The sequence below is a fragment of the Carettochelys insculpta genome, chromosome 1 (genome assembly GCF_033958435.1).
Source record: "Carettochelys insculpta isolate YL-2023 chromosome 1, ASM3395843v1, whole genome shotgun sequence".
Taxonomy (NCBI): Eukaryota; Metazoa; Chordata; order Testudines; family Carettochelyidae; genus Carettochelys; species Carettochelys insculpta.
The window spans coordinates 83702595-83774683 of record NC_134137.1 but is presented as its reverse complement, the minus strand read 5'-3'; positions in this window follow the sequence as shown (position 1 = coordinate 83774683).

The window sequence follows — 72089 nt, the reverse complement described above, 5'->3', positions numbered from 1 at the left end:
TATGTTGCTTATATTTTCTGCCCACAAGTGCTGTTTATACTTTTCAGTTCAGTGGCTTCACTATGGATGCTTAAGGAACCTTAAAAATGTGGGAAAATCTAAATTAAAGAGATACTGAAAAATTCAATGCTGTATTCAAAGCCATGAAAAGATCATTTTTGGATCCTTAACCCCATCCTCCATCAGTCCACTTAGAGGTGCTGAATTGGTGGAGTCGTACAGAACAGGTACATGTTCATACAGAACTCTTGATATTCAAGGTGTCAATATGAATTTCAGCTGGCCTGTTTGTAGAATGCACTCAAAATAGAGTCAGAAGAGTAGTAAGATCCTGTGAATCTCACGGACAAAACCGTCCAATAGTGTCATGAAGAATGAAGAAAAAGGGAAATTGTATGATCTTTGGAGCTCTTGACTGGGGCAGAAGAACCCAAGACAGGTGGACTGAAGAAAAGGAGGGGCCTCTGAAGACAGGAGATAAGAAAATACTAAACAAAGATCTATCCTTTCAGACAAAGGAGATGAAGTCAAATAGGGCCATGAAAGATTAAAGAGAATGATGTCCACTGGCATGAGGGTACAATAAATACTTGAATTAAGAGATTCAGTTTTGAAAGGTTTGGAAAGAAACAGATAAAAGAGAATGTGCAAGGGAGAGAACAAAAAAAGTTAATGTGGAGAAACAATGTGTGGATCAGAGGCATTGATCTTCCATACTCACCCTCTGTTTATCGTGTTTTTATTCCCCTTAAAATTACTAGTATATCTGAAGGCAAATACAATTTTAATTTGATTAGTGAAAATAAGACAGACTTCTACATTTCCCTAATGACTTGCTTGATTGATTTAAAAAAAACCAACTTAAACTAATCTCATGTCCCTTCAACCTAGCCCAGCTGTTGTAAACATATGAGTAGGAAACCAGAAATATAGATATTTGTATATGCTGCCCTTGTTGTATTCTGGTTTTGTTTGTATTCATTCCTTTAACAGTATAATCCAAATGTATTTTACTTGATAACTTTTTATGCAGATCTTACAACATATTTTTGTACCACATGTTGGAACATTTGTGCACACACACAAAAAAAAAATCCCATCTTATGCTTGAAATTTATGGGAACACAATTAAAATGAGAGGGGTCCAAAGGTATCAAGATAATTACATTTTTCTAATCTTACTAAACAAGATAAATTACCTGCAGGCCCTCTTATAAAAGATGAAATCTTCATAATAAGTGAATTAATCAAGCAGCAGCTTGCTACTGCACACGCATTTATAACAGGAATGATTCAAAGACTTATTTTATGGGGAAATTAATGGAAACAGGCTTTTCATTCTTCTGCACCAATTGAAAACCTCAGCAACCAGCTGCCCACTTGTCAAGAAAACAGAAAGAAGCTGGAAACAAAGATAAATAAAAACACCTTTTTCCTGGCACTTTTGAAGAGAAAAAGCAGCTCTCATTTACAGCAGCCATCTGTTTGTTATTTAATATGGGTGAATTACATGCTGTAATGAGTTTGTTTCTGCATCACTCAGTGCAATGGAACACAAGTTCACACTCATAATGTGCAGCAGTTTTTAAAAGCTAATCATTTAATTGGACACAATAGTCAATGACAAATGGAGATGTAAAAACTCAGCCAGCTGTAGACTGAATATGTAATCATTGTGAAATCATATTATTTTACATGCATGAAGACTTCCTAAAAGTAGCTGATTTGGTCAGTGCCAGAGTGTCTGAAGAATTCAAGAAACAAGATGAAATTTCAGCATTTTAGAAATTGTTTATCACATACATTGGACTTTTTTTCAGAAGCATGCTGCAGTTGCCATTAAGTTAAGGTATTTCAAATCATCTCCAGATTCGTTAGTCGCTTGTCTGACTTGTTTGCTTACATTTGTTTGCATGGCTCAATAAGTATGATCTAGTGTTTGTTGAGTTAAGGTGTATCTGATACGTCTGCTAAAACTGCCTCCTAATTCTCTTGTTTTCTGCTTTCGTATGCATATCACATTCAAATAAAACAGGAAGATAATAGGGTTGAATCCCCAAAGCTAGAATCAGTTTAAGAAACTTAATCCCAAATATTTTTTGTATCCTGTAGTGAAGGACTGAAAATTTTCTATGAGTTTACCAAGAAGCAGTGATGCTTACAAAGAATTATTTCATACGCATTCTGTAGGTTCTGTGTTTTTCAGCAGACTTCAAGTGAGGAGCAACTTGCTTGGACTCTTTTGGGGGGCAAGTGTTTGGTGAAATTCTTATCTGTCACGGGTGGTATGAAGATCCTGCTCCCTTTGACTTTACTGAGAACAAGAAAAACTGGGTTAATTGGTGTCAGTCATCTCTTGATGAGGTGAGCCAAATTAATCTATAGTGAAATGCCAATGATATCAAAGAGTTACACCAGGGATTATTTGGCACATCTTGTTCAGAAGCCTCTGATACAGTAGGTGAGGTCACTTGGCATCCAAAATCCAGCTTTATGTCAGTGGAGATTTTCCATTCTGGTTGTCCCCATTCTGAGAAGGCATGTGAGTAGGGATGTTATTTGGGGGATATTACCAGCTACCAATCACAGTTTACCTAATGAGGCCCAGTTATCCTTTGCCCATTGAATGAAATCTGTGTAATCTGGTTAAGATTCATATTTATTGTATCTATTAGTGGGCTAAATTATCTACTGAAAACATAAGATAAAAGCATAATTTTTCATGAACTCCCTAAAGGGGAAGAATGCATAGGATGTGCTGGGCTAGTGGTGGAAGACCTTGTCACATTATCTGAAGCCGTGATGAGGTGTGCTTACCTCAGGCAAATTGTTTCATCAAGTCAGTAACAAATTTGAACTCCTGGATCACTACCACACTCTCGCAACGGAGTCCCAAACAGTCCCCTTAGGCTTTCCATTCTCTCCTACCATCCAGGCAAGCTGGATGTAGTGATAAATGGTTACTGACTAATCACTAAATATTCATACTGCTTCCAGCCTTGAGAGACAAGTCACTTACTCCAGATCAGCTTTTACTCTGTGGCCATGTCTACACTAGCCCCAAACTTCGAAATGGCCATGTAAATTGCCATTTCAAAGTTTACTAATGAAGCGCTGAAATACATATTCAGCGCCTCATTAGCATGCGGGCGGCTGCGGCACTTCGAAATTGATGAGGCTCGCCGCCGCACGGCTCATCTCAACGGGGCACCTTTTCAAAAGGACCCCGCCTACTTTGAAGTCCCCTTATTCCTATCTGCTCATAGGAATAAGGGGACTTCAAAGTAGGCGGGGTCCTTTCAAAAAGGAGCCCTGTCAGAACAAGCCATGCGGCGGTGAGCTGCGTCGATTTCGAAGAGCTGCGGCTGCCCGCATACTAATGAGGTGCTGAATAGGTATTTCAGCGCTTCATTACTAAACTTTGAAATGGCCAATTATATGGCCATTTCGAAGTTTGGGGCTACTGTAGACATAGCCTATATCTTATATCAAAGACAGCACATGCAGCCAGTCCTGAAATATACTATCTCAAGGTTTATCAACCAGCAAAAAATAAGGAAGTTATTAACAAGCAAACATATACAAAAGATTTGCAATTTAAAACCTAAGAGTGACAGAACTGTAGTGAAGTATCAGAGGGGTAGCCGTGTTAGTCTGGATCTGTAGAGCAACGAAGGGTCCTGTGGCACCTTATAGACTAACAGAAAAGTTTAGAGCATGAGCTTTCGTGAGTTAACTCACTTCTTCAGATGCTGGTCCTGGAAATCTGCAAGGCCAGGTATAAATAGGCCAGAGCAAGGCTGGGGATAACGAGGTTAGCTCAGTCAGGCAGGCTGAGTTGTATTGTCATCAGTAGATCTGGAGGTGTGAACTCCAAGAGAGGGGAAGCTGCTTTTGTATTTAGCCAGCCATTCACAGTCTTTGTTTAATCCTGAGCTGAGGGTACTGAATTTGCAGATGAATTGTAGCTCAGCAATTTCTCTTTGGAGTCTGTTCTTGAAATTTCTTTGCTGCAGGATAGCTACTTTTAAATCTGCTACTGTGTGTCCTGGGAGATTGAAGTGCTCTCCTATGGGTTTTTGTATATTGCCATTTCTGATGTCTGATTTGTGTGCATTTATTCTTTTACGTAGGGACTGTCCAGTTTGTCCGATGTATATGGCAGAGGGGCATTGCTGGCACATGATGGCATAAATTACATTGGTAGATGTGCAGCTGAATGAGCCCACAATGGTGTGGCTGATCCGGTTAGGTCCTGTAATGATGTTGCTGTAATGATGAACTGTAGTGATCTGTCAATTCAAAGTTTCTTTCAGGGTGGACCCAGGGGTAATCTGAGTACCTGGACATCTCTTTCTTAGGGTATATCTACTCAACGAAGTTTTGTTTAAGCAACTAATGTTGAGATGCAGAAACTGACAAAAGAAAAGGTGCAAGGTGTGTTCACACTTGCTCCCACTGTTAGTAGATCATGTCCACATTTTTAGCTTCCTTGTCTATAGCACTGTGGGTTTGTACTGCATGGTGCCTGGAGACAACATATGTCACTAGGTGTTCTGGGAATTCAGAATGGAGCATGGCACACCTCGAAACCGTGCAAAATATCCCACAGGCATTGCTTTGTTTCACAGCCCTCTGGGGTTTCTGGCTTCATTTCATGCCATTTTTCCAGCTGCCATTCTTTGCTGTGCACCACAGCATCTTCTGTGAGAAAGGATGGATCCTGCATTTCTCGTCTATGCTCTGTGAAGTGTCGTGAGATTGTTATGCAATGCTGTGTAGTTAATCTGGATGTTACTGGCAGAAGGAGAAGACTCGCAGGCATCCAACATTCTGCGTGATATGTACAATAGCAACTTTTTTATTGCATTTGGCACTCACAGAGCAGCTTCAGAGGACAGACTAATGCTCTTGAGCTAGGGAAACTAGCACTGATTCCTGAGATCACATCATCATGCAGGTGTGGGAGAAGCAGAGGCAATAGAACTTTAGGATGTCTAAAGCAACCATATTGGAGCTCTGTGCTCAACTGCCCTGATCTGTGGCACAGGGACACCAGTATGAGAGCTCCCCTCTCAGTACAGAAACGTGGCAATTGTGTGTGGAAGCTGATGTCTCCCAATTGCTATGGGTAGTTGCAAAACCTTTTAAAGTGGGGACGTCTGCCACTGAACAGGAATGCAGGGCACTAAATAGCATTGTATTTATTGTATTCTAGGACCCATGGCTCTGGGAAATGTTCATGGTGGATGACTTTGCAGAGAAGCGTGTTCCTAACCTGGGGAACGGGGCTGGGGGCAATAGATGACACACATATTCTAATTTCAGCACCAGATCACCTTGATAGAGAGGACAACAGCAGGAATCTTGATGGTGCTGTGGGATTGTGTGAATCACCATAGAGGTTTTACGGACATCAGTGTGCGACGCTTAGGAAAGTTGCATGACACACATATCTTCAGGAACCCTGGCCTGTACAGAAAGCTGCAGCAGGTGACTTTCTTTCCCAACAATAAGATTACAGAGGATGATGTGTTAAGTTCCCTTAGTAATTCTGGGAGACCTAGTTTATCCCTGATAGCTCTGGCTCTTGAAAACCTGAATAAGGCATCTGGACAGCAGTAAGGAGAATTTTAACAACCAGCTTAGCAGGTGCTGTATAGTAGTCGAAGGTGCCTTTGACAGACTGAAGGCAAGATGGAGGACTTTCTATACCAGGCTAGACTTACAGAGGATAACCATATGCTTCACTTGCATTATCTATGTGAATCTAAGAGTGAAAAGTGTGCCAAGGATGGAGCACCAAGACATGGAGCTCAGCTTCAGTGTCTGAGCAGACAGACACTAGGGCAGTGCTAGTAACATTAGGAGGATTTCAAGAAGCACCTTGACAATGAGGGGTACTAAAATATACCCCCTTTGAAGATGCATATCATGTAATCTTACCTATCATATATTTACACAAGCAAATGCTTAAACACACTATACCTAGGACCAAAGTGATTGCTATGTAAGTTTAGAATAAAATGAAAACAGAAGTCCAACCATGGTACCCTTTTGTACCACTGAAAAGTTTGCCTTTATTGATCAAGGCAGAGTAGTAGTAGTAGTAGTAGTAGGCATCCTTCAGTCTGCATAGACTATGGATCGCACCCTTTATAGTTTTAATTGAGGACTTCATTTACAGCTTCTACTGTGACTATGAAGACCCACATGAGAGTGACAGTCCTTGCTGCATCTCTTGCAGATGTAGTGGGTGTCTGGCAAGTTGTTAGTGTACTTCTGTGCGCTCGCTTCTCCTCTGCGAGCTGTCTGATCCTCATCTCGCCCTTCTGAAGGCCCTTGTGTAACCCCTGCCTCCATCTGCTGTGGTCATCTGCTAGTTCTTCCCAGTTGTCCAGCTCGATGTCTACCTCTCTGAGGTCTCTCTTGCAGACATCTTTGTAGCGCAACTGGGGGAGTCTGGGAGGTCTTTTGCCAGAGGCTAGCTCACCATACAGGATGTCTTTTGGAATCCTTCCATCATTCATCCTGTGGACGTGGCCAAGCCAGTGGAGCCGACACTGCCTGAGGAGGGTGTGCATGTTTGGGATTCCAGCTTGCTCCAGGATGGCGGTGTTGGTCACTCTGTCTTTCCATGATATTCCAAGGATGCGCCTGAGGCGGCTCAAGTGGAAGACGTTCAGCCTTTTTTCCTGGCGGGCATACAGGGTCCAAGTCTCGCTGCCATAAAGGAGGGTGCTGAGGATGCAGGCTCTGTAGACTTGCATTTTGGTGTGAGTGTACAGCTTGTTGTTTTTCCACACTCTCTTGCTGAGTCTGGACAGAGTTGTGGCCGCTTTTGCGATCCTCCTATTTAGCTCAGTCTCCAAGGACAGGGTGTCAGTGATGGTGGACCCCAGGTAAACGCACTCGTGGACGACCTCTAACGTATAGTTGTCAATGCTGATTGATGGGGATTCAGCAACATCCTGACCGAGTACGTTTGTCTTCTTTAGGCTAATGGTATAGTATAGAGAAACATACCAAAGCACCCATGTTTGCAGTTAAGGGAGAGGTTCGGAAATGGTAAAAATCTCACAGTTGTATGTAGGTCCACCTGTTATAGGCAAAGCTGTAGAAGGGAGTTCAGCATAGTGGAAGCTGAGAATTCCCAGACAGTGAAAAGAAATATGTGGGCATGGGGGGTGGAGTTTGGAAAACCCATTGTGCACGCACCCCAAGGGTGGTTGAGCCCAGATCTGCTCACTCTGCAGCTTGGCTTGAGTCTCTTTCGGTTTGCTCCTCCATTACCTTTACCATGCAGTCCGCTATGTCCCAAGCAAATGTCTGATTTTCTTTGTTACCCTCTCTCTGATTCCCAGGCTACTTCTACACTACACCACAATTTCAGAAGGACCCCTTTCAAAACACACTTTTCCAAACAACAGCTTCCACGTGCACTAAGCCATGATCCCCTATTTTGAAAGAGCAGCCCAGCCTTTTAAAAGGGAGCATCTACACAACCATGGCCGCTACTTCAAAATAACAGGCCAGAAAATGCTGCAGACAAGGTAATAGGGCTGCAAAGCCCTTCTGGGGCCTGCAGCCAGCCACTCCCTTAAAGGATCCCTCCAAAAACTCACGCCCTGCATTTGCTCCAGGCTGCAAGGCATGCCACAGCACTGAAGACCCTGTGCCAGAACCTGAGGTCTAGCAGGGACACCATACCTCTCCAGTAGCTCCCCAAGGAGGAATTCATCTGTTGGCCATGCTGCTTGTGGCTCTCATCCAGTAATATTGGAGGTCCAGTCACAGAGGCCCCCTTCTGCAAGCCATCTGCTAGGGGCTACTTCAGTGCCCCCTGACCCTGCCAATCTGGCATCACTGGGTCTAATCCATCAGCACCGAGTTTTGAGACCACCTCGTGCTGGGGGAATGGGGTGACAACCAGTGGCTACAAAACCTCAGGATGACCAGGCAGACCTTCGAGAAGCTGTACCACTGGCTCGGCCCAGCCCTCCAACACCACAACACCAGGATGTGGTCCATGCCCCCTCTGCAGAAGAGGCTAATGATAGCAATCTGGAAGCTGGCCACCACAGACAACCAGTGATCTGCTGGCCATCAGTTTGGGGGAGTGAAGGCCACCATCAGGGCAGTCCTGCTTGAGATATGCCTGGCTCAGGCCACACACTCACCATGGGGAGAGGGCCACTGGGTCGTTGGGGGGAGGTCCCTGCAAGGGTCTGGAGACCACCTGACCACACACTCATGGACATGTCTGTCACTCCATGCGGGTCATCCGGGCAATAAACACCCTCCTCCTGCACTGAGTCATCACCTTCGGGGACCTGGTGGTCACCCTCTCTGGCTTTGCAGAGCTGGGCTTCTTGAACTGTTTCAGCACACATAGCCATCTGAGCCCCAGACCACAGCACAGGTGCTTTTGTCAATAGAAAGCGGTAAAACTATAATCCTCCAGGCGCTTGTTGACTTTCAGGGCCAGTTCATCAACATGTGCTTGGGCTGGTCAGATAGGGGTTTTAGTAACTCATGGCTGGAATGCAGAATACAGAAGGGCACTTACCTTCCCATGCAGAAGTTTCTGGTGGGAGACATCACTATGCCCCCCTGCATCATGGCTGATCCCACATACACCCTGAACTTGTGGCTTATAAGGCCCTACACAGGAAGCCCTGATCTGTCCCAGGACCTTTTCAGCGCATGCCTGAACCAGGCCATGAACATCATTGGGTGGGTTTTCAGGTGTCTCAAGGGGCATTTTCGGTTTCCAGATGAGTTTGGAGGTCAGCTTCCTGAACATGTCCATGCTGGTTGTAGCCTGCTGTGCTCTCCACAATATTGTGGAAAGTAAATAGAAGATCTTCATACAGGGTTGGGCTGCTGAGACTGGTGCCAGCTCGAGCAGAAGCCTGCTGCCCCATGTCACCAGGGACAAAGGAACAGGGTGTGAGTCAGGGAAACTTTGCGTGAGGCTTTCAGTCAGGGACCACAGTGACCCTCACACAGCCACTCTCCCCAAACATAAAGCCACTCCTGCACCCTCCCCCCTCCCCCAACAGACAATAGGGACACAGGAACAGGGTGGAACTTTAATGCTTTAAAACTATAGCAAAAAGAAATTTACAACATAAACTTTGAAACAGGTGCCTGCAACTATATACAAGGGAGGAACTATATACAAGAGCAATCCAGAGATGACATTGGGGGAGAGGCCAAACTTGGGGGAGGGCACCGGAGTGGGGGGCGATTGAGTCATCAGGGTGGGGGGCTGGGATACATGGTGGCTATGGGTGCCTCTATCACCCCATGTCCGGGGCCTCCTGTGGGCCTGTGATGGGGCCAGGACCATGGGGAGGTAGGGTTGGGGGAATGCTGTGGCCTCAACCTCCGCTTAGGCCTCGCTGGGCTGTGTGGGGGAGCATGGGGGGAGGCACACTGGCTACCAGCCACCACTCCAGTTCCACATGGTCAGCTGGGAAGAGGTCTGCAGGGATCAGGGCAGCACTGGGGGGCAACACTGGGGGTGCTGTGGGGGAAGCTGCAGGGGGATCTCTGGGGGACTGGCAAGGGAGGGGGAGATTGGTTGAAGTGTGTGGCCAGAGCCTGGGTGAGGGTTTCCAGGCAATCTGCCACCCACAACTACACCTCCTGCTCTGTCACCAGCCAGTCCTGGAGCCCGGCCATCATGTCCCACATGATGGCCTGGTTCTCCACCACCTCCTCATCCCCCCATAAATGTTGGTTTCCCTCCTGGTGATAACTCTGCACAGCCACAGGATGGGGTGGGTGTTGGCCTCCTGTCCCTCAGATGCTGGGGGTGGTGGACCTGTGGCAACAGAAGTGGGCAGAGGGATGTTCCATAGGTCTCACATCCAGAACCCAGGGGCCAGGGCTCCCACCCCAATGGCCCTCCCTTACCCCCCCCCTCACTCCCTGATGGCCTGGGGGGGCCCAAAGGATACCAGATGTGGATGGGTCCTCACATGGTGGGGCTCACACTGAGGTCAGTCACCGCCCCCCACCATCCCCTCCCCGGATGTGTGAAATGTGAGGCCGTGAAAGGAAGCATGTGCTGAGTGTCAAAAGGGTGAGTGGCTCCCTTATGGCTGTGCCAGGGATGGGGTCCCCCTCCCCATCTCCTGAGGCATCCCAAACACCCAGGACCTACTTGCTGCTCCCTTGATAAGGACTGGAGATGCCTGGCTCGAGGGGTCCCGGCTAGATGATCTGGAGCGGATCGCGATGATGAGGGTCCCATTTCTGGGACCCTCATCATTGCTGCCAGCTTCTTGGTTGTGTTCCTTTGGGTGGTGGCTGGTGGCACTCGAGGATCCCAGCTGCTCCTTTTCCATGGCTGCCTCCATCTCGGTGCAGGTGTGGTTGTGTCAAGGAGCTACTGAGGGTGTGGCCCCATTTTGGGCCCCAGGAAGTAGTCCAGCTCCTCGTAGTAGGGTCACCAGGTGGGGGGTACCCCTGACCAGCTGGTGGCATCTCAGCTGCAGCTGTATGCCTGCCTCAACTCCTTAACTTTGGTTTGCACCTGGTGCCCAGTGTGTCTGGGGTGCTTCCTGGCACTGAGGCTCCTGGAGAGGCAGTCAAATGTGTCCATGTTGCCGTGACACACCCCAGTATGGAGGCGGACCTCCTCTTCCCCCGAGAGGCTAGGAGGTTCTTGAGCTCCTCCTCATACCAGGAGATGCCCCTTCTGGCTCGCCTATGGCTCAGCTGCTGGGAGCCCTGGGTGGACTCACCAGCGCACCCCTGGCAGGGTATAGGTCTCCTCGCTACTTGACATTGGTGTGGGAGGGATGGCAATCTTTGCGCTGTTGTCGGAGGTGGGGGGAGATGTGCATCTGAGAGCTCAAGCTACCCCTGCTGCTACCATGCTGTCAGCTTCCTGGCACTAGTTGCTGAGTGCGTATTTCCTTAAATGGGGTCAGCAGTGACCATAGAGACCTGACCGGGGCAGTCAGACAATGTCCATGCTTTCCTATGGGCCTCTGCCATGGTGGACCCACTATTTTGAAAGAGCGGACTGTGGAACATCTACACATGTCCTATTTCAAAGTTACGCTTTGAAATAGGGCTCTATCTCTTATATGGGAATAGAAGAACAACTTCAAAATGCAGCCCCATCACTTCAATCCCAATTTTGAAATAGTGTATAATGTATGTAGACGCTCTGTGGTGATTTTCAAAAGGGAGCCTTATTTTGAAATTATTTTCAAAATAAATTGCTAGTGTAGATGTGGTCCTAGACATCCTTTTTCCTCCTTGTTTCTGCGGAGGAGTGTTGGATTACATCCCTAACCAAATCCTCTCTGTTATATTTTGACCTCTTTCTTATCTTCCATAGCCTGACTTCTGGGGTGCTTCTCAAGGTCTGTGCTGTAAAACACAATTCCTGTTCAACATTGAAACTTTTCACTCACAAGTAGCCTTTGCAATATATCCAATCGCTTTCTCACTCATCCTTGCAAGGCACACGCATCTCTGGAAGCACTGGAAGCCTGCTAAGTGTGCAGGTTGGGGTAAAGGTGTGCATATGGACAAAAGAAAATACATCTGGGGTTTATGGAGCAGCTCTTCAGGGAAATTGTTCTAATTATCCCACACTTGTCCACGGGTGGGTTTCACTCTTGCAGACATCTCACTTTCATAAGTAGAGAGAGAAAGCAGGACTTAACTACTGGATACTTGTGGCTTTCTCCCTGCTCCATATGCAGCCCATTTATGTGCCCCTTTGGTCCCTGCATTAGTGATTATAGAAAGTTACAGGATAGTGACCTACAATGGAGGAAGAGACACAGCTGCATTGACATGGACCTACAGCAGAGGATTAACAAGTACCCCAGGAAAACTTTTTGAGAGTATCGCTCTGGAAGATTCCATTGAGCTCTCAGTGTGTATCAACATTCTGCTTGGACATAAAGATGCCCCTCACAGAAACACAGCCAGCCTCCCAACTTGTCTATGCCCCATAGCTACTTCTGCTCTCCTCAAGTCACAGTCTCATCTCCTACATCCTGCTCCCCAGGGAGTAGCTGCTATGACTGTTTGTGCACCTCCAGCATGGAAAAAAGTTCCGGGCTACCTGTCCCACTGGGTTACCTGGCTGGGAGCCCCACATCCTCATCTAGCACAACTTCTCCATCTATTATTTCATTCTCTGAGTTGGGTCCACTTTCTGCTGCCTTTGTTCCCTCCAAACTATCCATGGGGTGCTTGGTGGTGGAGATGGGGTCACTGCCAAGGATACTGTCTAGCTCCTTATAAAGCCAGCATTTCTTGAGTGCAGCACCAGAGCAATGGTTTGATTCATTCATCTTATGGTACGCCTGCAATCTGTCCAGTTCATAGCCCCCTTTTCACACAAGAATTGAGAAATTTGCCCATAAATGTCCCAGTTCCCAAAGGTCAGTCACAGCTGGGACCAAACAGATTCCTTTCTCTATACACTGTTCAGATCCAAAAGTTCCCTGGTGGTGCAAGCAGGAGAGCGTTTGGTGTGATAGCCATGCATGCTTACCTGGGAAGATGCCATGAGACCACTCCACAATGAGCCTGGCCTTGCAAGTGGGAGGAGCAAACGGTTGTTCTTCTGGCTGCAGGTCAGTGAAGAGCCACTAGAGAAGCTGGGACTTGTGCAAAACTTCCTGGTCGGCAATAAAAACAAAAAATGCTTTGTGGCATCTGATCTGCATGTAGTTAGACAATAAAGGGAGAGGAAAAGAAAAAAGTACCTAATGGCAGGGTTTTTTTAACCAAAATTAGACATTTTTCGCACCAAAAGTTGCATTTCTTTGAATACCCTCTCAGCAGTTTTTGACAACAAAACTTAGTAGTGCTAATAATGTATCTGGCCATGTCAGAGTTAATCCAGGATGAAAAATTCTTATATGACTGTATTTTATCTTTTACATTTATTCTTCTAGTCTATTAAAGGAGCTGTCTTGAAAGTTGAATTTCCAAAGTATGATGGGGCTATTCATTATCCTTTCTGTTGCAGTGTTCCTTAATGAATAATTAAATCTTGATAGGACTCCCAAAAGAGGTTGGGGGATTACTCCCATGCCTAGTCTGAAAGATTTAGGGTAAACTTTTTAAAGTTATAAAAGAAGCATAGGGTACCAGCTTTAGAAGTCAGACTAACAGAGGCAGCAACTTACAAGCATTTCACAGATTCTAAACACTACAGGTTGAATCTCTGTAGCCTGGCACCCCCAGATCCTGACCAGTGCTGAATGAGAGAATTTGATGAACCACAGAACATGAATATTGTCTAGCCCTACTCTCCAGATCATCACCTTGTCATGGTGAAAGGGCTTGTGTGTTCCAAGGAATCCGAAAGCAATGCCATATGGAGTCTTGTACTCCCAGCAGGATCACCCATGGCAGCAACATCAAGGGGGAGAGTCCAGGCAAAGAACAATCCTAAAATTCCTCAATAGCAAAACAGGTGGATGGTACCAGAAGTAATGTTACAATGGTTGTTAATGCAGATGAAGGAGCTGCAGTGGACAGGAGACTTCCAGTTGTCATGGATTCCACGCCATTGGACCTCAGCTTTCTATCCATCAAAACCTGTGTGGTGGCTACAGTGCAACAGTCCCTGCATGTTAAAAGAAGCCATGCACAGGTGTCTTTCTCTGCATACTATTCTCCTAAACTTAAGCCCTATGGCAATGGATGAATGACAACAGGAGCAGGATTGTGAAACCTGGAATGTTTTAGTCATGAATCAGCATGTAGGCGGTGGATGTGTGTATTAGTCATTCCATTTCTAGGACTGAGGTGGTAGAATGGTCTGGCTGCTGCATCCTTGACTGAGTAGCCCTATTTAGGATTCCCTCTGCTCACCCCACATGGAGAAGGGGTCTAGGAAAGGTGCCCTAACCATAGTCCTCCTCAATCCTCCTGACTGGGTAACCATGTCCAGTGGGTTCACCTCCATGCAGTTGCAGTCAAAAAGTAACCTTTGCAATGTGGAACATTCGGACTCTAATGGACAACCCAGACAGTGAGCAACCCAAAAGATGCCTAGCAATTATTGCCCATGAGCGGTGATGATTCAACTTCAATATCTCTGCCCTGGCAGAAAAGCTTCCACCAGAAGAAGGACAGCTAAGAGAAATAGGGAAGGGGTACACATTTTTCTGGAAAGGAACCCCAAAGGAAGAAAAATGAATTCATGGAGTTGGATTTGCTATAAAAAATGAACTGACAAAGATCCTATCTGAAGTCCCTGTCAGCATCAATGTGTGTCTCATGACTCTCCACTTGAAGCTTGCCAAAAACCAACAGGCAACTATCATCAGTGCTTATGCACCAACCCTAGATGCTGAAGATGACGTGAAGGAGAAGTTCTACACCCAACTGGATACAGTCCCGAAAGATATCCCCAAAGAAGACAAGAATATTCTATTGGGGGATGTCAATGCCAGGGTCAGAAGAGATATGGATCTCTGGTAGACTATCATTGAGAAAGATGGAGTCAGCAATAGCATCTCCAGTGGAGTTCTCCTCCTTACAAAACGTGCAAAATACCAGATCATCATCATGAACACCCTGTTTCACCAGAAAAACAAATTTAAGACCACATGGCAGCATCCTTGATCAAAGCACTGACACCTCATAAACTATGTCATCGTCTGGGCTCAGGATTGGCATGATGTCTTTCTTACACATGAAATGACTAGTGCTGATGACTGCTGGACCAATCACAACCTTATTCTGTCCAAAATGGTTATTAGAATTGCCACGAAATGGAGAAGTGAGAGGAAGCACATCTGACATAAGATCAATGTACAAGCCTTGAAGGAACCCATCAGATGAAGTGACTTCCAGATAGCGCTCCAATGAAAGCTGCCACCAATACACCCTGAAGGTGTAGAAGAACACTAGTGTCAATTGAAAAATGCCATAATTGGAGCTTGCACAGAAACCACTGGCAAATAGGCCAGGAAGCATCAGGATTGGTTTTATGAGAATGAGATGGAAGCTGAATGATTGATTGAGGCAAAAAGGAAAGCCTTTAGAGCCTGGCAAAGCAACATCAATTGCATGACAAAAAAGAGAAGCACATGCCAAGGAGAAGGTAGCAGCCCAACATAAAACAAGGACTCTGAAAAAATGCTACCAAAGATGTTTATGGAGTGAGAAACCATGGAATTAATCCCCTGAAATCAAAGGACAGTACCCAATTGTTGAAAGACAATGAAGCCATTGCAACTAGCTGGAGGGAGCACTACAGTGAGCTCTTGAACCACCCCTCCACCATGATCTTAGAATCCCTTGTCCCAGTCCCCGAGCAACTGCCTAGAAATGATCTTCCAACACTTCCTACCCTGAGTGAGGTCCAGGGTGCCATCAAAGTGATGAAGTACAACAAGGCAACTAGATTAGATGGAATCCCTGCTGAAGCTTTCAAAGAATGTGGGCTAGAGCTCCACAAACAGCTTCACCTCCTGATTCTTAAGAATGGGATAAGGAGCAGATGTCACAAGATTTCAGAGACACACTGATCATTAATCTTTTCAAGAAGTGTAACAAAGCAGATTGCAGAAACTATTGTGGCATCTCTCTTATGGCAACAGCAGGGAAAATCTTAGCTCATGTCCTTCCAAACAGACTCCTGCCATTCTCAGAAGAAATTCTCCCAGAATCCCAGCATGGCTTCCAATCATTCTGAGGAACAGCAGGCATGATCTTCACCACCTGGCAACTGCTAGAAAAATGTTGTGAACAGAATCAAGCCTTATAAATGAGTTTCATTGACCTGACCAAATCATTCTACTCAGTCAGTTGTACTGCCCTGTGGACCATGCTTTCAATGATCAGCTACATCAAAAAATTCATTAGCATCTGAAGGATGCCTTATGACTACATGACTGCCACAGTATTAAGCAGCAATGGATCCCAAAGCGACTGCTTTCAGGTTAAAACAGCGGTCAAGCAAGTCTGCATCATTGCCCCATCACTATTTTGCATTTTTATTCATATGTTTCTTCACCTCATTGATGGGAAGCTTCCAGATGGTGCGAAGATTGTCTATAGAATGACTGGGAAGCTCTTCAATCCAGAAGACTGACGGCTAAAAACAAGACCACCATGACCTCAATCATGGAGCTCCAACATACAGATGATAATATGGTTGCTGCTTTTTCTCCCACAGCCCTTCAGACCATCTTAAGTGCCTTAGCTGAAGCATATGAGAAGCTCAGCCTCACACTGAACATCAAAAAGACAAAGGTGCTCCTCCAACTTTCACCAATGGGACAATCTCAGGTACCTTCTATTGAAGTCAATGGAGAATGGCTGGAAAATGTGGAGCATTTCCCATACCTTGGAAGTCATCTTTCTGCTGAAGTTGACATTGATGTGGAAATCCAGCATTGTCTGAACCGTGCAACCTCTGCGTTAACCCACCTGAAGGGTCTTTGAGAACAGGGACATCTAGCCCAAGACAAAACTCCTTGTATAATATGCAGTGGTTGTTTCAACACTAATGTATGCACGTGAAGCCTAGATAACAAAAAAGAATTATTTGAAGGCACTTGAACAATATCATCCATTCTGCCCATGGAGAATCCTAAATATCTCTTGGGAGGATAGGTGCACGAATACTAGTGTCCTGGAAGAGCTGAACGTGACAAGCATTCAAGCCATTATCATTCATCCACAACTTGGTTTGACTGCTCATGTGGTTTGGATGTCTGATCAGCACCTCCCAAAACAGATTCTCTTTTCTGAATTGAAAGAGGGACAGAGGAGTGTTGGGGGTCAGTGGAAGCAATATAATGACATTTCTGAAGTATCAGCATTGACACTTCGTAGAATGTTGCCCAAGACTATTCCCTGTGAGAACGGTAATACATGAGGGTTGGCGCAATTTGAGAGGTCCCACTGCAGTGCACATGAGGAGAGGTGAATAAGAAGAAAAGAGTGACAAAAACTGCCCCACTTCCTCCAATAGCTACCATCCCCTGCCCTTTCTGTGAAAAGATCTGCAGCTCCAGAATTGGTGGATCAGTTGTCAACAGACTCACAAACAGGAGGGTGACATGAAGATGTCCTACTTGTTATTGATTGACCACCAAGAAGAAGAAGAAGGAGAAGAAGAAGAAGAATTGTCTGGCAGCATAGCCAACACTTCCACTGCTTACTGGGCACTTAGAGGAGAGTTACTTGTAAATTACAGCTAAATAACACTCATGATAAATGTTCATCCAGCTAACCAAAATATTGCCATGTTACAGATGTTGCTGGATGAGAAAGTTCTGAATTAGAGAGGTTCAACCCGTACATTTATTCTTATGAGACTGATACCTATTTTGAACAAAGCTAACATGCAGATATGATAGTTTGGTTTTCATCTATGCATTTGTCAATTTGCAGCTCATGCCTAAGCTGTCACTTGATTCACCAGCACTGGAGTCTTACAGACTGCTTAAATCCCACTTAATACCTATTTTAAGGTCTGAAGTGGAAATTAAGTGCTGTTTCATTTTTGTATACAAATAAAGGAAGAACAATTTACTTTGGCTGTGTCTACACTAGCCCAAAACTAGTTTACTAATGAAGCACTGAAATACATATTCAGCGCCTCATTAGCATGAGGGTTGCCGCAACACTTCGAAATTGACGTGGCTCACCACTGCACGGCTCATCCAGACAGGGCTCCTTTTCAAAAGGACCCTGGCAACTTCGAAATCCCCTTATTCCTTACAGCAGATAGGATCCCTGTCTGGATGAGCTATGCGGTGGCGAGCCACATCAATTTTGAAGTGCTGAGGCCACCCGCACGCTAAGGAGGTGCTGAATCTGTATTTCGGTGCTTCATTAGAAAACTTGGAAATGGCCATTTGCATGGCCATTTCGAAGTTTTGGCCTAGTGTAGACACAGCCTTTGTGTCCTTTTCTAGGACTTTAGAGAATTCAGAAAGGCAATTTATTCCAGTGTTTGACCACCCTGACACTTAGGAACTTTTTCCTAATGTCCATCCTAAATTTCCCTTGTTGCAGTTTAAGCCCATTGCTTCTTGTTCTAGCCTCAGAGGTCAAGAAGAACCAGTTTTCTTCCTCCTCCTTATGACACCCTTTTAGATACCTGAAAACCTCCATCATGCTGATGAACAAAGAATAAAATATCTATAGAAGTTTAAATATCCAGAAAAAGAGAGTGAGAATGAAAACTGAAGAGTAGTATATTCAAACAACATGGATTTAGAGAGGATTTTTTATGTACAGAAACAGAACACAAAACCTCTTGACTGTGCTAAAGCAGCTGCACAGCAAGTAAATTGAAGATAAACAAACTGTATGGTAAGAAAGTATTCAAAGCAGGCATAATGAATGTTATTTGCAGGAAACAAAATGTCATACACTTCCTAGTGAATGATGAACAGCTAAGTAAACAGAACAAAGCAAAAAGCACTCCCCACTGCAGTGCAACTTCTGCACTGACTCACCTAAACTAATAGGCCAATGTACAACAAATATATATAATGTAGAATAAATCTTACACATATAAGATAAGAATTGATTAAGATTAGAAAGAAAATATTCCAGTTCGTAAATGATGTTATGAATAATGTTATTGTTCATAAAAATGTCAGGTCATTTTTTCTCAAGTGACCGATTTCAAAAGATCAAATACAAATGGATTGGTTCACATTTTTGAAAAGCAAAATACAAAATTGCATGCAGTTAAATGATAATACAGCTTTCAAGTGGTCTTTATTATTTAATGTGTACCATATTAAATGAATACTCAGTGAGAAAATCACTTGCAGGGAACAAATATATCTCCATTAAAAACAAAACAAATTCTTCACATTTTCCAGACATTCTTCCCTCAAGCCATTTATTCACAGTTTCTGTATAATACTGTTCAGAAAGAAAGAAAAATAGACAAGAAACAATACAAACAGATTTTACACATATCACATATATCGTAATATGAACAACAAAAAGCTTAAAATTGTCATGCAATACCCACTGAAATCAAACTGATTCCTTTCAGGGACCAAGGAAGTTTCCTAATAGTGTGGTGGCCAATGGTACCTTAACTGTGCTTCTATGAGTCTCTCCTCTCACATCACTCATTTTCCCCAAATCTTTCCTTTGTGCTGCCCCTTCCACAAACCCCCCTCCTTCGTGCCACCTCTTTCCATCTACTTCCCCACCTTTTCACTACTCCATCCCCTAAGGCCCTTCCCCCACACCACCTTTTCCTATGAGGACCATGTCCACTGCTCACATCTCATGCCTTATGGCTGATGAAAATGTGAGGGCCATGGCTCCCTGGTTGCTCCTGGTCTGGCACTCTGCAGTGGACCATGGCCTAAACTGGCAGAACTCTAAGATATACCTCATGAATATTTTTGTTTTGGGGGGAAATTACCAGGAATATCAGTAGGGTGAGAGCCACTACAGGCCCCAGGGCAAAGCGCGAGGGACTGCAGCTTAGCCCTCCACAGGGAGAGGAGCAAAAGATGGAAAGGGTGGGCATAGGACATTCAGTCTGCCGTGCTGCCTGGACTGTGGTGCTGTCCCCAGCTCCCCACTCACAGAAGCAGCACTGTCATGATACTTCAGAGACACCTGGTGCTTCATCCATTTCCACAGTAGCAGCAGTGGTAGCTGGAACTCTGGGCCTTTTTGAAATGCCAGGCCAGGGGGCAATTTCTCCCTTAGACTCACCCTGCACTCCCATCCATTGGTGGATCTGGTGAGTCCACATCAGAGTTTTTGCTCCTATTGGTATTCCTCATTGGAACACTGAGACACACTTCTCAAAACAATAATACCTCTAAAATTGGAATGAACTTTTTAAGTGAACCCACTGTATGGGTGGTATGTATGTATATAAAAGGATGAAGTTATCAGATAACATTTACATTATATCAAAGGAAATAAAGTAAATGGTATTTCAGAGACCTATGATCATCTAAGGTTTCGGTGCTCCGGCCTTGTCTTCAATATTCCCCTTTCTCCCTCCCCCAACATCCCTTTGCCCTGGTCCTTCTACTCTATGCATAGCTGAAGTCATACATACCCTCTGCACCCTCTTCCATGCAGTAAAGTCACCTGGGGCTGCTTTCCAGTCAATTCTACTCTTCTTATCCTGATGGAGTGCCAGAGTCAACAGGAGAGCACATGGAGATTGATTTATCATGTCTAAGAAAGTGTGATAAATCGACAGCCACTGGATCATTCTCTGTGGCATCAATCCATGACATTGTAGAGAGCACCTCTAAGAAAATATTCTCTAAGTACTTCTCCAGCAACAGCTACAGTCACAGTGTGAACCCCATTACGAGGTTCTTTAGAAAATCCCCCTATCTGCCCACATGCATTTGCATTTGTAAATATACCTCTCAGAGTTAAAACACATATTTTGCCCAGTCCATGAAAAATGACAGCCTCTCCTTTACTTTGAGCTGTTTGTGTCTGACTTGTAGCATGACAAAGAGATGCAACAATATAATAGAGCTATGTTTTATACCCATATCCTTCCAAGCTACACCTGGTAGCTACTAATCACTCTTCTTCTGCATTGATTTTTGATATAGCAGAATGTAGAAACCCAGGAAACATCTCCTAACAGTTATCCTAAAACTCTACAAATACTTTCAGAAATAGAGGCTATCACAAGGTGTTAAAGCAACTGTATCATAAATCTGGAAATGTGTAAGCGATTTTCTATCAAGCAGTTTATTTGGTGAATTTAGTCCTTTATTCTGATTACTAATATATTTACTCTGTCATAGGAACAGAAAATAAGACAATAGATGGCTCACTCTTGTAGTGTTAGTAATATACAAATCAGAAATTTTAAAACCAATCTAACATTTTCTATATAGACTGGAGTTCCATTAGCTAAATTCTACCATTTGTACACCCTGCAGTGAAGTCCAGACATAGCCCAAAGCTATCGAGGAGGTATGACCTTAACTTGATGTTCATTACCATTATAGAATTTGCAAAATGAATGGAAAAATTGGGTATGTGAAGCAAAACAGAAGGCAATGGAATAGGGAAAAGATGTCAAAATGCTGGTAGAAATAAAAGGAGAAAAGACTATTATTGCATTCTTTTACTAAAAATAATTAATATTATTGTTTTATACGTCAAACACAAGAGAGCGAAGTAGGAGGAAGGACAAATGTAATATTGACTGGAACACATGGATTTATGGACTTAGTTTTGCTGCTGTTCCTATTTTGGGGTAAGATAAATGAATGAGAAATACTAAAAAAGCCACTAATTAGCCACTTATCTAGAAAGAAGATAAAGAAGATAAGATAGATAAAGAAAGAAGAAAAACTTCTTAGGCCTTATGAGATCGCGAACTCTCAGTGGACAAAATTTTATGTTCATATTAAAATACATAGCAGCCTTGTCTACACTACTCCAAATCTTCAAAATGGCCATGCAAATGACCATTTCGAGTAGTACTAATGAGGCACTGAAATGCATGTTCAGCTCCTCATTAGCATGCCAGCACTCATGGCTCTTCGAAATTGCTGCTTTTTGCTGCTGCATGGCTCATTCAGATGGGGCTCCTTTTCAAAAGGACCCTGGGAACTTTGAAATCCCCATATTCCTATCAGCAGAAGTTGGTGGGGTCCTGTCTAAGAGTCCCCCCATGTGGACCAGCTGCAAGGCAGTGAAAAGCGACAACTTCAAAGAGCTGCAGCAGCTGGCATACTAATGAGGTACTGAATAGACATTTCAGCTCCTCATTAGTAATCTTCGAAATGGCCATTTGCATGGCCATTTCAAAGATTTGGGCTAGTGTAGACGTAGCCAGCTTGTTATACTGCAGTACCTGTTACCCTGCATTATGAATTTATACAAGAAGTAGAACACATCTGTTCTTGGTCATTTAGTAGTAATGCTTTATGGTATTTGAACTGACATTTCATAAACTTTATAGACTGAATGGCTTCATCTACACTAGAGAGTTTTGTTGAAAAAACTCATGGAGCATCTACATACAAAATGTGTTTTGTTGACAGAAACTGTAGACAAAATGTGACCTATGAAGAAAGGCTGAAAGAACTGGGCTTGTTTAGTTTGGAAAAGAGAAGATTGCGGGGTGACATGATAGTGGTTTTCAGGTATCTAGAAGGGTGTCATAAGGAGGAGGGAGAAAACTTGTTCTTTTTGGCCTCTGAGGATAGAACAAGAGGCAATGGACTTAAACTGCAGCAAGGGATGTTTAGGCTGGACATTAGGAAAAAGTTCCTAACTGTCAGGGTGGTCAAACAGTGGAACAAATTGCCAACGTAGATTGTTGAATCTCCATCACTGGAGATGTTTAAGAACAGGTTAGATAGTTGTCTATAAGGGATGGTTTAGACAGTACTTGGTCCTGCCATTGGGGCAGGGGGCTGGACTTGATGGCCTCTTGAGGTCCCTTCCAGTCCTAGTATTCTATGATTCTATGAAAAGAGCTGTGCAGACTCTTTAGGGGGCCCTTTTGCTGACAGAGCAGATTGAAAGATCGATCCGCTTTTATGTGTAGGTGTGATCTGTCGACAGAAGTTTTCTTGGAACATGTCTTCTGACAGATGCTTCTATCCATGGATGCTTCTACTATAGACAGAGCCATTGGTTTATGTCTTTCAATACTTGCAGCAAATTGTAAATATATATGTTCGAAGTATTTTATATACAGGTATTGTACAATATAATGTTATTTTATAAGGAAAGAAATGTTTCCTTAAGCACCAATGTGTGGCTTCAGTTACAATGCAGAGGTATTTTGAAATATTTCAAAACACCTAAATTGAAACATTTTATTTTGAAATAACACAGCTGCACAAAAATGTATTTCAAAAAAACACCCAGCAATTTCAAAACAGCATTTGCAGACACACAGAAATATTTTGAAATAGTGCTATTGGCACCGTTATTTCTTATTTTTAAATGGGGTTATTCCGTGTTTTAATAGCACCTATTTTGAAATATCTATTTTGAAGTATGCATTATTCTTCCTATGCTGAGGGTTAATGATTTTGAAATAATGGACTTGCTATTTCAATTTTTTTTTTCAAAATAGGATGTACATAGTAAAGATGCTAGCAAAGTTATTTCAAAATAACAGCTTTTATCTTGAAATAACTGTAATGTTAGCATAGCTTGTGATGCCAGTTACATTTAAGAGGAAATATGAATGGTATGAATCTGTTCTATCCCTTCCAGTAAGCTCATATCTACCCTGACTCCCCAGCTCTTGAGTAACACCAGTGGGAGTGTAGCAGTCTGGGGAGGGGGGCTACTTCCTGCCACCACCAGTGAATGCAGTCATGTGCCCTGGCCCCTTCTGTCAGTGTCAGGCTCCCTCTCCTGGGCCACTCTGGGCGTTGAAGTGTCTCCCAATGTGTGGGGCCTACCTTGCCTCTCCCCCAAACATGGCACCTGGAGGCTAATGTGACCCTTTGTATCCCTTTCCCCCCGCATACTTTGCTGCTTGTAGCCAGATAAATGTCTCCCCCATTACAAACCAGCTTGCCACCCCTCTAAGGTGCCTCAGAGCACACAGGGCACCAAACAGCAGCAAACAGCACAGTCTTTGATGCTTTCCTAAGGGGCCCACATGTGCTGGCTCATCATGACCCTGAGAAACTGAAAACATAGATAAGAGGGCTAGCGGGCTAACCATTAACAAAGGGACCTCAAAAACTGCCTCTGGCTGGTACTGATAAGTGATGCACCCACACAGCCATCCCAGGAGAGAAATCCCTGCCCTAGTAAAAGAATGTCCTGTACTCCTAAATTACTTATCTATTTATCTTACAAGTGCAAATTAAGCAGAAACCACCCTTGTAAGAGCTGGCATCACTAAGACAGACCTGTACGATCTGGCGCCACAGATAAGAAAGAGAATACATGACCCAAGGGGTATAAAGTTGGGCCCAGCAGCACACTGATTCTGAGTGCGTTTTCACCAACTACCTGCTGGTCGGGTCAGGTGATTGCCTCCCGAGGTCCGCAACTGGGGATGCCCAACCTCGTATTAGATCTTTCTGAGGAATTGAGTGACCATTCCTGGCTTGGCTATGCTGGTATCAAGGGACGCAAGGAGGGTGAGAAGCCTCCACATTAAGGTCTCCTATCTGTAGTGCACACATTTGAGAATTAGCGCTCTATAAGTTGATATTGTTGTATTTGTTTGTAACATAACCTGTTAACACCTGTATTCTGCTAGAATAAGAAGTAGACAATAGCCTTTGGTAATCACACACTTCAGATTATACCTTGAGATTATGCAAGAGAGACCTCAGAGAGGTAGACATCGAGCTGGACAACTGGGAAGAACTAGCAGATGACCGCAGCAGATGGAGGCAGGGGTTACACAAGGGCCTTCAGAAGGGCGAGATGAAGATCAGACAGCTAGCAGAGGAGAAGCGAGCACACAGAAAGCACAATAAGGACTTGCCAGACACCCACTACATCTGCAAGAGATGCAGCAAGTACTGTCACTCTCGTGTGGGTCTTTATAGTCACAATGGACGCTGTAAATGAAGTCCTCAATTAAAACTTTAAAGGGCGCGATCCATAGTCTATGCAGACTGAAGGATGCCTACTACTACTACTTCTGAGATTATAGCTTAATAAACCTGTAACTAGTTAAGCATTTGAACCTGATTGCTGTTTTCCTTTGTTACTGTGACACAGCCAGCACAATCAAAAGAACCTTATAGCTGTTTGGTTATACCAGCCTGGCCATTGGTGAGAGTGCTGAGAGCGTAGCGTAGAGTCATGCTGCCTCCACAGGGCAGACTCCTGGGGCACCTGTCAGTCAATCCTGGCTTCCTGCTGCGAAGGGACAGTTCATCCTAGCAGTTAAAGTCTCAGGTGTGGAAAGGCTTTCAGTGCTACCATTGGGGCACCCGTCAGTCAATCTTGGTTGCCCACTGAGAAGGAGCTTCTCCCTCTAACAGTAAAAGCCTCGGGTGTTTAGGACCCTGGGGCATCCGTCAGCCTTGCCCAGGCTGCCGGCTGTGAAGGAGCTTCTCGCTCTAGCAGTTAAAGACTCGGATAGTAACAAGGGCATAGTTGGTACCTCACCGCATATTACCCGGCCACCGGCTAACACTGCTGGGAAGCAGTAGCTCTGTGGCCAGCAATGTGCAGGAGGTCAGACTAGATGATCACTGTGGTCCCTTCTGACCTTAATGTCTAAGTGTATAAACTATGCAGTCGTGGATTATCAGCAGAGCATGAACACTCAGGGTGGTGCAGTGGCCAATCCTTGAATTTATAAGCATGGGAATTTTGAAGAGGAGTAAGGAGTTTATAGTAGTTCAGTATTTGGCCTTGGTGAGACCACTGCTGGAATACTGTACCCAGTTCTGGTGTTCACGATTCACGAAACTGGAGAGGATTCAGAGAACAGCCATAAGAATGATTAAAGGATTAGAACACATGCCTTAAAGTAATAGATTCATGGAGCTCAAATATTTAGCTTAACAAAGAGACATTTAAGGGGTGACTTGCTTACAGTCTACAAGTATCTACCTGGAGAACAAATATTTAATAATGGGCTCTTCAGTCTATCAAATAAAAGTGTAACATGATACAATGGCTGGAAACTGCAGCTAGACAAACTCAGACAGTTTTAAGTCAGCATGATTAACCATAGGAAAAACTTAGCAAGGCTTGTGGCAGATTCTCCATCACTGGCAGTTTTTAAATAAATATTGGATTTTTTCCCTAAAATGGCTATGTCTACACTAGCCCCAAACTTTGAAATGGCCACTCAAATGGCCATTTCGAAGTTTACTAATGAAGCACTGAAATGCATATTCAGTGCTTCATTAGCATGCGGGAGGCCGCAGCACTTCGAAATTGATGCACCTTGCCACCGCATGGCTCATCCTGATGGGGCTCCTTTTCGAAAGGATCCCGCCTACTTTGAAGTCCCCTTATTCCCATGAGCTGATGGGAATAAGGGGACTTTGAAGGAGGCGGGGTCCTTTCGAAAAGGAGCCCCATCAGGACAAGCCGCACAGCGACGAGGCGTGTCAATTTCGAAGTGTCGCGGCCGCCCGCATGCTAATGAAACCCTGAATATGCATTTCAGCGCTTCATTAGTAAACTTCGAAACGGCCATTTGCGTGGCCATTTCGAAGTTTGGGGCTAGTGTAGATATGGCCAATATCTGCTCTAGGAATTATTATAAGAAAGTTCTGAGATCTGTGTTCTACAGAAGATTGAATGGTCATTATGGTCTCTTCCAGTCTTGGAATTTATTGGTTTACTACATAGGGAAGATATACTGAATTCCTTTTGGATTTTTTGTATACAGAGAAAGTCGTGGCTGACCTTGACAGCACATATCACATTGCACTGGAAGGGACATGGCCAGCCATTGAGTCCAGTCCCCCACTCTCTTAGCAGGACCAAGCACCTTCCCTCCTTATTAAAAAAAAAAAATCAACCCCAGATTTCTAAATTCCCCCCCTTGGGATTGGGCTCACAGCCCTGGGTTTAACAGGCCAGCACTCAAACCACTGAGCTATCCCTCTCCCTAATCCTAACTATCCCATGTGTCCATAGTAAGGTCCCTTCATTTCATGTTTTTTGGGGTGATGGGACAGAACAAGGGTTTAAGACCCTATTTTCTTTCCCAGAAGCAGATGTGTGAAAAGGAGGCGGGGAGGAGAGGGATAAGGAATAAATAGAGCTTTGGTCCATCCATCCTCTCCCCCACCCCCACTGCCCACAATGTGCAGGTTGGTACAGTTGGGAAGTGGAAGTAAGCTGTATATTGTGAACAGCTACAGTAAAATAACTTCCTGGCTGTGTCTACACTTGCATTTCTCTTTGGAAAGAGGTATGCAAATAAGAGAAATTGAAAATGCAAATGAGGTGCAGATTTGCATCTCTGGCACCTCATCTGCATATTATTATTTCAAAATAGCTTCTTTTGAAAGAAGAAAACCAGTGTAGACACTGCTCTTTCAAAAGTAAACCCTATCTTCGAAAAAATCCTCCTTCCCTTTTTTTATGGAGGGCAAAAAGGGAAGGGGGATTTTTTTGAAGATGGGGCTTACTTTTCAAAGAGCAGTGTCTACACTGGTTTTCTTCTTTCAAAAGAAGCTATTTTGAAATCATAATATGCAAATGAGGTGCCAGATGTGCAAATCTGCACCTCGTTTGCGTTTTTGATTTCTTTCATTTGCATACCTCTTTCAAAAGAGGAATGCAAGCATAGACACAGCCCCCATAAGGCAAATAAGAAGCAAGGAAAGAAATGCGTTTCTCTCTTTCCCAAGTCTCTTCCTAACGTAGTGCTGTGCTGAAAGGCTGAATGTAGCCCTATGCGAGTACATTTTTTTATCTCTCAGCTGGTTTACCTTTGCACTAATAAATTTCAGGGATGGAAGTAAAGCATACAAGATTCTGTCTAACTAATGTGGTTATAGTGAAAGCTGGGTGAAATCTGTCTTATTTTAATATTTTCCTCAATACCTACAAATAAGGCGCAGTCAATATGAAGAAGATAAAAAAAATGTAAAAATCATATAGATGGTAATGGGAAGAAAGCACAGGAACACTAACAATGACAGAAAGACATGCAAAAGATGGCAGAATAAATATATTGTCTGATCTGCTCAGTTTTATGACTGAACTTTTGGGTTTTGAGCTAAATTTCAGCAATTTCACATGTTCTTAGTTATAATAAGAGATGATATAGTCTCCAGTAACTTATGGGGTTTATCTTATACATATGAGTGCCTCATAACTTAGCAGCACCAGAAGCCAGAATGAGTAATGTCACAGGTCTCTTGCACAGCCTCCAAAACTTGTAACTCACTACAAGCCACAAGCAATTTTTTTTATTTAATGTCCTTTTCCGTCTCACAGATTTGTATCTAGGTTTTGCTAATTTTTCTTATACTTGCTGTATGGTGTCCCTAGTGGAGCGTGAAAACCATGATGTGAATATAAGGCCTGGAATATATCATTGAAATGAGTGTTCTGTTTTGTAACATTAACAGTGTAGGCTTGCAAAATGCATAGCATCCTCAGCTCTCACTTGATTTACATAGAGAGAAGGGTATTCAGCACCTCGCAAGATGTGGCTCTCAAAGAATAGACTGCAAGATTTCAAAGAATTTCCATATTTCCCAAGTCTTTATTCAGGGTCCTAAATAAGGTATCTGATTTTCAAAGGGGCTGAGCAACCTGTAGCTGATACTGACTTTAGTAGGAGTTTCATGGTGCAGAGTATTTCAAGAATCCCTTAAAAGAAAATCCTCATGAAAAATAATGGTCTTTAGATTTACTTGGTTCTGCCTCAGTGGTGGGCACTCAGTTTGATACTTCCCAAGTTCCCTTGCAGTTCTACATTTCTCTGTGTCTGATTTAATATCATGAGGGCATGATTCAAAACCTATTGTTGATAGTGAGCATTTTCTATTATTACCGTGTGCCTTATATTGGGCCCTAAATAAATAAAAGCCTAACTTTAGGCTCCATTTCATTTATTCTAATCACTGTGTTTTGGAAAGCAAAATATGACTAAAACATCAAATCAAGACCTATATTATAAGGCTTACTATGATGAAGTGATGCTGTACATTTAAGGCTGAGTCTACACGAGAAACTTACTTCAAAGTTAACTTTGAAGTAAGATGATACTTCGAAGGAGCATAAAGAGCATCTACACACACTTTTCCTTACTTTGAAGTTAACTTTGATGTAAGGGTGGCTAACTTCAAAGTCACTACTCCATTCCCAGGAATGGAGTAGTGGATTACTTTGAAGTTTAACTTTGAAGTAAAGTTTGTGTAGATGCTCTGCACGCCTTACTTCGAAGTAAGGTGTCCACCAAGGAAGCAGCCCACTCCCTGGAGGATGGAGACAGTTTGGCCAGCCCAGTCAGGGATCCAGCTACCCGGCAACCCCAGGCAGTAACCTGAGACCATGCCACAAGCAGGGACAGCAGGAGCTCCCACTCGGACTGCCACTGCTCAATGCAGCACCCAGCCTCTGCACCCTGTGGCCACTCTGCCAGGACCACAGGACCTCCCTACCCCTCCAGGGGCCCCGGAGGAGGTGTCTGAGGGCTTGCAGCACCCAGGCAAGGACCACACCATGAAAGGAGCCTCCTGGACTGAGCACAAGCTGAAGGACCTCCTTGCTCTGTGGGGGGAGGAGGATGTCTTTTGCCAAACTCAGCCGAGCTAAAGAAATGTCAAGGTGTTTGCCCAACTGACCAGTGTCCTCGCCACCCAAGGCTGCCTTAGCTGCACTGGCAGCGGTATGCAGATGAAAGTTAAAGAACTCAGGCAGACATATATCAAAACCCACGATGCTGCCAGCTGGTCAGGGGCACAGCCCATACCCTGCCATCACTACCAGGAACTGCATAGGCTCCTGGGGCCAATGGAAATGGCTAGCCCAGAGCAGCTGGTTGACACTACTGCTCCCCGCTCCCATGGACACTGATGAGGAGACAGGCCCCTCCAGCACCACAAGCCCCCTGAGCAGCCCACCAAGACCAAGAGACCAAAGGCAATGACGAGGACTCCAGCAATGGGACCCTCATCATCTCTCTCTCCTCCAGGACACCAAGCAGAACCCCCTCCAGCTTGACTTTACCCAAGCCCCAGGAGGTCACAGCCAGTATGTACAGAGTGAGGAGGATGTTGCAATGGGTGGGGATGCCCCCCCTCAGAACAGCCCCACAGCCCACATGCCTGGGGACAGGGGAGGGAACATTGCCTGATCCTCACAAGATGGGAACCTCTGGGCACCTGGATCCCCAGGGTTCACAGGCCATTGGGGAGCTGGGCAGTGGGGTGCAGGCCAGTAGATTAAGGGTCCCCGTTCCCCCAGGGTTGAGACCCAGCACTAATGAGCCATCAATGCCTGTTCCAGAGGCTCCCCTGACCCCCTGCCCTTTCCCCATGCCCCCTGCCTGCTAGGGGTCCCCTCTCTCCTGTCCACTTCCCATCAGGGGACCTCTTCCACCTGCCCCCTGCTCAGTAGCCTCCTTCCAAGGGTGGGTCAATGGTGGGGGCCAGACTTACCTTGATCATCACCATTCCAACAGTGGCCTTGCCGACTCTGAATTTGTGGCCAATGGACCAGAGGCTGTCAGGGTGGCCAGCCTCCTCTGTGTGATGGCCACCCTCTTCCACACCTGGAGCGCTGGCTGCATCCAGGTTTCCCAGTGCTGATGGACTGGGGTGAGCCAGTACCAGAGGTCTTCAAATGTCTGTTGGGTCATGTGAAAGTTCTTCAGCCACCACTCATTGTCCCAGTCGTCCAGCACCAGCTGATCCCACCATTTCATCTAGTGGCGAAAGCCCACTGGCACTGGATTGTGGGGGCCTCAGAGAGGAACAACAGGGCCCTGGCCAGGGTTGTGGGCTGGGCCTCATGCTGGCAACTTATCCACACCACTGCAAGGGAAGGGTGACCAGCATAGATAGCAGGCTGGCCAGGGTGGAGAAGATCTTGTCCTCTGGGAGAGTGGGAGTGAGCATGTTCAATAGGTTTTCTCCCCAGCATGTTCTCTGCTGCTGTCCACATCCTGGCAGTCCTGAGCATGTGCAGGGTGGGGGTGTTGGGAGGGGTCCTTTAAGGGTGCAGCTGGCTGCGAGTCCAGAAGGGCTTGTCAGCCACGTGACCCCATGCCTGCATCATTTCCTGGCCTCTTACTTCAAAGTAGGGGCTAATCGTGTGTAGATGTTTTACTTTGAAGTAGGGGGAAGCCTATTTTGTTATAAGGGAGCGTGCAATTTTCATGTAGAGGTTCTACTTTGATGTTGCTTACTTCGAAGTTATATTTCAAAGTAAGCATTTCAAAGTTATTTTGTTGTATAGATGCAGCTTTATATTTAGCTGGGGCATACAAAATCTGACAAAGTTCTTACATATGAGAAAGTTAGTCTGTTTCTGCTCACATTAATATTGGCTTTACGTGAATGTAGCTGCATTGACCATGATGGAGCTACTTCAGACTTACATAGGTGTAAGTGAAAAGGTATTCTGGATTAGTGTCTTTTTAGAGTATCTTTGCAGATAACCAAACTTGGTGTTTTTCCACAGTATTTATCACCGTAAAGAGTAGAAATGCGTAGCCACAACTCATATGACATTGTAAAATAGTTTTATATGTGAGACATTTAAATAATTACGAGTCTTTTATATCCTATTAAGACACAATTTTATATGTAGATCTTTTATTTTGGTTACCAATTCCTTGTTATCCACAAATAAAGATTTTTTCTATTTTTGGTCTAGGTAAGATAACAGTTTCAGAAAATAAGTAGAAAGTTATGGAACTAACATTGTAAACACTCCTTTTGCATTTAAAAAGACAATTTCCTCTCATTTTTTGAAATTTCCTTCCTATCTTGTTTTTAAGTCTGTGTTCCTATCTCCTGCATTTTGAAGCTACATAGTCTAAGAATCATGTTCCAAAGGATGCTCTGGTCTAAAAAATGTTGCTATCAGCTTAAAGAGGTTTCACTTCAGTTTTGACCTATGAATACAAAATGACGGGTATACAGACAATAATAGCCCAGAAATGTGTCTGTCACTTTTTCTTGCCTATTAAAGGTCCAGATGTACAAACTTTTCTCATGCTAGGCGAGATTTTTTTGGTAAACAGGTGAAGGTAAAAGGCTCTATTAACTAGCATTTGTGATCTTCATTGAATATCTGATGTATAGTCAAGTTGGTGTGGACTGGCATTATCCGTAGGCCCAGATATTCACAGTTCCCAGTGCCTGTGGTTCACCATGTTAATTGGTGATGCTGCCTCCACCCACAGGTGCTGCTTCCACAGCTCCCATTAGCTACAGTTCCTGACCAATGGGAGTTGCAGATCTAGTGCTCAGAATGGGGCAGGATACGTGGAAACCTCATAGCTATGCCCCTCATCAGAGCATCAGGAACATGTCACCAATTCAGGGAGACATGCGGAACCAGGTAGGGAGCCTGCCAGATTTGACTATACAGCAGATACTGAATGAAGATCAGAAATGCCAGTTAATAGAGCTTTCTGACTGGTCAAGTTCCAGAAAACACAGCTTTCATTAAACATTAAAAAAACAAACAAAAAAAAAAACAGAAACACGCTATGTTCAGAGAATGTTAAGGTTAGAGTCAAACATTCAGAAATTTAAAAATGCCAGAATAAGGATTACCTGCACAACCTTACCTTCACATCCTGTCTGTATACATTATGGCTGTAACCAGAGGAAAGGGAGTAGTAAGTAGAACAATAATGCAAAACTTACAGCCCATACCTGGCTTTGCTTCAATGCTATGAAACAAACGGCCTCTGGTTTCGCTCTATTGCTATGAAACAAACAAGATGTAACCAAGGGTAACCTTTGAATTTCGGGGCCTGGGTCTCCTGTCTAAAACAACCACCAGAGGACCCCCAGAGACCCCTGTGCCTGCATAGTATGAGGAGATTGTGTAATGGGAAGGCAGAGAGATTATGTAATGGGAAGGCTGAGTGTATTACCTGTGTGGGGGGTGACTTTTACTGAACAGCTGTATATATGTGCTGTCACCCAGACGCTGGGTGTGCAGGCTTTGAGGAGAGATCCCTCTGCGCCTTTGGCATGCCAAATTAAGATTCTTCTTCCGCTCTCGGTGTGGTGAATTAGCTTTGCGCACCGGGCACGAACTACCTCACTGCCCTCTCAGGTGGCAACATGGCCATGTCTACACTTAGTAAAAACTTTGAAAAGGCCACGGTAATGGCCAGACGGAAGAATACTAATGATGTGCTGAAATGCATATTCAGCACCTCATTAGCATGCTGGTGGCCGCAGCACTTTGAAATTGCAGCTTTTTGCTGTTGTGTGGCTCTTCTACATCGGGTTCCTTTTCGAAAGGACCCCGCCAAGTTCGAAATCCCCTTATTCCTATCATAAATAGGAAATCATATCCTATCATATAATAATATGATAGGAAATTCCTATCATAAATAGGAAATAAGGGGATTTCAAACTTGGCGGGATCCTTTTGAAAAGGACCGTGGTGTAGACAAGCCACGTAACAGTGAAAAGTGGCAATTTTGAAGTGCCACGGCCACCGACATGCTAATGAGGTGCTGCATTACATCACCTCATTAGTATTCTTCCATCAAGTTTTTACAAAGTGTAGATGTAGCCTATGATGCAGTCTTCAATAGTGTTTGTGTTGTTAAAAGCTACCCTAACGTATCTGCACCTAGGGCAGAATTAAAGTATGATCGGTCTTAATTCTCTGGATTTCTAAATGTAAGTGTTTGACAATGAAATCTTAATAGCACCCCATAATATAAACGTTAATGTATGTTTTTAGAAGGAAAATGCAAATTTTCTCCCATGCACCTATTAGCAAGAGGTTAAAGACCACTGTAGCTAAAGGTGAGTGTGTGGCGCAGGGCAACCTCCAGCATGGCACCTGCGTGTGTTTCATCAGCTTTAGCCATGGAAAGTCCTTTGGATGCGGGTCTTTGCCCAGGAAAGCTCATGCTCCAAAACATCTGTTAGTCCATAAGGTGCCACAAGACTTCTTGATGTTCTTTGGGTGCTTTGTTTACTTGAGTATCCACAGGCCCAGCTACTCACAGTTCCCAGTGCCTGTGGTTCACCATATTAGCTGGTGACATGCAGGGTTGTCTTATTTTACAGACAGTTCAGAAAGTGAAAATTAGTACATTCTTTGAAAGCGGTAACCTTGCAAATATATGAGTTTTCACTATGACATGTGTAGGATGACCATATTAGCTGGTGACATGCAGGGTTGTCTTATTTTACAGACAGTTCAGAAAGTGAAAATTAGTACATTCTTTGAAAGCGGTAACCTGGCAAATATATGAGCTTTCACTATGACATGTGTAGGATGACCATATCTTCCTATTTCACATACGACACTCGGAAATATGGGGCCGGGGGGTGGGTCACTGACTGTGGCTGCCAAGGGCTTCCTCCTCAGCTGCCCCAGACCTCAGGGAGCTGGGAAGAAAGCAGCAGTAGTGCTTGTGCTCTTCCCAGTTCCCCTAAGGCACAGGGAGCTGGCAACTGGCCAGCAGCCATTCAGGTAGGCTCCCTGCTCCCCATGCGTTGTGGAGCTGGGAAGGAGGCCTCAGCAGCACCCATGCTCCTCCCAGCTTCCCTGAGTCTTGGGGAGGTGAGAAAGAGCTCCATCTTTTTTAGGACTCTCTACTGGCTTCCTTTTCTTGTGGCTGGAGGATACAAACTCATGTACATTATGTGCTCTCCAGCCAGCAGCTGCTCTTGCGCAGCTGGTGAGGGAAGAGGTCACCTGGCGGGAGGCCAAATATGGGACAATTATTCTTTTTATAAATAAGTAGGGATGCTTTCTTGGGACTGTCCCATTCAATACAGGATGATTGGTCACACTAGACAGGTTAGGTTTCATTCTCAGCTTAAGTTTTCTCACGGTGAGGCATGCCAGCTTGTTCAATAACGAGGTAACAAAATAAGCAACATCAAGAAGCAGAAATAAGTATAGCATTCTTGTTTCCTTGGTTCTAAATTCAGTGCCTCTTCCAGCACATGAAACAGTATGTTCTTTGCAGGAGAAAAGTCAGGAGCAGCCAATAGAATGCTTTTGCCTGTGTTCTGTCGGGAGGCTTAGATCTGCATAACAAGATGCTAGGGCAGCTCACATGGAGTGGTAATGGACTGCTGCTAGTTTTGATAGCAACCCAGGAACGAGGTCTAGTGAGCAAAATGCAGGTGACTGTTTTTAGGAATTTATAATTTGGCCAAATCAGAACTGATTTCCATAAGACCAGCCAAAAGCCCCTTCCTGAGCCCAGGACTATCCACCTGCTAAATCTCAGAGAATTTTTATAGCAGAAAGTATTAGGCAAGCTAAATATAAAAATCAAAGCAAGTCCAGTGAATATGGTTCAGCAGAGAAATTAAATATATGCTTATTTTTAGGCTTTCCTGAACACTGAAGAATTTAGGCATATGCTTAACTGCTTTGCTGAATCTAGACCTGACTGAGTAAGGACACATAACTGTATTTTCATTCTGCTATTCTTAGTCATCCAACTGTATTTTTATCTGTAAACAACATGCTTTCTCAGTTCATAATATAAATAAATATTCAATACTTATGTCACATTACAAAGAAAATCATACCCATTCTGTTATTTTATATTTATTGTTATTAACGAATATTTTCATAGGATTTGAAAGCTTGGGTGAGGAGAATTATTTTTTAAAAAATAAAATAAATAGCTTGCCAAATGTGTGAGCCATAAAGGAAAATCTAAATTTAAGTTCATGGAAAAATTAAAAGCAAAAACAAACAAACAAACAAACAAAACCGAAAAAACAACCCACGAAAAATAAAAAAACAAAAGAGTATAAAGAAAAACATTAAGCAGAAACGCCTCGACCAAGGGTTTCGATGTAGTAATAATCAGCAAGGTGGTGTAACCCCCAAAGACACTGAGACTATGTACTAGGGAGAGTGAAGTCTTTGTTCCACAGCCCTGCATCAGAGACAGCTGGCCTTTAGCTCATGTGGTAGGCACAGGGCTTTAGCTTCAATGATGGTAAGTTCAGTGTCTTCTGGTGGTGACCTGGGTCTGTCAGTGTTGATGTGGGTGAGTATTATGTAGAAGATAAAAGGGAGTAGTAAGTCTGTTGTGTGTTTTTTTGTAAGGATAGTTATAAATATTTTAAGTTGATGTCCAACAATGACAATGAACTTTTTAAACTGAACCTTTCATGCAAAACTATATTTTTCCAGAATAGTAGCAGAGAGAAAGCCGTGCTAGTCTATAAACTATCAAAACAAAAAAGCAGCAAAGTAGCACTTTAAAGACTAACAAAATAATTTATTAGATGAGCTTTTGTGGGACAGACCCACTTCTTCAGATCATAGCCATACCAGAGCAGACTCAATATTCAAGGCACAAAGAACCAAAAATAGTAATCAAGGTTGACAAATCAGAAAAAAACTTATCAAGGTAAGCACATCAGAGAGTAGAGGGGCAGGGGGTGGGTGGGGGAGTCAAGAATTAGATTAAGCCAAGTATGCAGAAGAGCCCCTATAATGACTCAGAAAATTTGCATCCCGGCGAAAACCATGTGTTAATGTGTCAAATTTGAATATAAAAGAGAGTTCAGCAGCCTCTCTTTCAAGACTGTTGTGAAAATTCCTCTTCAGTAAGACACAGACTTTTCAGTCATTAACAGAATGGCACGCTCCATTAAAATGTAGGCTGACTGGTTTGTGGATCAGGAGTGCTTTTATGTCTGCTTTGTGCCCATTAACTCTTTGTCTAAGAGTCCTGGGTCATCAAACAGACTTTTTGGAGAATTACTTTGGCCCGGGATGAAATTTTGTAATTTTTTACCATCATTTGTATTACATTTTTATTTCTATCATCACTTGAGCTATACTGTCTGGTATAGCAAATAGCCAAATTTAATGCTATCAGTACTAAAACAGCCTTGGAATGTTGAAATATTACACATGACACTTTTCTGATTCAAGAAGCTTTGCAGCTACCATGTTAGCTATGTTAGATCTCACCTTCGTACAAAAAGAGAAACAGATTACAGAACTAAGATTAATGGTAGCTTAGGTACATGTGATCATTATTTGATCACATGTCTAAATTAAAATAAAAAAAAAGTCCAGACAATTATGAGCCAGACCAGCAGATCAACTGGGAAGAATTTATACAGAAAAAGTTGAATGATAATTGGGTATGACTGAAGTATATTTTCTTAGATCAAGGAATCACTGGAATAATTTACTAACCATTTTGGTGGATTCTCCATCCCAGCAATTTGAAAATCAACATTGGATGTCTTTCTCAAAGATATGGTCTAGGAATTTTTGAGGGTAAGTTCCATGATCTGTGTTATAGAGGAGGTCAGACTAGATGGTCACAGTGGCCTCTTTCTGGCTATGGAACCTATGAATCTGTGATGAAAAAATATCGCATTGATTAGCCTGGAATTCTGCTGACTTCTTAGGTATCTGTTGGCTAATTAGGAAACTCTCTAAGGAAGTAGGGACATGTACTGCAGTGAGCTGAACTACATCTATGCTCTGCCTCAAAGCATATGACACACATTCTTAAATCATAGATTTAACTTTAAAGGCAGTGATTCTTCAGGAAACTGGCTTATTCCTTATTATCCAGCATGTGTGCTCCATTCAAATTCCATTTGGGTTTGTAGGTGTAAAACTCATAAAGCTTGTCTACACTGTCCCCTTCCTTTGAAGGAAGGATGGTAATTAGGGTGTTGAGAGTTTACTAATGAAGTGCTGCCATGCATAGGCAACACTTCCTAAAGCAACCCCCCCCCCGCCCCCGCCACGGCAACTTCAAAGTTTTAAATTTCAAAGTACCAGTATGCGTCAAGCTGCGGCTCACCCGCCAGTACTTCGAAATGCCAGGGCTACTTCAAAGTTCCCTTACTCCTCAAAATTTTGAGGAGTAGAGGGGACTTCAAAGTTGCCCTGGCACTTCAAAGTACCGTCGGGTGAGCCGCGGCTGGACTCGTGCCAGTACTTCGAAGTTTAAAACTTCGAAGTTGCTGCAGGGGGGAATTTGCTTAACAAAGTTCTGCCTATGCACAGCAACACTTCATTAGCAAACTCCCAAAACCCTAATTACCATCCTTCCTTAGAAGGAAGGTTGTAGTGTAGACAAGCCCATACTGATAAAGTGATTGCACATTACAAAAGGCATAATTCTGTACCTGTTCTGTTATTCCAACACAGCAACAACAGGATTACAGAAAATGAAAAATCCCCCATACTAACATGACTGTTTTCTCAAAAATTTCTGTAAAAAATCATTAATTTTCCCACTTCCTTTTCCTTTTTCTTTTTCTTTTTCTCTTCTTTGTAGGAGGAGACAGAGTGAAGTGGAGGACACTTGTTAATGACTTAAGCTCCACTCAGATTACAAGGGTTTAAATAAGTAAGTAAGTAAGTAAGTTAGTAAGTAAGTAAACAAGTAGGAGACAGAACTTAAAATGGAGGAAAGAAAAGGTGGGGAAGGGAACAAACCTACATGAAATATCGGAAAAAATTGAACAAAATGGAAATTTTCCACACCTTTTCTGCTGAAAAATGTCATTTTTCCATTGGAAAAGTTTTTGGAATGCGAAAAGTTGACCAGCTTTAATAATGATCACGCTATGAATATCAAAGTACTTTCTTATGAACAGCATATGCATCAGTTCTTTGTTTTTGAAGGTCATGTGACATTTATACCAAATAGCTGTAAATGTACACACCACTGAAATGCAAAGTGATTTCTATTTTAAATTACTTGTAAATCTTCCTTCACCCCCGTCTTAAATCCAGCATTTACTTTAACCTTGAGCTGCCTAAGACCTTTAATAAGGAGCTTCAAAGCATTTTTAAAATCATATCATTTTTAAATCTTACTCATTTAAATGCAAGTGCCTTAGAAGCTCAAACAGCGTTGGTTGTTCTCACTGAAGTTTATAATGCCTTAGATATTCAAATCAGCTTCATGCCTTTTATTTGTTATGCAAATCTGCAAAGTTTATATATCACATGGTTTATCTACATTAATACAGCTTTCACTAACAGGACTTACAGGAATAGACATATACACTTAAGGTGCATATTTTTAGTGCCTTGAATTATCATGAAACATAAAAAAATAGTGTGCATTGCTTTACTCTAATCAGACTCATTTTTATGTGGTTGCTGAAAGCCCTTTTACATTCCATTCTGTGTCTGGAGGACTGTGTATAAAACTGATTCAGAAAAAACCAAAGTGAAGACACCTGCTGGCTTATAATACAAATACTAAAATATCTTAGAGCCTGCTGAAAGGAGAATTGGAACAATATGTCATTACTGAAGGCTCACTTGCAAGTTCTAATGTATTATAATGAAAACAGTATGACAAACCTAATGAGACAGTGAAGATTTGGGTAATTGTTCCTAGAATGTATGGTAACTTTTCCAGCCGTTATTGGCAAACATAAAACCTAATGAGATTTTATTAATTTAAATGCAGTACATCTGCAAAACATTTCCTTAGTTGCATTCTCCTCAGATAATCTTCCTTCCCACATGTAGCTGATCCTTTTAAGTTAACAGTTCTGTGTAGTATACTTTCCAAACAAAACATTCAAAATACTTACCATAAATGTTCATTAACTCCTTTTGGCGTGCTTACATTTTGTGGGTAAACTTTTAAATAAATGGATAAACTATATATTTTCTCCAGTATTCTCTCTTCTACATGAATATTTGAATACAATAACATATATAATCCATGCTTACACAGAAAATGTACAAGTAATATCCTTATTTGAGTCTCCATACTGCCTCTGTTGCTTACATTATTTACCAAATAGTATCACTAAATTAAATGGCTCTTCTTGCAGGGTAAATATTATTCTGTGAGAGAACGGGTAGTGCAATCAAGCATTAAACCATTAATTATTATTTTTATATTAGCTTGTCTGTAATTCAAATTAATACCACAATTATTTATTTGAAGTTTTCCCGTGTCTTAATAAAATCAAACAATTGTGAAGAGGTTTAAACAAATGATCTATGAATGAGATGTAAACAGTTTAATTGTACATTTAACATTTCTAACTGCAACACAGCCAGAAAACATTAACAAATATTGTTTTTCAATCTTTTTTTAAATCTTTATTCGTTTGTTAAGATGTAATTGTGGTATCTTTTCTACCTGCTGTATTTGGCATTTTATCTTTTTCCGTTTACAGTGGCATAGAAGAATAATGGGAAAAATCTTGACTTTGCACTCTTGGATAAAAGAATATTTCTGCTTGAAGGTACCCATAACATACTGACAACTCATGACACAAAATGCAATAGAGCTGTCATGAAGTTCAAAAATTATATTGTCTCTGGTAGAATAACTGAAACAAGATCATATTCACTTTTCCCTTGAGTTTAGCAGGTCATGTTGGATTTACAGTACAGATTTTTATTTCAGTTTATAAAAAATAAGGAATTGAGTAATCTACTTCATCTTTATCCATTATTCTTGACTACAATCTGATATTACTGCACCAGAATATTTAAAACTGTGATGAAATTAATTACATATTTTCCACCAACTGTACATCAAATTCATCATCGCTAAGGAGAAATACAGTTGTGCAAGTGTGGATTGCTTTCTAAATCTATGCTATTTAACATTTTTAAACAGGACTTTTATATGGGACAATCTTGATTGGTTGGGGAAGTGAGCTCAAGCAAACAATGTGTGCTTTATTATGGCTAAATGTAAATGTGCGGATCTAGAAACAAGGGATGAAGGTCATAATTTCATGAACATTATGATGGAAAGCAGTGACTCTGAAAAAGGTTTTGGGATCATGGTGACTAATCAGCTGGACATGAGCTCCCAGTATAATACTATAACCATGTGAATAAATGAAGTATTTAAATATACAAATGAGAATTATGAATAGGAGTGGAGAGTTTATTTTACTTTTGTATTTGGCAGTTGTGTAACAGTTGCTGAAATTGTGTATCCAGTTTTGGAGTTTACATTTCAAGACGTTGATAAAATGAAGAGGGTTCAGATAAGAGCCGTAAGAATTACTAAAAGACTAGTGCAGCAATTATTTCAACCTTCTTGGACTCAGGACCCATTTGTAAATGTTGCTGGCCTGTTGTCATCCAGATAATTGGCTGGTCCCCAAGGAGAGAGACAAGGTACTTTGTGATGGAACATAATAAACGGTGTGAGAGTGTCAGATTCTGCTCTGGGTAGGTGGGAGTTTGTTTGTAGAACCTGTCCACATTCCGCCTTCAATGGTGGCTCCAATATAACTGGTCCTATGAGTCTGTCTGGGCTCATTTCCCTGCTTGATTTCAACATACTGCTGAGGTTCAGTCCTGCCCGCCAACCAAATGTGTCTGTGGCACCGTGACCCAGGGCATGGGATTGTAGCACCTTTGTCTTATCCGTTTCCTAATGAGAGACAGGGGGGTAAGCCAATCCTGAGTCATATTTTGCCCCTGAAGGTCACAGGGCCCAGACCAGATTACCGAAACCATCCAGGCCACAAAACTGGGGCCATAGGACATGCCATGTGACCATCTGAAATAGTTTGATCACCCAGTTTTGGTTTGCAGCCTATGGAATGAGAAACCCTGAATTAGAAAAAATTCCTTGTAGTGATCAATTGAAGGAACTCAGTCTATTTAGTTGAACCCAGAGGAAGTTAAGAAGTGGCTTGATTACAGAATATAAGTGTCCATATGAGAAAGAAATATTGAATCATTTGCTCTTCTATGTAGCAGAGACAGGTATAACACAATCCAATGGCTGAAAGTTGAAGTTAGACAAACTCGGAGTGGAAATCATGTGTACTTTTTAAGTAGAGAGAGAAACAAACTGTTGGAGCAGTTTACCAAAGGTTGTAGTGGATGTTCCATCAGTGGCAAAATTTAAATCAAGATAGGCTACTTCTCTAAAATATATACTGTTTTTTTATAGGTCAGAGTAAATGTCACAATGTGCCCCTTCTGAGTTTGGAATCTATGAATCAGTGAAAAAGATATTGGGCAAAATGGGAAAGCAAGGGCCCAAGGTGGGTGGGAATCCAGTAAGCAGAATACTTACAGTACTTTTTTTTTCCCCGAGTAAAGAATTCATTCACTTTTTTTATTCTTATTGGAATCATGTCTGGCATTCTGCACTCTTAGAACATGAGTCTAGCTCATATTTGTGGCCAGAAAGTGAAGTATTGGTTACCAAGCTATCACCTTCACTTGTCTGTACAATCTAATCAGGACTTTAGGTCTGCCTGTGCAGGAGCTCCTTGCACTTTCCCTTCAGCAAATCTGGGCTGGGGGAATGATACAAGAGGTAGGTGGCATGAGAAATGGTTCAATTCATACACTGTACTAGCCTCCAGAATTCAGTCATTACACGGGGGGGGAACAATTGCTATTAAAGAATGCATGGTATACACCAAAGCAAGAAGGAAGCCACTTCTAGAAAGGCATATTAATTAACACTTCTTTATTATGGACTGTACCCTTGAGACATTATAGCCCTGAAATCTTTTTTCCTAGCTTTCACTTTCATTGAGTATGCTCTTTATTCTTTCTTTGCCAAGCTTACCCCTTCTCCTACCTCTTCCAACTGTTACCCTGGCCTTACATAGTCTTCTGGCTGGTGGGAGGTATGGGTATAGTCCTGAGATCTGCAAGTCCTCTCCAATTCAGGTATCCTCAGCAGATAATTGATAACCCATTCTCTTCTCCACTCCATGGTTTCTTAATGGTGGAGCTCTGGATTATTTTCTCTAATCTTGGTGTCTCCTGGGTCCAATTTTGTTCAACATTTTTAGAAAGATGTGAGCAAATTAGAGAGGATCCAAAGCGTGTTAAAACATTTTCAGTGAGGAAAAGTTGAAAGAATTTGATGGCTGTGGCCACACTTGGCCAAAACTTCGAAATGGCCATGCATAGATTACTAATGAGGCTCTGAATTAAATATTTAGTGTCTCATTAGCATGAGGATGCTTCCGGCCATGGCGCTTAGAAAGCGCCACTTTTGAACGCTCGCAGCTTGGTGTGGCTACACGGGGATCCTTTTCAAAAAGACTCCACACCTTTTGAAATCCCCTTATTCCCCTCCACTGAGAGGAATAAGAGGATTTCGAAAGGTGCAGGGTCCTTTCAAAAAGGATCCCCATGTAGCCACGCCAAGCTGTGAGCGTTCGAAAGTGGCGCTTTCGAAGCGCCATGGCTGGAAGCATCCTAATACTGATGAGGCACTGAATATTTAATTCAGTGCCTCATTAGTAATCTTTGAAATGGCCGTTTGCATGGCCATTTCAAATTTTGGCCAAGTGTGGCCACAGACTATATGTTTAATTTTGGTAAGAGAAGGGTGAGGTGAGGGAGAGGGGAGAACAAAACTTGGTAACAATCCTCAAATACATACAAAGGTATTATAAAGAGTATGAAGATTAATTATTTTCTCTGTCCAATGAAAGTAGAAGGTGAAGCAGTTGGCTGAGTTCACAGCAAGGGAGATTTAGGTTAGATATCAGGGAAATCTTTCTGATGATAAGGTTTTTTAAGCAATGGAACAAGTTACAGAGGAGAGGTTGTGGAATCCCAGTCATAACAGGATTTTAAGAATAAATTAAATAAACGGTCAGGGATGGTCTAAATACGAGAAACCAGTTTTGGAGAAATCTGAAGCAGTGGCCACAAAAGCTCATTACCTAATAAATTATTTTGTCTTTAAGGTGCTACAGAACTGCTGTTTTGTTTTGTTTTGTTTTGTTTTGTTTTGCTTTGTGAAGTGACACACTAACACAGCTACCTCTCTGACTATTTCCCATCTTAATGTACACTCATCCCTCGTCAAATGAGTACTTTACTTATGAGGCCTCGCTTAAACAAGGGACACATATACATACCTTTGTTCACTAGACAAATGAACTGCCCCCATTAATGAGAGCTTTACCCCTGACCCCACAGCTTCAACCGGCCACAGCCTGAGCCCCCCACTGGTCCTGCAGACTCATCCTGCCGCAGCCTGAATCCCCCCACTAGCCCCATGGCCACAACCTGCCACAGCCTGACCCCCCAACCAGCCCCACAGACCCAATCTTCCATAGTCTGAAACCCCCACCGGCTCTGGAGCCCCAACCTGCTGCATCCTGATTCCTCTGCCAGCCCCACACACCCAGCCTGCAGCAACCTGAACCCTGCTGCCCACCCAATCCACCATTCCAAACCACCACAGCCTTAACATCCCTTGTCCACTCCATGGATCCAACCCACAACCAGGTTTTAACCCTCCCTCCCACTCATGGCCCCAGACTGACCCCAGCCTTTAACCCCCCCCCCAAACCAAGGTTCACTTACCTTTCAAAAGCAGTGCCACATGCTGCCCCTCCTTTGCCGAGTTAGGTAGACTAGAAACCAACCAGAGACTTTTACATGTATTTTAATGGTAATTTCATGTCCCTGTTATGAATTTTCACCTATGAGCAGAAAGTTGGGAACCAATTGTGCTCGTATAGTGGGGGGATGCATGCAATCTGCAGACCACCTGAGTGTGCAATCCATCCCATCATACAGATCATTAATGAAGATTTGAACAAAATTGGCCACAGGACCAATCCCTGTGGCACTCTTCTTGATTCTGGTTGCCAACTAGACATTGCACTGTTTATCAGTGCCTGTTAAGTCCGAAACTCTAACCATCTTTATATCCAACATATAGTCCATTCATCTAATTCATACTTTTAAACTTGCTTGCAGGTATATTATGGGATACCATGTCAAAAGCTTTGCTAAAGTTAGGCTATTAGGTCTACTATTTTTGTATATACATAGTGTCTGTTATCTCATCATAAAAAGAAATTAGGCTGGTCAAAGATGAGCCCTTTGTGAAACCATGTTGACTGTCCCTGATCAACTTCCTCTCCTCAAGGTGACCATCTGTCCTGTTTTTTCCTGGGACAGTCCCTTATTTAAGCTATCTCACAGGTGTCCCAGATTTTTTTTAAGAAAATAGACAAATTGTCCCATATTTTGCACAGCTCCTGTTCCCTGGCACCCTGTGTCTTGGGGTGGTAGCCTCTTATGCCTGGGAGATTTTCCAATGGGAGTCTGCCCTGATCCCCAGAGTTCTGAACCTTGTGGCAGCAGCTCCAGCTGAAGGGTGGTTCCTCTGTGGGACAGCTGCCCCAGTCCCTGGCACCTCATGGTTGCATCCCCCACTGTTGGTGAACTCCACAGTGGGGCAGCTGCCTCATTCCCTGGTGCCCTACACTTATGGGAGGCAGATCCCACTGCCAGGGAGCTTCTCCCTGGGTTGGCTGCCTCATTCCCTGGCCTACCATTCCTCAAGGAGACATCTCCTGCTTCATTCCCTGGCTCCCCCCTGTTGGGATGCTTTGGAAAACCACCCACTAGGGGGTTCTGGAGACCCTATCCCCCTCTCCTCTTCATCCCTGGTGCCTCCCCACTCTAGGTTGCAGAGCCACCATCCCTGGTACCTCACCCTGGAGCATCAACCCCCATGACCAAGGAGCCCTGACATGGGACTACAGCCCTGCTCCCATCCCTGCAGGCCGGTGTCCCATATCTGCCATGGGGCAATGTGTTCACCCTAACTTTCCTCCAAGTAGTTCAAAATGGGTTCATTGAGGACATACTCCATGATTTTTTTCCAGATACTGAAGTGAGACTGTCAAGTCTGTAGGTCCTCAGATTTTCCTTTTTTTCCTTTTTTTAAAAAATGAACAACATATTTGCTTTTTTCCAACCACCCCAGACCTTCCTTATCACCACGGGTTTTCAAAGATTATGGCCAATGGCTCTCCAATCACACTGGAAGACAAGAGAAATTGCCTATGCCTAAATGACAACGTAAACTCAAATAGCATAGCTTATTATAAGTCAATTTCAAAATTGGCTATTTTGGCATGTGGCGCTGTCTGAACGGTGCCATAGGTGCAAATAAAGCATTATTTTGAGGCATCCCTTATTCCTCCTGCAATTAGGTGTACAGAGGTGTCAAAATAGTTTGCAAATTATTTTGAAAAATATTTTGAAATTATGGGTGCATTGCACAGACATGGGGCAGCTATTTTGAAATACAGCAGTATTCTGACATAGCTCTTTTTTTCGGTCATGGCTTAATTGTGGTATAAACTGATATTTTTTTATTTCCATCCACAATATACCACGTACACTTCTGTGTTCTTGTCTTAACATACCTCCATTCTTTCCACTAATCAATCCTACTCATGACTCCCTTTCTGCCCCCATTTTTTCTGGGTTTTTTTTTCCATTTATTTCATACACTGCAGCTACTCTGATATTGGGAATGTCAGTAGTAGTCCCAGTGCCAATGCACATTAGGTGAGATGATCTAAAGTGCATGATAAATGCAATTCATCACAGAGTTCTGTAAGATATCACATTGAGATCACTGCTACTTATGTAATGACTATGCCTAGGACTTTTCATAACTCCATCTCATGGTATTGCACCACATAAATATAATGATTTTTTGTATACACCCCAATATTTTGTGTATTTTAGGGATTTCTTTTTTTTTATAAAATAAAAGTGTGGGTAGTCTGGACATTTTTGAGTCTTCTTTAGAGTTTTACAAATCAGGTGCTTTGAAATATTTCAGACCAAATTGTCAAGCCTTTCTCCTTCCTTGTGAGACTTAATTAGACATTTTACCAAATAAAGACCTTTCAGGACTTGGTCATTCCTAAACTGTGTGTGTGGCACATTAACAAATAGTGAGTATAGATTACACAAAATTCTCCTTCATTCCTGGAAAAACTCACATTCTTATATAATATACTTGGATCTATAATTCTATACCTATTTTTATGCTTGCCCCATATTGATGAAAACATGCATTATTTTCAGTCTTGCTTTACACCACACAGATTTTTGGTTCCTCTCCAGAAAAAATCTCTATGGAGTTAACCAGCGTACCTCTGTACACCATAAAACGTCTTTATAAAAGTGTAATATTTTGTAATGCTTATTTCCTTGACCTTTATTAGAAAGTAATATAGTTTTTTGTTCAACAGAAATGTCCTACCAAATCAAGAGCAGATGATCAAATGTTAAAAACCAAGACTTCAAAAGAGAAACTAAATTTTCTGTCCATTTAGTAAGAGACTTGTCATGCTTAATCCACATGCAGTTTTTATGGGAGTTGAATAATGTGTAATAAATTCATAGATTGTACACCACTCTATCCCAGAATAATCAATCAAAAATGACAGCTGATTGATTTCTTTTGTAAATGAGAACATACTTATTGTTTAATTGATTTCAGTGTTCTTCAAAAGGTGATTTGAAAGTCATATTTTTAAATGCATCTCAGCTGCTTTTCTGGTGAGGTTTCTTAGATAGAAACAAAAAAAGTGCTTTTTGACAATGCTGGTATTTTTTTTCCTCTCTTACCTTAAACATATCCAAAGGTTGCTTACCGGCAAGTTACTTATTCAAGCTCAAAGTCAGCAAGGATAATAACACAATTTGAATATTTGTTGAGAGGTTTCACTTTTAAAAGTTTAGGAACATTTTCCTCTTAGTTACGACTTCCAAACTCATTTCTTCTTCATGAACTGATGAATGCCCATTATAAGATGAAGAAAAAAAAATAGGTGAAAATCTCCCTTGGGTCCTATGATTGTAAAACTTAGGTACTATAACAAGCAAGAAACAGATGGTTCCATAACACAGAAGCATTTTAAAATAAACATTAATACAAGTCGAGATAAAATGCTTAATAGGACTGCACTTTTAATCATGTTAACTGTAGTTGCCATTACTATTTAAAACTGTTTCATAGAATCCTGACAGGGAGAAAAAATAATTAAGTTGAGATATGATGGAATATGATGAATGTATGGCATTTACTTCTATTATTTTCAGTAAATAGCCATCTTCTGAAAAAAGTGATCATTATTTTGGTTTCATTAAGCATAATCTATAAATATTTTAATTGTTTTTATGGTATTTTCAGTCTGCTTATTACTAACGTCTAGCCATTTGCTTGTTTTTTTAAAATATGCTTGCTGATTTATGTGTCATGTTAAACCTAAAGTATTTTCTGTAAATGCTGCAATTCTTTGATTCTGTAGCCATAAGTGTTTCACAGACCATTTTAAAAAGGCAGGCCATTTCTTTAGCACCAGCTTGACAAGCTGCAAGAGGGCTAATGTTTGTTTTTGATAACGTGTTCTAACATCAATATGGGGAAAAATGGACTGTAATGTTATATTGTGAGTGACATCATTAGAGCACCATCTAGAAGGTTGGTTTTGAAATAATCTTTCACTGTATTGCTTCTGTCTTTTTCTCACTTTTTTGGATGATCAGCTTCATTGGGATTCAAAAAGAGCAAAATGAATCTATCCATCACCTCATTTTCATAGGCTGTGAAACAGATTGCATTTTAGGCTCTTGCTCATTGTGTTTGTGTATCCCATGGTGAAAAATATATGATATAACTCCTGCTTTCAGGTGTATATGTGCCAGTGGCTAGTTACTGAAGCTCAAATTTAGATTAAACATGCTATAATTAGGCTCCTACCAAACTCACAGCCACAAAAAAAAAAATCACAGACCATGAAATCTGGTCTTCAGTGCTTTTTCCCTTGTACTATACCAACTTCATGGCAGACAACAAAGTTTCTCACATTGGGCATCCTGACCAAAAAAGGGAGTTGTATGGGGATCAGAAGATTATTTAGGGAAGATCATGGTATTGACATTCTTATTTTTTCAATGCCTTCAGAGCTGGGTGGTCAGACAGAGGTGGCTGTTGTCTGGGCACTCAGCTCTGAAGGCAGAGCCTGACCAGCAGCAATGCAGAAGAAAGTGTAGTAATGCCACACCATGCCACCATTTTGTGGTGCTGTCTTTAGAGCTTGATGGCCAGAGAGTAGCAACTGTTAACAAAGGGTCCAGCTGTGCAGGTAGCCATGCAGGAGTACGGGTGGCAATACCTTTAGTGCTGTGCTGCGGCTGGTGGCAGCTCTGCCAGTAGAGCTGAGATCCTGACCTTGCAACCCCCACTACCAGCACCCAGCATTCCAACACCCCTATAATTACAAAGCCATCAAGTAGTTAAAATCATGAGATTTATCATTTTTAAAATCAAATCCTATGATCATAAACTTGACTAATATGGACCATAAAGTTCATAAGACCTTAATAATGTGATTAAATATAACTGGAATTCCTTGCTTTCTTCACAGCTTGATTGCATTCCAAGTACTTGGATGAGTGCAAAAATGTGGTCACCCAGTGACAGTCAAACATGACACATTCAAATATTCCAATAGAAACCAAGTTTTCTAAAGAACCTGCCATCTGATTGATCTGTAATCGATAAAAAATAAAAGGAAATCCTAATCCTGTGACACATAAAGCCAGTAACAAATTGCAATAAACCTGGATGATCGGGAAAGTTAGGGCACATTATATGCCTTAGTGGGTTCCATACAGCATTTGGATTTTACAGTTTGTAATTTGCTAAGTATTCTATTCATCTCTTTCTCTTATCATGGGTCATTAAGATATATGAGCAAAATCGAAGACTGTATTATGATTGTTAGGTGTGGGTGAGTGAAAGAGATTTTCAGGGATGAAAGCACGGTGAGTACTGAATTCCAGTATGAATATTCATAGCTATAAGTCCTGCACATTCGCGGTAGAACACATGCTTATTCAATGTGTACGTCTGTGCCTTTCTAGTATTTGAACCTGGACTTGTTGAGCTTACTAAGCCTTGGTGAACGAAAATATGCCATAAAGCTCAAGCAGTAGAAACTTCTGCTTAGAGCTAGGTACAATTGTCTTCTGGTTTTCTTTTTATTTAAAGAACAGTAAATTCATCAAAATAATTTGACCCACCCCCAAAAAGTAAGGCTTTTTTAAAAATATCGAAATAGTTAATTTTATTCATTTCCAACGTGAAACGTTTCAACCACTCTTAAAAATTGTGTTTCAACTTTTAATTTCAAAACTACATTTCATGTAGAAAAATAACTAGTATGAATAAAAAATGGCACAAATGTGAAAATACCTAAAACGGAAAAAGAAAAAGAAAGAAAAAAAAACAATGAAAAATAAATTGGATTTTTTTCACTTTGGCTTCTTAAAAGAAAACAAAAACAATTGGCTTCTCTAGTCATGCTTTTAGAGGCAGAGAGGTCCTTGGATCAGTCTTCTGTTCTCTCAACACAACTAGAAGCACCGTGATACAAGCCTATGGGTTACCACCTGTAATCCAATACTGCTGGTTGGATTATAGGCATCAGGGACTAAACCTGAGACCTCTAGGTACAAATGCATGGCCGTATATTGTCTTAGTTAAAATGCCCTGCTACATTACCACAAAAGCTGTATATGGTCAGCCACTAAAAGAGGACAGAAAATCATACAGCGTCTGGGAGTACGGGTTGTGTTCCATTTAGCTCTCCCGTGCAATACAAGTATTAATCGTATACTGTTAATACCGCAAATGGGATATGACCCATCCTGACCAAGTAAGAGTCAGGCTGTAATGCTGTTGATTGTGCTTGATAGTAGTTTAGTTCATAAATTGACTTCTGTGTGACTTCATATGGAGTAAGCTTTCAGTGAATGCCAGTAAAGGTGTCTCAATATGTCTCAAAATAATTTAGAAAACACTGTAGTTGGCAACAATATATTATCATAGGGACCACTACTGTCATTTACCAGCATTCCAGTTTTACATAAAACTATTATGCAGCATCACCGGATGCTAATATCAACCTATTAATCCCAAATTGGAAAATTCAATATGCTGATTTTAATAACACTAAGCTCATTTCATTAAATTAAAAGCACCATAACATTATATGTTTTATCCTCACACCTAATTTTAAAAGACCTCTGTTATGGCTGTGCTCATAAATTAGGAAATGCCGGAACAGGATTACCTGTACAAACTTAATTTGGGCCAGTCACGCAGAAGCACTCAAATATTCTTTACTTACAGGATCACATGCTATTTTTTTCCCACTGGACCCCAGTATCATCCATCTAATCAACATTTTGTTTTCTCTTAATCCTTCAGTGGGAGGTCCCAGGCCTTATGTACTGCATTCTTTTGAATCCCTGTTCTGAGGACAGGATTAACATCTTCATGGTTTTTTTTCACTAATGCTTCTGAATTCTTTACAATCATATTTATTTATTTTCAGACTCTTTGGCTACATCTATATTAGCCCCTCCCTTTTGGAAGGGTCATGGTAATGAGCGGGTTGGAAAGATGCTAATGAGGCACTTTCATGAAAATACAGCTCCTTATTAGCATAATGGCAGCTGTGCACGATTCGAAAGCGCCACTTTCAGAACACACACCACCTGTGTAGATGGAGGTCTTTTTAAAGGCCCCCCTGATTTCAAAAGCCCCTTCTTCCTAAAACCACATAGGAAGAAGGGGGTTTCGAAGTCAGGGGGTGCTTATGAAAGGCCCATATCTACATGGGTGGCATCTATACTGAAAGCAACACTTTTGAATTGCACATGGCTGCCATAATGCTAATAAGGTGCTTCATATTCATGTCAATGCCTCATTAGCATCTTCCGAACTGCCTCATTAACGTGCCTATTCTGAGAGGTAGGGGTAGTGTGACCACAGCCATAGAGTGATATGTTCCAAGTAAAGTTCCCACTATGTTCAGAAGCAGCCTTAATCATGAAAGAAAGAGAAAGACTAATGCATGATAATGTAAGGAAAGATTTTATCATATTGAATATGAACACAGTAGTTAAATTAAAATTGCAGAGACAACCGTAATTTTGGCTTTTCCTAGCTTTCAAGTGCTTGGGTTTGCATCTTCACTAAGGTTCTTTTAACACAGTTTTTATGTGTGTAATTCACTAGTTTTTTTTTTTTAATCAAACATAAAACCCAGACATCACATCATATGGCATTATATTGACACATACTGGTGATAGGTGAGGTTGGTGTTTCATCCATTAGCTTCACAATTGTCAAGGATGGTGGTGGGTGAGCCAGTAACATTTGGAGGCCTCTGTTTGATCTTGTAAGTCCTGCTTCTCCTAGGGAAGGAGATCTTAGGGTTGAAGGACTATAAACTTGAGTACTAGTAGGGTTAAGTTTCTGTCAAAGTTTTGTGACCTCCAGAGAGGGTTTTCCTGTCTGGTGTGGAGCTGGTTGAAAAACTTCAAAAATAATTTCTTTAAATGATGAAAGTCTCACATTTTATGTGAAATTTTTCACAAAAGAATCTCATGAGAAGCTATGGCTAGACCTGAGAAACAGATGCAAAACTTTATAATTGCTGGGTTCCCAGCAATACAAACACCACCTCTCCTTTCCTCCCAAGTCTACTGTTTCCCTTTGCCCCCATCCAGAAACGTACTCTCACTATCCTCACATAAGGAAAGTTGATTATACTGTACTTTCTTGCCACTTTTTCAATAACTTCCTCATACCCTAAAAACAGTTATGTTAGAAACCCAGACATTCCAGAAAATAAAAATATCCTATTTTAAAAGGGAGAAAGGTTAAGGGCAATAATTCTTATTACAAACCCATTAACAGTAACACAATGCCAAGTTATGGGACATCTCTTAACTATAGCTGAATACCCATATAGTATGCTTCCTTTGACAATGACAGACTCCTTCTGCCTCAGCAGATAAAGGAGTCTCCCCCTCTTCTCCAAGGCACACATTTTTCCTGTACACATCTGTCAAGGCTGAGTGTGACTATTTTACAGAAAAGTAGCTAAGGCAGAAATAAACTAAGTAATGATGAAGATCTTGAGCTGTGCTTACATGCTGTGTGCTCAAACACTGGTGGATTTTGGCCAGGAGCCAAACAGATCCGGGCTGGGTAATTTATTCTGGTGCAAAGGGAATCCATGGAGGACACAGGGCCAGGATAGACACTTCTCCACCAAATCTCATCACTGTAGCCTACATAGGGAAATGTGGCCAGAACAAAGCTTGACTATCATCTGAAATACGTTATAGCAGTTGTTCCACCTGGGACTACTTTGCACATGGCAGGCCCAGGTTTGGGGCAATAGAAAGGTGAGCTTTATACCACCTTTGCACATTAAACCCATAACTAGTTCTGTGACTCCTTGAAGATGAACCACTGTATTTATATGGCTGTTTTTGACCCTTACAGCAATACATAGCGGTAAAACTCAGAAGTGCACTGAAGCAGAACAGAAAAGAAAAAAAAACTACTAATTGCTGTGCATTGGATTGCACTCATGAAGATTTGTAGATGATTGGATGCAAGTTTGATATCACATCATGTGCCCAATTTAGACACACAAGTATTTTTTTCTGCAATGAATAGGACTATTCATGGGAATATGCCAAGGAGGATTTGGACTATAATGTGACCACCTGGAAAACTAGGAAAGCTGCATTTTTCATTAAACTGTGGATTGAAATACATAACTGAAGGAAAAACATTATTTTAAATAGAAATAATCTAGCACTGCTTATTCCCACTACAGTTATTTCAAGTCACCATTCTCCAATTTCTTTTCTCTTCTCTTCTAGCAGACGATGTCAGTAGAATTAGGAGTTAAATTCATTTCTTACTAACTGAGGAATTATGCGCATATGCTATATGTATTGTTATTTCCTGCTGGATGTACATGAAAACAGTTGCTTCTTGAGCTAGGCTAGACATTTGAATTTTAAGACTGTCAGGTAGCACCTGTATATTTAACATTCCTATTATCTTCCATATAAAATATTACTATAAAGATGTCTATTGGTATTAGGGACCAACTTTCCCATTCACTTTTCTGTGAATCACATGGAAAATTGTAGGGTCCTATTCAACACTATGAATCATTTGACTTGCACTAATCACAGCTGAGCAATTAAAACTGTCCCCTCCTAACACATAAATGACTCCTGCAAAGGCAGAAAGTCCTGCTAAGATATTGTATATTTTTGACAGGCGCCCCCACTTGAAACTACGAAGAGGATTAGATTGGAATCTTCTTCCTTCGTTTGAGTTTTTCTAGGACCTAAGCATCTCGAGGGGATAAAACAGCATAACACAAAATCCTTGAAAAATATTTCTTTTTTAAATTAAAAGAACTAAAGAATTTCAGGAGACTCTGCTTGTAGTGACTGAAGGGCTATGTCTACTCTACAGTGGTCCTTCAAAAGAAATTCTTTCAGAACATCTCTTCCAAAAACACTTATTTTGAAAGATTGCAAACATACACAACAAAGCAGAATGAAAAATCAATCCACTTTTTCAATAGAGAGCAGCCGCACCCCAGCTGCTATTTTGAAAGAATGGGCCAGAAAATGCTATGGATCAAAAAATTTGGCACCATGGAGGGCTGCTCTTTCGAAAAAGGACCCCACAGGCATGTAAGCACAGTTTTTCCAAAATAATTTTTTGGAAAATGACACTCTTCCTCATCTGGAAGCAGAAAAGGGCCACCAGAAAAAGTGCTGCATTCTTCTGATTTAATATTGAAAGAATGCATTTTGTGTTTAGACGCTCCACGGGATTTTATGAAAGAGACTGGCTTTTTTGAAAAAAAAAACTAACTGGTGTAAATGTAGCCATGAAGATCAATCTATTTACCTTAAGAAAAAGAAATTTGAGGAGTGACTTGATCACAGCCTATGACCATATCTACAAGAGAAACCTCTGACAACAGAAGGGATTTCCCAGAAAAATTCTGTCTACATATCAAGTCTGCACACAGTAGTAATAGCATCCTTCAGTCTACTTAGACTATGGATCATGCCCTTTGTAGTTCTGTTTGACATCCTCATTTGCAGCGTCAGCTGTGACTGTGAAGACCCACCCAAGAGTGACAGTCCTTGCTACATCTGTTGCATATGTAATGGGTGTCTGGCAGGTCCTTGCTGTGCTTTCTGTGGGCTCGCTTCTCCTTTGCTAGCTGTCTGATGCTCAACTCACCCTTCTGAAGGCCCTTGTATAGTTCCTGCTTCCATCTGCTGTGATCATCTGCCAGTTCCTCCCAGCTGTCTGGCTTGATGTCTACTTCCCTGAGGTCTCTCTTGCAAACATCTTTGTAGCGCAACTGGGGGCATCCGGGAGGTCTTTTGCCAGAGGCTAGCTTTCCATACAGGATGTCTTTTGGGATCCTTCCATAATGCATCCTGTGGAAGTGGCCAAGTCAGCGGAGCCGACGCTGCCTGAGGAGGGTGTGCATAGTTGGGATTCCAGCTTGCTCAAGGACGGTAGTGTTGGACACTCTGTCCTTCCACGATATTCCAAGGATGCGCCTGAGGCAGAACAAGGGGAAGGCGTTCAGCCTTTTTTCCTAGTGGGAGTACATGGTCCAAGTCTCGCTGCCGTAAAGGAGGGTGCTGAGGATTCAGGCTTTCTGAGGCAGCTGCAGGAGAAATGCAGGGAGCAGTGGAAGCCACTCTATATTGCCTTCATCAACCTAACCAAGGCCTTCAACTTGGTCAGCAGGGATGGACTGTTCAAACTGCTCCACAAGATAGGTTGTCCGCCACAGTTACTCAAGATGATCCAGTCTTTCCACGAAGACATGAGAGGAACCGTCCAATACGATGGCACATTATCGGATGCTTTCAGCATCAGCAGCGGCGTCAAACAAGGATGCGTCCTTGCTCCGACATTGTTGGGGATCTTTGGACTCCTCCTTAAACACGCCTTTGGATCTTCAAGAGAGGGCATCTTTTTGCACACAAGATCTGACTGGAAACTGTTTAATCTTGCAAGGCTGAAAGCTAAATCTAAGGTGCGGGAAGTCCTCATTAGAGATATGCTGTTCGCAGATGATGCCGCTGTCGTGTCACACACAGAAGACCAGCTTCAGAAGCTGCTGGATTGGTTCTCCAAAGCATGCAAGGACTTTGGGCTCTCCTTCAGCCTAAAGAAGACAAATGTACTTGCTCAGGACATTGCTGATTCTCCATCAATCAGCATTGACAACTATAAGTTAGAGGTCATCCACGAGTTCGTTTACCTTGGGTCCACCATCACTGACACCCTGTCCCTGGAGACTGAGCTAAATAGGAGGATCAGTAAAGCAGCCACAACTCCTTCCAGACTTAGCGAGTGAGTGTGGAATAACAGCAAGCTGTACACTCACACCAAAATGCAAGTCTGCACACAAAAGCAGATCAAAAGAGCAATCTGCCCTATTAATAGAGAGCAGCCAGACTGTCCAGCCCTCTCTCAACAGAAGAGCTGACCAGAAGCTCTACAAACAGGGATGACTGGTGAATTGGGCAGCCCTGTCTGTTGACAACAGGGCCCTGGAGTATCTACACAGATGTTTTGCAACAGAAAACTGTTGAGAGAGGTGTTAGACCTGAATGGGTAGCGACATGATGCTGCTGGCAGCTGTGCCAAGTTTTGTTGACAAACTGTTGACAGAGCGCACTTGCTGTGTAGATGCTCCGTGTTTTTTTCTGGCAAAAGCCTGATTTTGTCAGGAAAAGCCCCTTGTGTAGACGTGGCCTATATGTATCTATGGCTGTGTATACATTAGGCGATAAATTTGAATTCATTAATATCAGTTTGGTAATTCTGTAATTTATACATTCAAATTTGGCCATCCTCACCTTCCCACATTCTCCTCACAAAATTGACTTATTGCTGCTATGCTCAATTGGCAAACACCAACTTGTTGCAGCAGTGCATTGTGGGAACCTATCCCACAGTTCCCTCATCCTCTTACCATTGTGGGTATGCTTGCTGGTCTTTGACATACTCTTTCCACATTGCATTTTCTTCCTTCCCCTCCCATGCTAAGCAAATGTACATTTTTTCATTGGAAGGAAGGAAAAGTAAGTTGTCCACAGAGATGGCAAAAAAGTTTACAGAAATGTCTTTGTTCTGTAGCTTGAAGAAAGAAGATGGAAAAGTTTTTCGCTAAACGTAGTTGCTGAGGGGAGAGTCTTTGGCTTTCCTGTGCACTATAGAGGTTGTGTGCAACATCTGTATTCTCAACTGCCTATTCACTGCACATTCTCCCTCCCATCATTGCATCCAATCCCTGAAAATAATACAGGAACTGGGAATGTATTCTCAAAGTTAGAAGAAAGAGGATAGCAAAGTCTAGGAAAGAATATTTTTGACTTCCTTCTACATTACACAGATATTGCCAATATGGGTGATGTGAGTGAAATATCCCTGAAAAGCTTGAAGAAAGAGAAGATAGGAAAGTTTTTCAAAAAAGAGAGCTGCTGAGAGGAGAGTCTTTGACTTTCCAGTGCACTATAAGGCTTCTGTGCAATGGCTGTGTTCTCAGCTGTCCCCCACTTCCGTGATTGTGCCCAATCCCTGCAATCAACATAAGAAAAAGACTCTCAAAGTTACAAGAAAGAGGATAGAAAAGTGAAGGAAAGAAAGTCTTTGGCTTCTGTCTTCACTACACAGACATTGCCAACATAGGAATTCTTGGTGGGGGGCTACTTGCTAGGGTTGTGATAGGGCTCTCGGCATCTTATGCAAGAACAACCCCCACAACAGCCTTGTTGCTACGTGATATGGCAGGGCAGCGTCTGGTGCCAGGCAGTGCAGAAAACATAAGTATAGAGACAGAACCACGAACTCCCTGCAGGGCATATTTGCAATGGGTAGATGCACTCACAGTGCTAGTTGCAAAGAAAGAAAGACATTTCTCAAGCTCTTATACAAACATGAGCCCACAGTCACAGGCTTGCTGCTCCCACTTTGAAATTCACTGTCTTCCTGTTACCTAATTCCGGTGCAGCTGGAGAGCACCGACCAGAGCAGAGCATTGTGGGTTACATACAGGACACCTCTGGAGGCCAAAAAATTTGACATGTCGCTTCCTCACTGGCATTTAATCAAACTTTTGAATTTGAGCTTGATGCTACAGCCGTCAGATATATTGTAATCTCAACTTTAGTGCTCCCAAAATCGACCTATGGTATTTAAAGTGAAGACAGTCATGTGGTAATATTGAGTGAACTGTCTCAAATTTGAATTTATCTAGTAGTGTAGATGCAGCCTTATATGGGGGAGAAATATTTAACAGTGCTTTTTCAGATTAACCAAGAAAAGTACAAAACTGTATGACAGCTAAGTTGAAGCTGGATGCATTCACACTGGAAACAAGACATATATTTTTAAAGAGTAATTAACCATTGGACGAAAATGCCAAGGGATTTGATCCTCCATCAACTGGCAATTTTAAAATCAAGTTTGGATGGTTTTCTAAAAAAATATACAGCGTATATTATACAAAGGGGGTCTCATGGCCTGTGTTACAAAGGAAGTCACACTTGATGATCAGAATGGTCCCTACTGGCATTGGAAATTATGAATCTTACTAAAAGGTATACAGCTAAAATTATGTAGTTAACTTTTCAATACTGCACAAAAAGTAGCTATTGGTTAACTGATCATTTTAATAGATTTGTTATTAATATCATCTATAAATGTAGGGAAATTGAACTTGGAATATATAGCGTACGTAATCTGACAGATGTGATGTTTCATATTAGCCATCAGATAAAGCAGCATATCAAATTTAGTCCAGAATTAGAGGCAAGTTTTTTCTAGCAATTTATTTCTTTGAGCTATGTGATGAAGATAATATTTTTTATGAAATATTAAAGTCTTGCTCAGGCACTTTTGGACAATGCAGAGTTAAAAATGATCATGTTGTTTGAATTTTTAAAAATTCTGTATATGTCGCAGAGTGACAGATATGCTTGTAGTCTGCAGAAATGTGCTACTGAGTGACAGGAGCCTTGAAATGTTATTTATGTGTTTAGCTCTGAATATCAAGGACATGATTTAGAAGGAAGCCAACATGTTAACACCATTAATAGAACCTTCACCATCATGTATAATACCATACTGAATACAGGTATTTACCTCTTAAACAGCTTATAGAGTGTTTTTGCTTTCTACACAGTTGTTTTGTACTTGATATCAAAACTTTGTTTCCTTTTAATAAAACCATTATTCCCAAGACTAGAAACATATTAAGTGGTGAGTTCTGCATTGTAAACATGAGGACATTATGGATAACGTACACATACGCACACGTGCATGCACATATGCATATCATAGCCAAAAATTGTGTCTGCATTTGCTTTTATTAAAATGAATGTCAACACAGAGGAAAGTATGTTCATGCTGTCAGAGGGTGTATGCTTAGAGTACATCTGAACATTGTTTTTCAGGAAGAAGTGTTCGATGATTTGATCACCTGTCAGAAGTGTCTCTGTGAAATGTCTTGCAGAGCCTTCAGTTCTCTTTCTGTTACCATCTGTGAAGCAAAGAACAAAGCCACCCTTGCCAGTAAAGTATGCTGGAATGGTAAGATTTCACTGGCATCCATTTGGGGCTTTTGTTGTCCATGTGGAATTCCTCTCCTTCCTCCCCCTCCCATCCACGACTACCACTATTTTTATTGCTGTTGTCAAACCAAGATTTAAATTTAAAATATCTTTCAAAAGTTTATCAAGTCATTTCCCCCATCATCATGGCTCTGAAAACAATTTTCATAGACGTGCACTTTAAATAGCAAATGCCGCAGAGAGTCACAATAGCATGTGTTAAGCTAAAGCAAAATTTGCTGTATATTTTAGATGTCGTTGAAATAGATATTAGCCTTAATGCAAGCAGTTACCTAGCCATTCCCTGAGGAAAATAGGGTTTGTGTCTTGCTCAACTAATAATGAAGTTGATCACCAAAACTTACCAGTCTCAGGAGATCCACACTTAGCTGTTGTTATCAGTGCAGGTGCCCTATGTCTCAACTTGCCTGAAGCTATGTGCTTTAAAAAGCAAGGCATTCCTGCTGTTCCTGACTGCAACTGGCACTTGGGGAGTAATTGTGCATGCCATAGTGACAAAACTGCATATTGACCCCAATGGGGCAGATTTCACTTCATGTTGGGAAAATGGATTTAAGCTAATAATGGTAAGATTCAAAAGGCAAAATTATTTATTGTATGTGCATTATATATTATATTATGTGTTACCCATTTTGTGCCTGTGCGACTATAATACTTCTAAAACAACAAGAAGTCCTGTGGCACATTATAGACTAACAGATATTTTGGAGCATAAGCTTTTGTGGGCAAAGACCCGCTTGCTCCAAAATACCTGTTAGTCTATAAGGTGCCACAGGACTTCTTGTTGTTCTTGAAGCTACAGACTATCATGGCTACTTGACGGATACTTTTAAGACTTTTAGACCCTCATAGCTGGCAGGTGGGGCATTCAGAGTGAAAAGCCTTTGCCTGTACTGCATCTGTGAACTACAACACAGCCTATAGGTAAAGTGCTTTACCTAAACAATATCCAGTGAAGCCTTCCACCCAGAGCAGTCAAATTCTTGGGTGACCCAGACATATTTTTGTTTTCCTATGGAAAAATTGCCTTGTTCAAATGTTACAAAATCTGCAGAAGGTATTCCATGAATGTTCCAGAACTTATACAGCATAACTCTGTTGAAAAGCATTACATACTACAATATTCCAAGCTACCAGAAGTAAGAACAATAGTTTTACCTGTCCATTTTCATACCAGAAATTTATACCAGGCACGTAACTGTTTGTACTACATTAAAGGGAGGATGGTGGTTACACACACTAATCATAGTGAGGGTTAGCTTAGCCTGTAACATTTGCATTTATAAATCCCATCTCCATGGAACATGATTGAGGAGGCATCCTTTAGATCTGGAGTTGAGGAGGAGACTGCTACAAGGGACAATATTCAGATTTTATTCTTCTGTGCTCATGGAAGTGAAAACAATGATCTGATCCCAGTATTTGCCATGAGTGGCTGCAAACATTGTAAAAGTACTAATCCCCAGGTCTGCCAGTGATAGGAGGCAAAAGGGGCCACGGCCCCAAGAGGTGATGATTCTAAAGGCCCTGGGTCTCCTGGCTGCTGCTGCTACTGCAGCAACTGTGTCAGCCAGAACCCCAGGCATTTTAAATAACTGCTGGAGCTTGGGGCACTGTGCTCAGAGTAGCACTGAAGGGCTGGTGGGGGAAAGGCTAGCTCCCACCCCCAAACATTTCACCCGAGGCCTCACCCCTTGCAGAGGCATGGAGCCGCCTCCTGCCCCCTCCCACTAATCCCAATTTCCATGTTTTGGTGGAATGTGTCCTAAATTATGCAGGAATCAGATTGAGGCACCTAAACAATTGACATGTTAAAGAAACATAGTCATTGTAAACAGAAATTTAGATGCCTAGCTTTAACCATGAAAGTTTTACAATCACTTCCACTATTGCTGATTGTCTTTTAAAATCATTGCTCTACAACATTTTGGATTATTAACAAGGGATGTTACACCAGAAAAGAGTGTACAACATGATTCCACTGTCTGAATACAGACACCTTCAGGATTTTTAAATGTAAAATCAACATTCAAATAGGATTCTCTTTATTTAAATAGACTTATTAGAAATTTAAAACAGATGAAGATGACTTCAATGAAATGAATAAATAATTAAGGCAAATCTGTACACTTGTCAGAAATTCCATATTAAGAATTAAGAGAAGGGAGACAGCCTTCTGACAGATCTGTCCTTTTTTATAGCTAAAGGTAAGGATATTATTTTATCCTTGATGTTCTTTTCAAGTTTACTTGATCAAACCACAAACTAAAAAATGCTGCCAGATAACTTACACTGGTAATAATCATAATCTTTAATCACAGATAAAAAGAATGATACAATGCTGTTTATTAAAAACGCGGACTTGGTTTAAGAGGCAAATATTCAAGCTTTCACAAGTTTTAACTACTGTGATGACTGTGAAATACAATACAGGATTTCTTTTTACATACTGGTCACTAGCAATGCATTGTCAGCAGACCCACACAAATAATCCTTGAGTGTTGTCGGCCTGGAGTTGTTAATAACTCAGCTTGTTAGTTAAAAGCTGGCAAAGCCTCAAGTATTTAAGAGGATTACTGCTGTAAACCATATTAATTTTTTTTAACATTCAAGGCCGTATTTATGAAGGGCTTTTGCTTCGGGAATCAGCTACCTCAAAATCATTGATAAATGATGAAGGCCTTGACCTTTCCCATACACAGGGTAGGATTTTCAATAGCACCTGAGGAAATTGAATTCCCAGGGAGCTGGAAACTGTTAAAACACTTTTGAAAATCTCACCTATAAGCTTTACTCTTGTAGCAGTCCCATTGAATTCAGTAAGATTGTTATGCATGTGCCTAAGTGTAGGTGCCATGAAAGTCATTTGGACTCTGCAGCCCTGGTTTAGGCTTCTTACATAATTCAAGGGGAGAGATAGGCACTTGTGAATGTGATTTACAAAATGCAGCATGCTGGGTGGGGAGTTGCCTAAGCTAGCCAACTGTGGATGTGGAGGGCAGCGATGGGCACTAAGCTCTTCCCGTTTCCTACAGATATGAAAGGCTGGGCTGCTGGCAGGCCCCTCTCACTGCTTACAATCCCTTTCCCGGAGTCAGACACCATAGCTCTTCTTGCATGAATGGCTCAGGTGCCTGCCTGTCTTTACTCAAGATAGTTGTGGACAATGGCAAAGAGAAGAAGGAAGACAATCACCCTCACAACTGTGAGAGTATCTATGTTAAAAATGGGGGATCCCAGTTCATTTGCCCCTCTGTACTTCCAGATGAGGAAAAAGGAATTGAGCAAGCGTTCTTCCTCAAGTGATTGCACAGGTACACCCCATTTTAGCAGTCTGCTTATCCACTTCACCAGAGTCAGAGTTTTCCCCCTCAGTGGTGCCCCTCTCAGTGGCACATGCATGGGGAGGGGCAACAGAATTGCTGGACCCAAAAGCTAGAGTTGGGGGCAGCTCCCAAACACCCAAAATGGGTTTGGCCTTGGACAGAAGAGGCAGGAGGCCAAGTCTTACCATGTCAGCCCTTCCGCACCACATGACGTATGCTGTCCAGGGCTCTGGTGCTAATTTAAAGGGCCCGAAACTCTGGCTGCTATGGAAGTAGCTGGGAACCTCAGACCCTTTACAATTTGCCAGACCCTGGGGCAGTTTTATTCTTTGTCCCACCCTCAACAGCAGGCCTGGGCATGTGCCCCCTCCTTAGTATCATGCTCCTATTAAAATTGCAGCACCGCCAAGGTTCCCCCTCAATTTCTTCTTACTGCCCATGATGAGTAGTTAGTCACGGATCCCAAACTCTTAATACACCTTTCCTCCTGCAAAGAGATTATCTCCCTTCTACAAAGCCTGTTTGTGGTATCTGATAGTATAAGTTAATGTGTTGGGGAAATTGATTGGGTTATTTTGCTTTTCTGCTTCAGATCACCATACAAAGAACACTGTTGCTTATTACAGAGCTATGCGTTGGTTCTTGGGCTTTAAGCCTTATGCCAGGTGCAAACAAACAAACAAACAAACAAAAAAAATCTGTATTAGTGACCAAGTCTTTTTCCCAAGTGCCTAAAATGTCTCAGTTTGTTTCATGTTCAATACCACAGACAGAGCTTCAAGGACTTCAAAGTCTGGACAAAGAAGATGAGCAGACTGTATCGCATCCTCATAGCAGCTGCCCTGGGTATAAATTCTGTATTTTCCTGCTTGGGAAAAATACTTAGTACATAGCATTACATTGCGATTGTTGGTCCTCAAGGTTAAAATCAGAATATCATTCCTCATGGACCCATGCTCCTATAAAAGGTCAAGTACAGTGTCAAGTCTTTCTGTACTTCAGGGAAATGTCTCCATACTGACAGTGCCAAAATCCTATGGGGCAGCAAGGCACCTGCTCTGCCACCTGATGTTGAATTCTCCGGCTCTCAGAAGACATGCTGGCAACTTCTAATTGATCCCCAGGCCCTGGTTAAGAGCTTACCTCTGAAGCAAGTTCAGCCTTCAGTACTACTCACATAACTAAAATAGCACAACTTAGATTGATGGCCTGTGGTAGTGTAAACAAGGCCTCAGACACCAGATAGGGGACCGTATGTTGTCAGTTTCACCAAAAATTGGTTTGACTTAGTTGAGAGACTGATAATATTGTTTTCATCTCTCCTTCATTTGTTCATGCTTGGGAACACTGATATGAGGTGAATTTTATCCTGGCTGTATCATTAACCCAATAGAAAATATTTTAAATGGACCATGTCTGCTCAATTTCAGAGATCAGGTAAATTAAAAAAATAACTTATACAAGTCTGAACATTAACTTACCATGAAAACTGGTGGATGGGAGGAGCAGGATTTTCCTCACAGCCAATGGTGTCTGCATTTAGAACCTGGAAGCTTCTGTTGAGCTGTGCAGACCTTTTATCTTTGTGGTATAGGGTCAGAAAAAGCTGTATTTATTTTGTACTACCTTTTTCTTTAGAGCTATTCCTGATATCAATGTATATATTTAATTTAATGAGGAAAAAATGTTAGTCATTTGGCCCTTTAAGTTTTTAAAAGTTCTAGTTTGTCCACAATTTGAATGATTCCATCCTTGGCTTTTTTAGTCAATTATTTCCCAGTAAGGAATTTTAATTGCTGCTCCGGTGCCTCAGAATTCATGCTCAGAGGAAACTTCTCTTACTTGGTAGCTTTTCATGTTGACATTACATACCACTTACCACTATTAGTGTCAGAAGTTAAAGTACATTAGCATCTGTAGCATTTTCTCCCTTCATCCTCAGAAGGGTTGATTCTGTTTGCTGGGCATCAAATTATCCTGTTTTCCTTCTCTCTGTCTCTGTCTTTGTCTCTCTCTCTAGAATGCCACATTAGAAAAAAAAGCATCAGTGCTGTTTTAACATCTTAACTGAATAAGAGAAGATGGAAAGGATGTCTTTTCCAAGACAGACTTTCTAGTGCCACAGTAAAAAGTGGAAATATAATGTCTAACTACTTGAAAGAGTAGCAACATCTTATTATCCATTTTAAAATATAGCTTTCTATTTTTTCTTGTGCTTCTCATCAGATTGCTCACAGGAATTATTTGAATGCCTGGAGAGCACTATTCAAATGTTATAAATCTGAAGCATGTATTCCATGAATATTCCAGAACTACTACAGCATAACTCTGTCCAAAAGCATTACTTATTGCATTATTCCAAACTACCAGAAGTAAGAACAATAGTTTTGCCTGTCCATATACCAGAGGTTCTAAAACTCTACAATAAAATTTTCCTTAAGGGAAATATAATAGTATGTTTCTGAGACCCAAAACAATTGAAGGCATTGAGGTATTTTAAGAAGAGAAGGACCATAAAATGTTCCTGTCCAAAGAAATAGTCACCAGAATGAAGAAGCTGGAGAAATTCAGGTTAATGCCTTAAAAAAATCTTTGCAAATTCTCATAGTTTCACTTCAGCTATCTTTATGTGAACAGGATCTTTAGTTTTGATTTGTATGCTTCTATCTGAATTTTGATTTGAGTATTCCAACCCAACGTCTCAAAGTGGAACTCAGAGAAATAAGTAAATTTCACCTTGATTCATGCTGGAAATATTAAAAATGTGAAATTGAATTGATCTTGATGTGTAACTATAAACTAGGCTCAGAGTAGCTTAAAAGTTTCACAAGTCATAATGGCTGTGGCTACACTAACCCTCCCTTTAGGAAGGGGCATGTAAATACAGCCTTTCTTAACTGCTAATGAGGCACGGCTTTAAATATATCTTATCTCCTTAGCATACTCCCATGGCATCTGTCTTTTGACCGGACTGCTTTCAAAATGCAAACAGCCATGTAGCCCAGATTCCCTCAAAAAGAAAGTTTTGCGGGGAACAAGAGTGCTTTCGAAAGCAGTGTTTCTTTTTGAGGGAGCCCCAGCTACATGGCTCTTTGCATTTTGAAAGGAGCTCATTCCAAAAGTGAGATCCTGCAGAAGGATGCTAATGAGGCGCAAGATATTTAAATCAGTGCCTCACTGGCATTTTTGAGTGGCTAAATTTACATGCCTCTTCCAAAAGGGAGGGACAGTGAAGCCGTAGCCATAGGGTATTGAATCAGTTTGACTTTCTTGTTCGTAGGAAAATCCAAACAAGGTGAGTTTTGCATATTTTTGAGTTTCATTATCAATATTCTGCACAGATCTGAACCCACAAAAGCTCAGGACCTAATAACTTTTTTAGTCCCTAACAGTACTGCTTGTTAAAGCTCAATGCAGTTAATACATGAGGAGTATTTACTGTTTCTCTCTTTAGCTATGTAATTCAAATATGTCCATCATTCTAGTGCCTGGATCCTAAAAGTCCCTTCAGATTTAAGATAAAAATGCAAAAGTGCACAATGCAAACACCTTTAGAAAAATATGCCTAGATAAAGACTGTATTTTGAAAAATGGACCTATACATCTTCCATGTCAATTTTATGCTCAAAGACACAGGAAAAATGTTGAGAATTTTTACCATTGTCAGTTTTGTCTCATTTTTCAGTCCCCTCACATATTTGAAATCCCTGAAGCTTCAGATAGCTCCATTGTCAGTTGGCACATTTTGCTGCTCTTGCTTCATGACAAATGTAAAGGATAAACCGCAGTGAGAGAGACTTTTGTTTTAGTGTTAAAACAGTTTGTGAAAACATCACTGCAGTTCTAATCTTTTCTCTCTGAACAAAATAGCAAAAGTTTATGTAAAGCTGCGACTTGATATCAATCTTCCTTAATAGCAGTGTGATAGAAAGATTCATAAATGGTTCTTTTTCCTTCACCTGCAGAAATCAAATTTATCATGGTGTATTGATAAATAAACTTAGATGCACATTGCCAATGCAACTGGATTTTTTAATCCTAAAATCTACTTTCAAATGTTATTGATAACTCCATTTATAAAAACAGTAAATTAAATTGGAATAAAAAAAAGTGGATGGGACGAGTGAATGGGTAGGCCTAGTGGATTAATAATGTGACCTTTCACTTTTGAGTCTGAGGTCAAAACTTATTGAACGAGCAGCTTGAATAAGATAGATGGCCACAGCTTAATTTAATCTAAAATGGTAATTTTCCACTGCATTTGTAAAGGCAAAAACATATATTTATATATTTTCCATCTCTTCCTACAGTGTTTCCCTACTCAAAGATTTTTTTTCCATCCAGAAAGCTTCCCTTTTGCATGTTAGCACAGAGGTAGGCAATAAATCAGAGGTAGTTTGCCAGGGTTACCTCCTGCTTGACTGCCAGTATTTAATTTGCCTGCATGTCCACATACATGGCCATGGATGGCTATTCCCAGACAATGGGAGATGAGGGAAGGAGCAGAAACCAGACCGCTACTTCCCACAGCTCTCATTGACTGGAAATGGCAATCCACAGCCAACAGAAATGACCATACCTGAAGACACACAGGTAAATAAAGCACTGACAGCCCACCAGGGGCTAACCTTGGTGAACTGATTTGGGCCCATAGAATCCTAGGGCTGGAAGGGGCCTCAGGAGGTCATTGAGTCCATCCCACTGCTTCAGCCAGGATCAACCCCAATTAAGTCATCCCAGCCAGGACTTTGTCAAGCTGAGACTTAAAAACCTCTAGGGAGTGAGATTCCACCACCTTTCTAGGCAACGCTTTCCAGTGCTTCACCACCCTTTTGTTGAAGTAGTTTATCCTACTATCCAACCTACACCTCTCCCTCTGTAACTTCAGAACACTGCTCCTTGTTCTACCATCTGTCACCACTGAGAAGAGTTTCTCTCCATCCTCTTTAGAACTCCCCTTCAGGAAGTTGAGGGTAATATTAAATTAAATTAAATTAAATAAGCCCATATCCCTCAGCCTGTCCTGATAGGTCAAGTGCTCTAGCCCTTTAATCATTTTCATTGCCATCTGCTGAACCTGCTCCAGTATATATACATTTTTCTTTACTGGGGGGCCCAAAACTGGACATAATATTCCACACGTGGCCTAACCAGTGCTGAATAGAGGGAAACAACAACTTCTAAAGACCTGTTTGAAATGCTCCTCTCAATGCACCCCAATATGCCATTAGTCTTCTTGGGTAAAAGGGAACACTGTTTACTCATATCCAGCCTTTCATCCACCATAATCCCGAGGTCCCTTTCCACTGTACTGCTACTTAGCCAGTCAGTCCCCAGCCTATAATAATGCTTGGGATTCTTCCATCCCAAGTGCAGGACTCTACATTTCTCCTTGTTGAACCACATCAGATTTCTTTTGGCTCAATTCTCCAATTTACCCAGGTCATTCTGGATCCCACCTAAACCCTCCAATGAATCTACCTCTCCCCACAGCTTATTGTCATCTGCAAACTTGCTAAGGGTGCAATCCAGTCTCTCATCCAGGTCATTAATAAAGATGTTGAACAACACCAGCCCCAGAACCAAGACTTGGGGCACTCCACTTGAAACTGACTGCCATCCAGATATTGAGCCTTTGACCACTATCCACTGGGCCCGACCATCAAGCCAGTTTTCTATCCATCTTATAGTCTATGTGTACAATCCATGCTTCCTCAACTTATGGGTAAAAATGTTGTGGGAGACTGTATCAAAAGCTTTGCTGAATTCATGGTATATCACATCCACTGACTTCTCCATGTCCACAGAATATGTTGCCTCATCATAAGAGTTAATCGGATTGGTCAGGGATGACTTGCCCATGGTTAATCCATGTTGATTACTTTTGATCACTTTCACTTCCAAATGCTCCCAAATGGATTCCTTGAGGATCTCTTCTTATCTTTCCAGGGACTGAGGTAAGGCTGACCAGTATACAGTTCCCTGGATTGTCCTTTTTTTCTCTTTTTTAAAGATGGGCACTACATTTGCCTTTTTCCAATCACCCAGGTTCTTTCCTGATCTCCAAGTCTCTTCAAAGATAATGGCTCAAGGCTCGTTAATGACATCAGCCAATTCCCTCAGTACCCTTGAGTGCATCTAGTTTTTCTACGTAGTTCTCAACTCATTCCTTCCCCACCAATGGCCACCCTCCACCTTCCTATACTGCAATGTCTAGCACCATAGTGTGGGAGCTGTCCTTGTTCGTGAAGACTGGGGGAAAAAAAATTGAGTACTTCATCTTTTCTTACATCATTTGTCACTAGGTTACCTCTCTCATCTAGTAATAGCCTCACACCTTCCCTGATAACCCACTTATAGATATGCCTGTAGAAGCTCTTCTTGTTACCCTTCACATCCCTTGCCAGCTGCAGTTCTAGTTGTGCTTTCGCTTTCCTAAATACTACCTGACATTCTCCAGCCATATACTTATACTCCTTTTTAGTCAACTGTCCACGTTTCCACTTCTTATACACGTTCTTTTTAAGTTAAAGATGACCAAGGATTTCCCTGTTAAGTCAAGCTGGTTGCCTACCATATGTGCATTTCTTACTAAGCAGCAGGATGGTTTGTTCCTGTGCCTTCAGTAAGACTTCTTTAAAATACTGCCAGTTCTCCTGAACTCTTTCCCACTTCATCTTCATTTCCCATGGGATCCTGCCCATCAGTTCTCTCAGGGAGTCAAAGTCTGCTCTTTTGAAATCACGGGTCTGTATTTTACTGCTCACTTTTCTTCCTTTTGTCAAGATCCTGAAATCTACCATCACATAGTTGCTACATCCCAGGTTGCCACCCAGAGGTCACTTATTGCCCATCCTTGCATTTGCGTGTGTGAAACCTCTAAGGTACAAAAGCACTAATAGTTTACATGGCTTCCACATGGTGAAAAAATCTGCAACTCTGAACAGCACATTTATACCAGCCTGACCCCTGACATAGATATCACTATATCAATGTGATGTGTTCTCCTATTGCCACAGCTATCACCTCTTAGGGAGGTGGATTACCTGCACTGATGAGAAAAGTTTTATTGTTGGTGTGCTAGCATCTTCACTAATGTAAAACAGTGGTACAGTTGTACCACTGAGGTGTTTTTAAGAATAGACCTGCCCTCACCCTAGACTATGTAATGATCCTCAGTGCATCAAAATGCCAGTGAAGACTAAGGCTACATCTGCACTACAGTGGTCTGTCAGCAGAACTCACCGTTGGAACAGATTTCCTGACAAAACTTCTGTCAACAATGTACATCTACACGCAAAAGCAGATTGCTCTGTCCATATGCTCTGTCAACAGAAGGTGGCCAGACTCCTGGGCCTTTTTCATGACAGAAGGGGTCCCGGTGACCTTGAAAACAGGCTTGCATGGATGATAAGGCCCTTCCTGGAGGCCCAGCCTGGTGTGCCCTTAAAGCTCCCCTTCCCCACTCCTTCCCCCTACCATTCTCTGTCCATGCCGAGACTTGCCTACTTCATGGAGGGACAGCAAAACTAGTGCAGGGCTCCCACACTTGCTGAGAGAGAGTTTCATCTGCCCAGTGAATAATGGTGCCAGAGCAGCCCACAGGTTTGCTGAGGCCTTCCACACAGGTGTTGCTGCTTCTTCTGAACCTCATCCTGGCCTTCCTCCTTCTGTTCCAGGAGGGTGAGCCCAACAACACTGATAAGGAGCTCATCTTCACAGTTGTGAGGATGGGGATGGACATGATGCATGGGGATTCTGCAGCACCCTGGAGACCGGGCTGAGCCCTGCATCCCCCCAACCCCTGCACAATGGGCTGCTAGTCAAGGGATTTTGTCCAGCCATTGAGGGGTCCCTGCATGTGTGGGTGCTGGGCCATGTGCAGCCTGGTTCTCTGGGGGCTCCCTCGCATGCATGCAACTCAGGGCACTGTCTACAGGTGCAGGTGCTGCCTGTTGCCTGTCCATGTGCCAGCAAGATGAGAGCCTCAGTTCCCAGTTGTGTGTTTGTGGAGAGGCCATCGTCCGTGCAGCTGTCCTGCTCCCAGCTGTGGTGGGGCATGTGGGTCCCCTTCCCTCAACTGGGGCACTGGGGCTCTCTGGATAGAGCTCTGGATTCAGAGGGGTGGGCCTCTTCAGCCATGTCCAGGGGTCTCACTGGAGGGGAAATGTCCTCGGGTCTCTGGAGCTCATGCAGCTATGCATAATATGGTCTGATCACCCATCCTACCCCTGACCTGCGTGCAGCATCCTGAACCTGGGTTATAGTCCTGGCACAGCTCCGAGGTTTTTGCCCAGACCTGTTCCATGGTCCAGGCAGGACGGCCACGCGCCTCCAGGGCAGTGGCAACCCAGCTATAGCTCAGCGCATTGTGCCATTTGGCTGCTGGCTGTAATAGTAGGGTCTCCTCAGACCAGAGGCTTATCAGGTCCCTAATTTTGGGCTCCGTACATGAGGAGGCCTGCCTCCTCAACCACCAAGGTGGGTCCTGGGGGGGTCTTGCCCCCCTCCATGGAGGGACCGAGGAGTCATGGGGTGGCTGTGCTGCTGCCACTTCACTTGTGTGGCTCCAGAGAGTGGCTGGGAAGCAGGCAGCAAAAAGCGTGGTGTCTTTGCTGCTTGCGCACTGCCTGCTTCCTGGTACAGGGTTTCCAGGACTGCCTGTGCCTTTAGGACTAGCTGGAGGCAGGGGGAATAGAACTGTGACCGTGGTGAACAGGACACCTGCAGGATCCAGCTTGGCAGCACCATGGAGGACAGTCTACAGTCTTTTCAACAGAATCTTTCAACAGAGGCCTTCTGCCTCATGTGGGAGAGACAGAAATCCATCGAGAAAAGTGCCGACAGAATAAATTTTAGGTGGAGGTGCTTGAGGGGTTTTTTCAACCATTCTTCTGGACTCCAAAATGGTGTGTAGAAGCATGGCCCCCGGGGGGGCTTCCAGAAGGACATGCTTCTTCTGGAGGCCCCTTCTTCCCAAAAATTTTTAGAAGCGACCAGGGTGTGCACTCAGACAAAGCTTCCTCTACTACCTTACCTGACAGGTCACTGACTTTTACCTCAAATTGTAGAGGCTCCTGCACTAAGCTACAGAGGTTCCAGGCTCAGCTCTGCCTGTGGGCAGTTACACACCATAACTGCGTTTGATCATAGCAAATGCAAAAATATAAAATACCGCCAAAGAAGGCCTGTTATTTATTATCATAATATAATCATTTTATTATTAGCTTTTTCTCACTGATTTTCTTATCATCCTGATTGTTTGGGACACACCTCATTAACACTGTACCACCTAGTTTAACAAGGGTGTAAATGTGAATGAACACCAGGAGCAACTGATATTAATACTGATGACTGTCACTCAAGATGCTTTCCGGTATTTTGAATAAGATATTTAATGGTGCCTTGATAGAAATAAAAACCTAATTCTAATTTGAATGATGCTTTTGTGGATTACTATATTGCAGAAGTGTCTCCACTCCATTGGCTTATGGTATTTTAACTTTGCACTACTAATCTTACATAAAAACAAATGATTTTACACATCATTTAAACCTTTTTTTACCAATCTAAACTACTTTCTTTCAATGTTCCTTGTGGCTATCATTTAAGTGTAATAATAGAGTAGGTTTAAAAGAGAATATCCCATCATACAGTGTATATCTAGCAATTTTCCTCTTCTCGCTGCTGTATTTTTAGAAGGATTTTCATTTCAATTGACTACTTCAACTAAGAATTTAAACCTAAATCTCTGTTGTTTGCCTTATCCTTGATGACATGAAATTGGTGTTATTCATGATTCTGTTCAGCAACTCAGTTGTGCTATGATAT